Source organism: Spinacia oleracea, chromosome 4 (assembly GCF_020520425.1).
Source record: "Spinacia oleracea cultivar Varoflay chromosome 4, BTI_SOV_V1, whole genome shotgun sequence".
NCBI classification, from domain to species: domain Eukaryota; kingdom Viridiplantae; phylum Streptophyta; class Magnoliopsida; order Caryophyllales; family Amaranthaceae; genus Spinacia; species Spinacia oleracea.
The window spans coordinates 141,240,081-141,312,169 of record NC_079490.1 but is presented as its reverse complement, the minus strand read 5'-3'; the positions used below and the strand labels follow the sequence as shown (position 1 = coordinate 141,312,169).

At 38.3% G+C, this 72,089-nt stretch overlaps 1 protein-coding gene and 1 long non-coding RNA gene across 2 annotated transcripts; both read right to left on the bottom strand.

Moving 5' to 3' along the window:
• Positions 1-13,330: 13,330 nt before the first annotated feature.
• Positions 13,331-17,992, bottom strand: LOC130459897 (uncharacterized). The gene is made up of 2 exons (XR_008919625.1): positions 17,544-17,992; positions 13,331-13,593 (listed from the first exon to the last, which is right to left on the bottom strand). It is a non-coding gene; the product is annotated as an uncharacterized lncRNA (long non-coding RNA).
• Positions 17,993-54,234: 36,242 nt separating this feature from the next.
• On the bottom strand, positions 54,235-57,981 carry LOC130459887 (uncharacterized). Its single transcript, XM_056827506.1, has 2 exons — positions 57,747-57,981; positions 54,235-55,495 (listed from the first exon to the last, which is right to left on the bottom strand). Exons 1-2 carry the CDS (start codon positions 57,781-57,783, stop codon positions 54,855-54,857), a joined length of 678 nt encoding a protein of 225 aa, XP_056683484.1. The 5' UTR covers positions 57,784-57,981; the 3' UTR covers positions 54,235-54,854.
• Positions 57,982-72,089: the final 14,108 nt, after the last annotated feature.

Genomic DNA, 72,089 nt, shown 5'->3' with positions numbered 1-72,089 from the left:
GAAAAACTATAGTTCATGAAAAAGAAAAGAGAGAAAAAAGAACGTGAATTAGAAATCTAGGAGAATTGAAACCTAAAGGAAAAATAAAGCATGAGGAAAATAAATTAATTCCCTTAAGTATTTATAGTTTCTCTTTTCTAAAACAAAATAAATAAATAAATAAATAAGAAAATAAAAAAAGAAGTCGTCAATGATTGGTCGATGGAACGATGACGTGGCGATAAAACCCGAGCACGACCAAGTTGGACGGACAAGAGGATAATATGCCGCGAAATATGGCAGCGAGGGATCTTGGCGAGCCATCCCTCGCTGGCCCGATGAAGAATGTAAAGCATAAGCAAGGCAGAGGCATCGAGGGATCTCGCGCACCATCCCTCGTTGGCCTGGTGAAGTGTATAGCAAAGCAAAGCAACGAAGCAATGAGGCAGCGAGGGATCTCGCGCACCATCCCTCGCTGGCGTCGAGCCATCCCTCGCTGGTGTCGAGCCATCCCTCGCGGGGAACTGTTGTGCTCGTGAAGATGGTGGGGTAGCGTTGCCGCAGCAGCATCGTCACACTTGTTTTCGCCATAACTCTTGATCCAGAGGTCCTCTAAGGCCGTGTGACCCATCGTTGGAAAGCTCTTTCAGTCTACTTTCTAACCCAATCAAAATCGTCTCGTTCCGATCAGTAGAACTTGAGATATTATCAAAAGAGTGAACGCTTGTCAGTTTTGATGCTTAGAAAAGTAGCGTTTAGCTTCGTTGTTGACTCGAAATTTATCCCAAGAGGCATGTAATGATCCTCGAGTCAACATATCGTTCTTTTATCGTTCAAACCAACCCTAAACACTCGAATGCAACCAAATGACCATAGAATCACCTGAAATATTAAGGAAAACACAAACGACGCGTAATAGAGTACAATAGCGACAAATTATGTAAAAACGACCTTAAATGCAAATAAAACGTGACGAATGCCTAGAAATGCAACCTAAATGCGCCTAAAATACCCTATAAAAATGTGATTCATCAGATGGATACCCAGGTGGGTGGTGGGGCGGGGATGGATTTTGGTTTGTACCCGTTGGGGCGGGGATAGGGATGAATATTGTACCCGCCATGGGTGATGGGGCTGGGATGGGGATGGAAATTTTAGGCGGGGATGGGGATGGAGGGACCTAGATCCGCATCCGCCCCGCCCCATTGACATCCCTACGTCTAGGGTTACGAACTCTACGCTCGTTAGGATTTTAATTAATACGTAACTCTTATTTCCGAATCATATTAGGAATAGGATTCTCGCAGTTTTCTATCTCATTTAGGATTTATGTTGGAGTGCAACACCTAATTCTGACAGGTTTCTATCTTTTATGACTTGCCACTTTTAGAAGCTACCCTTTTACGGCAGTTACTATTTTTAGCAGGTTTTCATAAATAGCAGGTTTTGGGTGAAACGAGAAGGGGAATTGAGATTCGTTATTTTATAGGAGATGCGTTGTCAAGTGGAGATTTATGTTTTCATCATCGAACCTTCCCTTTCGGGAATGGGGACAAAAGTAGGTGTCTACAGTTAGCCCCCACTTTGACTGAGTCTTGGAGTAAGACGATGGTCAAAGTATTAGACGGAGTGCGTCACACAAGCCATGGTGACCTGGTTTTTGCGAGGGTCTCACGAGCCCCCGAGTGATAACATTTGACTTAAGGGTCATCACTTGAAGTGTCGACATATCCCTCACGTATCATTGGGATTTGTCAACGGATAGTATAGAAACTCCCTCACTTTGTCATTGGAAGTATCTAAAGAGGCGTAGAAACTCCCTCACTTTGTCATTGGGAGTAGCTACAGATGTTTTCGAAATCAAAGCTGTAAAGTGTAATTGGGCCTGGCCAAGCCCAATCACGAGGTAAAAATGTTTTTAAAGATTCTCATTTTCAAGGCTAGTTAAACGAAAAAACCCCCTTGTTTTTATGGGACGTAAAACGAAGGAAAATCCAGCACATCGTTCTTTTTTGGAAAAACGGAAAACCAATCTTTGAATTTTTGGAAAAAAGGAAAAACTATTCACATCGCTCTTTTTTGGAAAAACGGAAAACCATTAACTACTCACATCGCTCTTTTTTGGAAAAAACGGAAAACCAAAAGCTACTCACATCGTTTTTGGGAAAAACGGAAAACCAAAGGCTACTCACATCGTTTTTGGGAAAAACGGAAAACCAAAGGCTACTCACATCGTTTTTGGGAAAAACGGAAAACCAAAGGCTACTCACATCGTTTTTGGGAAAAACGGAAAACCAAAAAAAGTTATCGCTGCAGCGACTAAGGACCTGCGCGGTTTAGTGACGCAGACCCCGCCGGCTAAAGATGGCGAGCCTGTCCGCTAAGGTTGGACACCCCGTCTGGTAGAAGTGGACGAATCTGTTTTGAAATTTGTTCGTGTTTTATTTTTTTTGAAAATAAGGACCTACGTGGTTTGCGCCGTAGACCCCGTCGACTGAAGATGGCGAGCCTATTTCATTTTGTTTTTGAAGATTCTATTTTTTGAAAACTGAGGACCTGCGCGGCTAGTGACGCAGACCCCGCCCGCTGAGGGTGGGCGAGCCCTGTCCGCTGAAGGTGGACGTCCCTGAATTCGTTTTTTCTTGATTTGGAATTTGCGTGGTTCGATCTTGCCCGATTGAGGTGGGCCAGTCCCTATTTTTTTCTTGTGATTTCTTTTGAGAATTTCTTTTATTCATTCTTGCAAGAGAGAATTCTTTCGAGGGATGCTCGAATTTAGTTGTAACCTGAACGTGGGTTGACAACGGGTTTAGACGGACCTTTGTCTTGCGACCGTCTGCTTTCGTGGTTTTGAGCTAGTCTTTATGGCTCGATTTTTGCCACTACTTGGTCTTTGATCAGAGGACCAGGCACAAGTGTCAATGACGACCTTTCTCTGAGGTCGAACCTGCTTTTTTTTGAGATATCAAACATGAGATGGTGTATGGCGTAGTCCGGGAATGTGATTTTGATTGTGCGCTCCTTGTTGGAGTATATTTTTTCGCGAGCCCCCAAGCACTGGGTCTTGTAGGTCGTTTTTCGCATCTTGTAATCATGTTTGGGGTCATGCTCGTATGCGCGAGCGACCTTTTATAGTAGTGTGCTACTTTAGTGAAGCCGTGGAGTGCGACTTCAGTTTTCAAGCGACCTCCGGTTTTAGCTTGGCCCGGATTAATCCTTTGACAGATAAACAATTTTTTATTTGGGAAACCAACGACTTAACGACACAGATTTTTGGTGTTTCGAAGAATGACCATGATATTTATTTTGATTTGAAAAGTGTACATAAGCATTTTCCGAGATAAGTCTAAGTTTCGACCAAGTTTTAATGTTTATTTTTTGCTTATTTGGGAGCTAAAGGTGCTTTTGGGCTTGATCCTACTTGCAATAGGGCCTCGTGTTTAGCAACACGGTTTTAAGTCCTTTCCTGTTCCGCGTTTTGTGAAATCTGGGCCTTGGGCTGCATTTCCGGCGCCCAAGGCTAGGCGTTAAACATTTCGGCGCCCAGCCATGGGCGCTGGAAGTCTTTTCCTGGTGATATTTGACTTTCGGATTTCCTAACACGTTTCCGAATGGGATCAGGATGTCACTGGGTGCGTTCAGCTATATATAGGGGCTAAATACGTCCCTATTTTCCACCACTCTTCTTTTTTTGCCGTGTTTTAATTACTCATTGCTTTTGCCATGTCGATCCCTACTTCCTCACTCCAACGGACTGTTAGGCGTTGGCTACGGGCCCTTACTCCCACAGAAAAGGCTTTGTTAAAAGAATACCATTTAGAGGCACTTTTAGGCTTACAACAAATTAACATTGATTATAACTTTCTGCATGCTGCCCTAAGCTTTTGGGACTCCGATCATCATGTTTTTGCCTTTCGGGGCAACGAAATATGTCCTTTGCCAGATGAATTTGCTGCGATCCTTGGTTATCCTACTAATGCTACTCCTGCTACCCGTGGCACTATTGAAGAGGGTAAAACAACCATAGGGGCTTTCCTAGGACTAGATGATAACATGTTTGCTGAAATTGTTGTAGGTGACGAGGTTAACTTGGCAAAACTTGTAAAACATCACTTTAGGCCTAGTAAGAATATGACCGAACAGAAATTGAATATTCGAGCCCTTGTATTTTGCTTGTTGAATCACTATTTGCTGTCGAATAACAATGGCGTGTTCGGTGACATAAGGTTGATCCCCTTGATTAGCCAGATGGAAAGTTGCTATTCTATTATGCCGTTGGTTGTTGCCGAGACTTTGCTGAGTGCGGATGAGCTGAAGAAGGATGCCAAATCTGAACATTTCAAGGGAAGCCCCCTATTACTGCAGGTAATCGATTTTTCCTTGCGCATGTATACACGTTTTTTTTTTTGCGTACACAATGAGTTTCAGCGCCCAGGGCTGGGCGCTGGAATTTTCGGCGCCTGGTCCTGGGCGTTGAAACTGCGCCCCAGGAACCGTTTTCTTTTATTATTTTTTTGATCGTGCCCGTTTTTTTGCAGATTTGGCTCGTGGAACGGCTTAGACTTTTGGAAGCTCCTGCCGATCCTAAACATTATCGCCCTATAGCCTTGGGTAACCGAAAATACTTGCAACAAGGCCAGGACGAGGCCGAATGGACCTCCTTTTTTACTTATGGCATTTGTTCTATTAAGTGGGTGATACCATGGTGGGGTTTGACTACTATGACAGGGGGTTCTGATGTATCGGTTTATGTTTCTTTGTTGGGGCTATCTCGTCCCATTTATATTTTCCCTTACCGAGTCATGCGTCAATATGGTTTAAGGCAGACTATCCCCTTTTCTGATACGGTACCACCTAAGGTAGCAGCCTTTTCACAAGCACGGGTCCTAGCGTGGGCTAAGTATTATGATGGTCTCCCGCGTTGGGCCGTAGCTACAAATGGCTTTGTGGGTCTTTCTGAAAACTACAAGTTGTGGATGAGCTCCGATGATAAAGATGTGAGGACCGAGGCTCGAAATGGGGAGCCGGCTGAGCTTTTGATACCTCGTATTCGTGTTAAGTATGAGGGTCCTGATTCTGCCAAACCTCGTACCTATAGTATTAAGACTGTGAAAGCTCGTCCTGATCGAAAGCGAAAGGAAGTTTCTCCCCGTTCCAGTTTCAGGCCTAAAAAGATGCCTAACATGAAGGGGCCTGCTGTTGTTAAAAGAAATTCAAGCTCTCGCGGAGATCGTCGCCGGAACAATGTATGGGTTAGGAAGGCTCAGCCGCCATTAGAAACAGTGGCTAGTCTAGTTGATGATAATAATCCTTCTCCCACCATTGTCTGTGCCCTTGAGGCCGAGCGGGCTATAACTGAGAATGTTTCTGAAGCCTTGGCATTTTTGGAAGTTAGTGTCCAGGAGCCGGTTCTTATGGAGATTGACATTGGGGCAGCGCAGAAGACTGTGGGGGTGGATCCTGCGAACATTGCCCTCTATAAGACTTTATTTGATGATCCGGAAGAACTAGAGTAGTGTAGTTCTTGCTAGGGTGTAGGTGCCCTCTATTTATTTCAGTTGTGTTTGTTTTTATTCTTAGCACTTTGTTTTCCTTCTTATTATTTTTTCAATAAAGGCGTATTTTTATTTTTCATTTTCATTTATTTTTGTTTCTCCTCTTTTTTATGTTTTAACACTTTTTGCACAAAGAATATGTGTTTTTTTTATTGGACCGAATCCTTAGTAAGGATTGCCTACGTATCTTGTCAGAATCAGGTCGCGCGTAGTTCTAGCTTTAGAATAAGTTCTAGTATGCCGGATTTCGGTAGATATGCCCTGAGGTGGAAGCATATTACTTAATCGGTCAAATGAGTGAAGTATTATCATTATTTTTATTTGCCGTTTTTTTGCCATAAGTCTCGTAAAAATGAAATTTGACTAATTTGTATGGCTATATTTTTGGTAAGCCTATTTGGATACGTACTGTACCCCCCCCCAAGTGTTCGTTATTTTTCCGTTGTGTGCGGATAAAATGACGAGCACTTCTGAAAAGAAAATTTTTGGCAGGCAGAGAGTTTCAACGTCCAGACTGGGGCGTCAGAAATTTCGGCCCCCAACCCTGGGCGCTGAAAATGATTTCTGGCGGTCGTTTTTGACGCTTTGCTTCACATGTTCTTGCATTTATTTCTTTTTTGTGCCTTGATTTTTGCTCGTATTTAAAGTCAATTTTGAGGCTATTTTGGAGGCTTTTTTGACTGTTAGCGTGAAATGCATTTTTGTCCGGATTAATTTTTTCCATTCGTGACTTGAAACAGTTTTGAAAATGGAGTTAGGGTGCGGAAGTTATGAAGATCTTTGTGTAAGATTTTGAGGTGGGTTGAGGTGAGTGTCGTTTTTGAAGGATTGGTGGGGGTTATATTTTATTAATTCCCCTTTTAAGCAACATTTGCTTTCGTTTTGGATTTTGATTTCTTTTGACTTCTTTGGGTTGTATGGGTTGATTTTTATGGTTACACTGGTTGACTTTTATGTTTTGGGGATATGAATGGGATGGTGCGGTTTATTTTGTGGGTTTCGGGAATTGGCTCCCATGGCACTATTTCAAAACCGAGTGGGCTTTGTTTGTTGGGCCTAGAGTGGGCCGCCTCTTTATTTTTGTATTTTGCAAGTACATTTGGTGCTTATTTAGTGTTAGAAAAAAAAATTTAGGAGAAATATTACGCCTTTATTGATTCGGAAAGTAAGGAAAACACACTGAAATAAAACTGACCTATATTCTAAGGGGCCTTAGGACCATCTAAAGTCTCTTTTATTTTTTTTCTACCAATCTAAAGAACTACTAGGCGCTTTTTACTAATGGTGCTCTATGTTGCTCAAGCCTGGGGTTTAGTCTCATAAAACTTCGGTCCTTCACCGGTACTCATCTTGAATTCTATTCCTTTTGCATTGACCCACTGATATGTCTTCACCCATCCGTTCTCGATCTCTTCTGGTGTTGATGCAGGAGATATTAACCGGGTTGGATCGAAACCTTCATCTTGTAAAGCTAGGGTAGTCATCACAGTCTTGTCCTCCATAGGCCTCGATTCGTTAAACAATGTCCATAGAGCCTGGTTGTCCAATATTTCAGCTGTTTTAGTTTTGGTGAGGTGGGGTGCCTCATCCAAGGTGTGGCAGTCATGGAAAATTTCAAATCCGGGTTTTAGCAAGCCATCCTGAACGAAGGATTCAGGGAAATCGCAGCATGGGTGTTCTTCTCCTTCCCGAACGAACATCCCGTTAAGGGTTCTTTGATACAGGGGAAGGAGGGTGGTTTGTTTGGCTTTGTTAAGGCGTGGCTCAGACAGGCGGTCAGCAATATCTTCCTCCGTTGGTTCATAGCCTAAGCCAAAGGGAGTAGATTTGTTGGGTAAAGGATGGAATGGGCATTCCTTCTTCCTTATGCCCAATGGGATTCCTGGGAAATAACCTTGAGCTAGCAGCATTCTAGGGATGACCCGGGATGCATGCGGGTCTAGGAATGCTGGATCATAGTCTTCAATGAACTGGATTGCTTCTTCCATTTGAAACCCATAAAGGTCGTATGCAGTTTCGGCCGTTCCAACCATAGTACAACTGATGTCGAGAGGAGGGGCGTGGATTTCTAGTATTACCCCGTTATGGTTAAGTTTAACCATTTGGTGCAGGGTAGAAGCCACACCTCCTAAGTCATGGAGCCAAGGTCGCCCCAATAGGAGGTTGAAAGTGGGCTTGATGTCGATTATTTGAAACTCCGTGGTGCGTGCCATAGGCCCGGTTTGTATGGTAAGGTTGATTTTTCCCAACACAGGCCTTCGGGAGTTATCATAGGCTCGTACCCCTTGTGTGGAGGTTTGGAAGTCATCGCTTCCTAGTCCCAAGCAATGGGCGGTTCGCAACGGGAAAACGTTAACCGCCGAACCGTTATCTACGAGCGCTAGGGGGATGTTTTTCCCTTTGCATCCAACTACTAGATAGAGGGCTTTGTTATGGGCACCCCCCTCCCTGGGTAAATCTTTGTCAGTGAAAACTATGGCCTTTTCTCCAGCATCTCTCGTGACGTGGTTAACCAATGAGTCAGGTGTGATATCCGTAGGCACTGAGATGAGGTCAAGTGAGCGAATAAGCTTTTCGTGATGTTCTTTTGAGGTACACATGAGATCCCATATGGTAATTTCGGCCTTGGTTCTTTTCAATTGTTTCAAAAGAGGATTTTCAATGACTTCTGCGACGGTGGTGTGCCGTCCATTCTCAGGAGCTTGTCTGACTGGGATATCGTCCATGGGAGGTGGCCGAATGTCAGGCTGGTATATTCTTCCTGATCTGGTGAGGTTGTCGACTTCGGGTTCTTGAGTGGTGGTGTCGATGAGGGCATACCCGGGCCAAGTTTCAGTAAAGAGGTCCTGGCCCGACATTTGAGATAGGTAGATATCTTCAGCATCATCATCCCACACACCGCACACTTCTCTCTCGATTCGATCCATAGGGACCACAGCGAGTGGTGCACCTTGAGGTGTAATGTACACCGTAGGGTCGAAGTTCTCATTTTCTGGTTGGTCAAGAGAGATGTGACAAGAGCCGAGTGGGCTCTTGTTGTTGTTGGGTTTGCCAATGTTAGGGAGAGGTATCACTTCATCCTCTATCATGTCCTGGATAGTATTCTTTAGGTTCCAGCAGTTTTCAGTGTCATGCCCATTTCCTTGATGGAATTTGCAGTAAGTACCTTCGACCCAATATTTTCTTTTGACAGGAGGGTCACGGGTGGGGCCTATAGGTCTCAACTTTCCTTGATTGGTTAATCTTTCAAAGGCTTGTACCAAAGTCGACCCGAGTGGGGCAAACTTTCGGTCTCGGACCCATCTTCCAGGGCTTCTTCGGGCGGGAGTCTCTTCTACAGCATGGACTTCTTGGGCTTGGGATGTGTTACCCCGATTATAGGTGTTGTTTTTATATGTGGGTTTGCTTTGTATGGTTTTGGCGAGGTCGTCCTCGATCTTTATTCCCACATCATAAACTCTTTTGAAAGTGTCAAGTCCCAGGTACCTAAGGTGTTGTCTGTAAGCCGGGTCCAGGTTGTCGATGAACTTTTGGACCAATTCTGTTTCGGGAGGCCTATTGATTAGCTGGGCCGCCTGGTCCCTCCATCTAGCAAAGTAGGTTGTGAAAACCTCAATTTTCTTTTGGAAGAGAACTTCCAGCTCGCGCATGGTGACTTGGAAATCCATGTTCGATGAGTATTGCTTGATGAAGACATTGACAAAGTCTTCCCAAGTGGGGAAGAGCTTAGGGTCCTGGTGATAGTACCATTTGAGCGGCACAGGTTCCAAGGACAAAGGAAAGGCAGGTAAATACATGGACTTGTCCACGCCTTTCAAGTTCATGGCATTCACAAAGCTCAGTAGATGATCACGGGGATTGTCCGTGGCCTTGAACTTTGGTAAGTCATATGAACTGAACTTTTCTGGTAGTTTGCCAGGAAAAGGTTCAGGATCGAGGGAGAAGTATTTATTCCCCATGGTTTGTTGTAGGACCATTTTTTCAATCCTCTTCTCGTTATCGAGGTCATTTTTGGCTTGTGCAGCCGCTAAAGCTTCATTTTCCATTTTCAATTGGCCCATAAGTTGGGTCATTTGGACCATCTGGTCTCGCAAATCTTCGATGGACATGTTTGAAGGGGCGAATCGAGGTTGGGGAAGCGGAGATCCTTGAAATGAGGGATGGCGGACGGAGCTTGGAGTCACTAAACCTGACGTTGGCGGTGTATCTTCGAGACGCACTAACCGTTGATTCCCTGATCGGCACCAAGTGGCAGGACCAGTCCTAGGCATAAGATAAGCTAAAGTTTAGGTTCTCAAAGTTTCAAGCATTACTTAGTCTAGACTTTGACTCTCTCTATTGGTTTTTCACTCTTTCTTTTGTTGGTACACTTTTTAGTTTTTTTTTCTTTTGGTCATTCTTTGGATTTTCGAAACACTTGCCCGTGTGACATTCATAATTGTTAGCATGTTCGGTTTTTAGTGCCGAGCATTGTCGTCGTAGGAGGCCTAACAACGACGCAAAGAGTTATTAATTTTTTACGAGTCGCTTTTGAAATCGAGTGATTTTCTTACGCCCTCGTAGCAATTCTTTTTACGAACATTTTTTTGCGCTACGTATTTTCCTTTTGCGCGGGCACCGAGGCTGCTGCGCCTGACCAGAAGGCCAAGCAGCAACTTCAGCGCCCAGCGGCGCCCAGCCAGGGGCGTTGAAAATGCGTCCCTGGCTGGTTCTCGTTTACTGTTTGCGTCTACTTCTGTTTATACGACTTCGATTTGCGTGCTTGCCTAATAACGTCCTTTATGCGTTGTGCAGCGTTTGTGGGATTCGTTACAGGCCATCCCGAGCGTCGCTTATTTTTGTGGCGATCATTCGGGTTTGCGGAACACGTATTTCGGTATAACTCTTTGGCAAATTAGTCTATGAATGTTTGGGCAACTTTTAAGGTCGTTGGTTTTCTAGGATAGTTTGTCACACACAATCACATATTTCGCTACACATAACTAACATCCATCATGAGGCGATAATAACATGCCACGTGGTTTATGATAGGCTTCTATGGGTAGTTATTTGCACCTGGCTTGGTACCGCTTCTATCGTAGATCCAACACATGCCCCGGTCGAGGTAGTGTCTTCAACAGACGAATTTCGCTCAAGAGGCCAACCCGCAAGTGCAAGCCAAGGGGGCATGCAGGCGAGAGGGCCCTAATGAGCGAGCGATTGGGTTCGGGATAGGTGTACTACCTGCACAAGTACCGAGTGGGCAACATGCGCGGCGTATGCACCCCCCTATTGGCGAAAAAAGGTATCCTTAGTCCCAACTCCCGAGGGAGCCGAGATTCGTTATGCGGTTCTGCCCGTTCACATTAATATGCTGATTTTCAGGTCGTCCCAACTTGATGGGGAAATAAACGCGGGGTAGGATCGTTTCACCCTTCGGCTATTTTGATTACCGACAAGCACGAGTATTTCCTTCACTATCCCCAGTGGAGTCGCCACTGTGAGGGGGTCGAAAAAGCACGAGGCTAATGCGTGACCTCGTCCCTCGTGGGTGTGACGATTCTTTTTATTCAATCAAATGTAATTGGATTTCCTGTGAGTTTACACCCAATTGACTAGTAATATAGGAGTCGCCATTCAGTTTTTAACGACAATGAGAAAAACTGACAAAACCCGGTTATCGTGACATAAAGGGAGTGCAATTATGTTTGACCACGACGGCCGTAGGTTCCCTTGTGATCCCTGGTGTGGGGATCTCTCAATATACACCCGCAAGGTAGAGATTGAGGGTTCGGGGGACTGTAACTACCGAGAGGAGTACTCGCTCGTCGATAACTCCAGAGGCAGGATATCCTTACTAGCTCAGCATAAATAATTGAAGGGACATGCGTTAACTATTAAACTAATCTGAGTTGATTTTAGCAATATGCAACATATAATACTAGATCGATCGCGATTATCTAATTTAAATAACATTAAGGGGCCTAGCATGATAATCCAATTTCCCAAAAATATTATATTTGTTAGGCGTGGTAGAACAATCAGATTTAGTTAGTTTAACAGTTCGTAAAAAGGGGAGGAAAGCAATTAAATCACCGAAAAGGGACACATTACGACGCACCCTTGAAAGGTGCGTCACGGTTCTCAGAAAACTAACCACTTTGACTTTGCTATTTCTCCTTTTTATTTAACGAATCTCAAATTATGGGACAGGATACGTTCTATTCGATTTATGGATCGATTGCGACAGAACGCGTGAACAATTTCGCAGCTTGAGGCTTAGGCTAGGGGTTGGAGTCAATACTCAGAATATGAATTGTGTGTTGTTTTCACGTCGAATTTGGGGCTGTATTTATAGGGAAGAGTTTGTGGAAAGATAGAATTGCAGAGTTCTAATCCACAAAGAATTAGGAAAGAACACGTACCCATGTATTTTCAGCGCCCAGGCCTGGGCGCCGAAGATTTCGGCGCCCAGAGCCAGGCGTTGAAAATAGGGTCTGGGCTGTTTTCTTAGTCAGATTCGGATTCCTGAAATCCGTAGTGTTTGAGACTTAATCGAGTCTTTTAGTGCGTATCAATTTCATGACGGAATGCGTCTGGGCCCGTTACGAACTCTAGGCTCGTTAGGATTTTAATTAATACGTAACTCTTATTTCCGAATCATATTAGGAATAGGATTCTCGCAGTTTTCTATCTCATTTAGGATTTATGTTGGAGTGCAACACCTAATTCTGACAGGTTTCTATCTTTTATGACTTGCCACTTTTAGAAGCTACCCTTTACGGCAGTTACTATTTTTAGCAGGTTTCCATAAATAGCAGGTTTCTATAAATAGCAGGTTTCGGGTGAAACGAGAAGGGTGATTGAGATTCGTTATTTTTATAGGAGATGCGTTGTAAAGTGGAGATTTATGTTTTTATCATCGAACCTTCCCTTTCGGGAATGGGGACAAAAGTAGGTGTCTACACCTAGGCCCTTTAGGGGTTAGAGGTTTAGCCGGTGTAGGTTTGGTAGAACTTGGTTTGACTACTATACGGGTTAAACCGGGGTTTGGTTTAACCGGGGTGGCGGCGGCGCAACGAACCCGAGTTGGAATAACGCGGATAATTCGGTATCTTTTAGTAGCATATTGGTGTGATGATTTTAAGAGGCTATTTTGTTGTGGTAGGATTGAGATTGGACATTTAGGTAGCAATTTTGCAAGGGTGCGTATGGGAATAAATATAAGAGGATGGTACCTTGTACAAGTGGACAATATATTTTGCATATACATAGAAGCAAAATTATTTTTATTATTAAAATAAATAAATGTGGTTGTAATTGATGAGAATTGACTTGTGGTATCCAAGAAGATAGAAGAGATAGTGGTATGGATTAGGGATGCATGGGACTATTTGGATGCTTTATAAAACTTTTTGGGAGGTGAATTAAGGGTCACTTGTTCCTTGAGGTTAGTCATGATCATGAGTCAATATAAGATCGTCCTTAATTAATTATTAGTATTTCATGCGTTCACTACTACATTTTGGTGCTTATGCAACGCTCAAATCCGTTGCAGTAGGGTTAAAATACCGTTGCATAAGACCTATTGCAACGGCTGGCTACCGTTGCTTCCGCTGGCGTTGCAAAAGGTCTAATGCAACGGCTTTTGGCCCTATTGCAACGCTTTCTTATAATTTAAGAGTGCCGTTGCATTAGTGTCACATCTAATGCAACGGTCTATCCTGGAAAGTTAATCAATAGGTATTGCAACGCCTGTACACTATTGCAACGGTATACTAATTAATAAACCTTCAATCCCCTAATGCAACGGCATATACACATTTAAATGAATCATATTATAAATGCAAATAGAACTTCATTGATATAACATCTGTAATACAATATTTTGTTTCCCAAAGGGTATAATACAAAATACTGAAATTAGCAAGCGTTCGTAACAAGATATAATTAAAACGCTTAACATTGTTGAAACCATCTAAAGCTAGCAGACATTAGCTAAAGGAAAGTTGCCAGGGAGTCCTTGTTTATATCATTTGATAAATAGCTATATTTCTTCTCCACTTAGTTCACCTTGCACCTGCAAGTAAAAAAAATTCATTAGGGTGAGTTAGTGTTAGGGTGAGTTTTATTTTTTATAACTAGTTTAATAGCAAAAGTACACTATTGTGAGTATTATATCCACGACGTACATTTTCCGTTTTCATCATTCATCAGGAAAGCAATGAACATTGTTTCCCTAATCACATAATAAACCAGATATAAACACATGAAAATCATGAACTGACATCCATATGACATGAAATCTAGTATCCTGTGTACTTTTTAGCAACGTATGGACTGACTTTCGTATAAAGTTCATTATATATTAATTAGCTTATATACTTTCAAACCAGTAATTATCAACAACTAACAACAAACCAGTAATAACTACTAAAACAGCTAATAGCTACCAAAACAACAAACCATTAACAGCAACTAGAGATCTAGAATAGCTAGCTTAGCTGAACAAGGACAAAGTGTTGAACTCCCAAAACATGTGAGAGTATACTATTTTGACTTGATTCCACGCCTTAATCTTCCATAATCATATGTCAAAACAAAACTGCAAGGGTAGCTGTGACAATGCAATAATTATCCTTCTATAACCACAATGGTAGATTTTCACCAAATGGGCAATGCCTCCAGTTAACACTATACACTTAGACTATCATACACAATTCATATATTTGAAACCCAATCCAATTCTTATAATTCCCAATGCAGGATAAACAATATATGGTCGTTTAGCTGATTCATTTCTAGGAAGAATGAAGAGCTTAACACTAGCATGCTATATTAACAGCCATTACTGCTTTATTTGCCTCTTTCTCACCATAGAAGTAAACAAGTTAGACAATAAGAGTGACAAATGACAATAAAACAAGGCAAAATTAATTAAAAATTAACTGAAGTTGGTGTTACCTTGCTAGTTTCATTCAAACTTTATTATTGTTACCGCATACAAGTTATCACAATTGCGCTACTCTAATCAAATCTCTAAAATTGCCTAAAATCACCTACAAGCCTCCTAACAGATATTGCCACTATATTTGAGGATATTTTATATTTGCAATCTAGCTTTGGTTATTGTAAAAAGGTATGTGATTTCTAGTGTTAGAGGCCCGTAATATTGCCACTGCAGCAAGGGCGTAGGTTTGGCTTCTTTGTGTGTTGGTTGCCAAAAGAACTCTTCACAACCTTCTGATCGTAACTATATCAGTCCCTTATGATCCTAGAAACAAATCCATAATGAAAATCTTCTATGCCTAAGATCATACAGCCCTAGTGCTCCCAGTTAGCATGTTAATATGACTCCCCACATTAATGATCTCAAAAACACATCATAGCGCACCCATGAATCAAAATTTCAAAGTATACTTCAGCTATTGGTGATTGGTACAACTCGAGAAGTCAACATAAAGAGCTGCAGACTGCGTCTCACAGTTACAACTTCCTTGATTGTGTTTATAGCAAGAAATATATTGAAGCGGTGCAAAACTGGATTGGTTTTACGTACAATTTCAAGAACCTCGGTGGTCTGATCAGAGACATGAAGAGAGTTAAGTGGTCAAAATTCAGGAAAGACGTCTTTAAAGCTTAGTTCAAAATTCAGGAAGGATGTCTTTAAAGCTTGTTTCATAGCTGGGATTTATCAGCTATCGAAAACCAGAAATATTGTTCTTTGGGATCAACATTCGTCACTAAGGCTGTAAAGAATGTAAAGCATGATATTACATATAGAATTACTGTTAAAAAATTCTAGGATTAGTGCTCAGGATAAAACTTGGTTTGACAACATTTGTCACTAAGGCTCCCAAATAACTTGAATGAAATCATAAAAATACTCTGGCAAATTGACACAAGTTATGATACTACTAATTATTCAAATAAGACACTACTAATCATTTTATAATAAAAAAGTAGCTAAAGAAACAAAAGAAAATTTAGTACCTGACTAACTGTCGCTCCAGATTTAGTAGATTGTCCATTTTGCTCACTGACATGATGCGGTGCACTAGACTATATAATGAAGTTTACATAATGAAGAGTCTTTTACTAAAATTGACTCATACGTATATACCCTAGAATACGGGGATTTAGAGCAATGCGGTTATTCATTTCAGACACATACAAATTATATAGAATACATGCACTATTTTTAGATATTCGGAAAAAGTTAATAAAATTATGTAAATGTATTGTCTTCCCTCAAAAAAAAAGATGTAAATGTATTGTCGTTATTTTGTACGCATATAAACCATATTTTCATAAGACTCTAAAAACGATATTCAATTTAAGGAGTACAAATTACAAGTTAAATTATTTTACTGATCAAAACTAATTATGTTATTGACTAAGACAAACTTTTTACTTACTAAAGCCGATTTTGTTAATTATCTAGTGCTCTCCTCAATCCTCATACATACAACCGAATTCTTACCCATCAAAGTTGGCTTTTATTGATTGAAATGGACTTATACCAAATATTACCCAAACTCTTTAAGTGAAAAAGCACAAGGATGTCTTAAATGAGTCCTAAACAAAGTACAGGACACTAGCTAGCTAGGAGATGGTAAAAATTTAGGTTATACATTAGCTACAACTAAACATGGGGGTAAGTAATGACTTATTTCATATTCAAGTATTTAGGTACCTATAACGTAGAGAATAAGACAAGGAAAACATGTTAACAATACTTTGATTCAAGGCAAAAAGAAATAGAAAGATTAATCAGCTAACCTAATTACATGCACATTCGTATGATGTTATGTGGGCTTGGAAGGTAAACACTTCCTTCGAAATCTCAGGTGGTAGTCAGATGGGTGTCTATTGAACATCAGGCTATGAATCACCCTAGTAAGACATGACTTCAGAGAGCTTGATAATAATAAATAAGTAGATTCCTCCTACTATGGCCACAGAGGGAGCAATCACATACATAGAAAAACTAATCACTAACCATGAAACAATCTGGTACAGGTTAGAATAATATGTTTAACAATGGCTTTTTCTATATACCAAGTATATAATAACAAATAATAATAACGAAAGAAATACAATAAAAAAATCAGGAGGCTACAGGCTTGCATCACCAGTTCACCCATACGAAAGCAAAAAAAAAAATGTACCTCTTATTTTTCTTCTATTATAGAACCGCTTCTCCTGGATTAGCCTCAAGAAGATGTAAGTTTCCTAGATTAGTTTGTGGTTTGTAAAGTATTGATTTGTATCAGCTATTGTAGAATTGTTAAATCTCCCTGGAACTAGTATGCAATGAATCTGGTCTTATGGCAGCCTATCCACTAGTTGGAAACTCATATTAGTCTAATAATTGTTGCAACCTAATAGTACTTCCTCAGCTCTAGAGCAGGTTTGGAGTACTTAATTGATTGAACACAAAACATGTGAAACCAGTTGGACCCTACTCCCATCTGTATATTTGCACCCCAACCTTAAATTATACTTTATGCTCCACTAACAAACCGTTATAAGCATATTTAAAAGGACGATCTTCAACTAGAGATTTCAAAAAGAAGTCCTAACTTCTCATTCATATTTCCAATTAATTATACATCTTAAGCTCAAACACACACGAAAAAAGAGAAAGTTTTCTTTCCCCTTGGGCAGGCTTGAACTAGAATCGAAAAACCTAAAGACATTATCACAAAACGAATACCAGTACTTAACTACTTAAGTACTTATCATTCCAATTCCTTTTGCAAATTTAGTATTAAACTGCAATTCAACCTAAAATATCAAGAGGCTAAAAGATCAAACTTCCCCCCTTTTGCTTATACCACATCAACAATTATATCAAACAAACATCATATATTAAATCAAAACCTAAAAACAACAATTAAAAACTACCCAGGTGAAAAAACCAACAAGATTAAGTTCATGACACTAATTACATGCCATTCAGCGTATTGGGCATGAAATTGAACCAAAATAGCAAACCCTAAATAAGGCTTAAGTTTATAAGATTACCGTTTGAGTGATGTTCGATCCGACCGTCTCCTTCCTTCAATTCGCCGGCCGCCTTCTTTCCTATGCCGCCTTCGATTCTTTTGAGAGTTGAGAGTGAAATTGAATGGTGGTACAGGTGAAATTGGGAGTTAAGAGTTGAGAGTGAATGGGGGTTAGGTGAAATTGGGTTTGTGTTTTTCTTTTGTCCGTGAGTGTGAGTCCTCATCTGTATGCTCATTTTCTTTTTTAATTTTTTTTTTTAATTTTTTTTTTTAATTCTAATGTTCTAGAAAAAGGTATAGTTGGCGGCATTTTAAAATTTTCCGAAAAAGTTATTCAATACTTTTGGCTGTGTTTTAAATTTTGAGGTAAAATGAGGAGGGAACTCATAAAAATGTTTGCGCCAAAATGCAAGGACCGTCGCATTAGATAGTGGCTGTTGCAAAGACCGTCGCATTAGCTACATCTAATGCAACGGGTTCAAAGAAGCCGTTGCATTAGTTAAAAGTTGTTGCATTAGCCCCGTCTATTGTAACGGTAAGAAGGTTGGCGTTGCATTAGCCACTGTTCAGCCGTTGCATAATGTCAAAAATGTAGTAGTGGTTTCATATTAATCGCAATATAATTTGTTTATTATTTTCATTTATGTGTAGTTGCTGCACTTGTTTTATGTACGTAGTCATAGGAAATAACCCATCTTTGTCATGCTAGAAATACTTGAACCAGAAAAATTTGCTAGTTGATATACTTTTTACTCGCTTACCAAAAAAAAAGGAAAAAGAATATCACCATCTATTTCTATGTATAATATAAATTTGATCCATTAATTCCTCTAGAATCTTATTTCCTTGTTTCTAACCTCCACTTCACACAAAGTATTAACTATTGCATAATTTTCTAACTTAATTCTGCCCATAAACACACCTTGGTAAAAACACAATTTATAATGCATCAGCATGCATACATATAGTCCCTGCATTTTGTAAGCATGTCTCAATTTAGAATTTTAACATCATTCATAATTAGAGAGAATTTTCTAAATTCTTTTTAAGAAAAATATATTCATATAGGATCTTGTTTTATTCGTCTCAGAGAAATGAGTTGTTTTACCTTAATTAGTTTTAAATTTAGATGTTTGATGTGATACAGTCACTTACTTATGTTTAAGCCCCTTTTCGCGCCTAGCTAACCGACATCCAAAACATAAATGCTTCATACTTTTAACTCAGTGTAGGTATAGCTAGCTAATATATGCTCGAGAGAAATTAGCACCAATCTCCGATACAACCATACATACAAGTCATTTAGGGTTCCATATTAAAAGCAATTGGCGATGAGTGGAGTAATATAATCGGATTATGAGGTGTTTGGTAATGAGAGATTTGAGAAAAAAAAAGAGCTTTATGATGTGAATTAGAGGTTTGACATGAATACTTTATAAATATTGAAATTTTATATTTTTCTTTGCTAATGCATAATAAGAGAAAACAATGATAAAATGTACATTGGTAAACATGAAAATAGAAATTGAAACATCAATATTTAACAGAGCCACGAAGGACGTACATAGTAGTACTAAGTTTTATTTTAGAAAGTACTAGGGTAATTTTTAACAAAAAGATTGATATTTCCTCCAATTCGTTCCCTTTTGTTTTTCTTATAAGAGAATAAATTCACTTTATTTGTTAAGTTTTGGTTGAGTTGGATCAATGACAACATTTTGGCATGTACGACAATTTGTTAGGGAAAACTCAAAAAGACAATCCAAAAAGAAAAATAGGAAAAACTTTGCGGGATGGAGAGAGTAAAAGATATTGATTCAACATCAAAATTTTGTACTCCCTTTGTATAATTTTAGGATTTATATGTTGACCGACACAAAAATTAAAGGTCAATCAAAGGGAAAGAAGGGAAAAGGAAACCAAAAGTCTTTGTTATCATAGGTTTTTAGGGTTAACAAATGTCACATCATCTATATCTTTCTCCCCCTCCCAGTCACCATCGTACTCCTCTGGTTACCGTTATTACCATCACCCTCCTCTGCCTACCACTATCACCCTTCGCTCCCTCCTATCTCTCGGAAAGTGCACCTCGCCTCTTCCTTCTCAATCTGGCAGCGTCCCCTCCTTTATCTTGCCAAAATCGCTCCATTGCCATGTCGACGACAACCATTCACCACCACTTAACAAGCTAGCTAGGGTAGCTTCAAAAGTCAAAATTCGACTATGAAAACTTCAGATTCGGGGTACTTATGGACGAATTTGACATATAGAGTTAAAATTCATGGTGGTTGGTGGTTCTTTTAGGATTGGTGGTGGGTTTTTGTAGGGTTTCAAGGAGGGTGGTTTTCGTAGGTTGGGGATGATTTTCGTCGGTGTTAATTTGGCGGTTTTCGTTGCTGTGATTTTCGTCAATGGGCGAGTCTCGTTGATGGTGGGGTGGGTTTGTGGTTGGCAGGTAAAGGTTTGGCGATGATGAGGGTTTCAAGGGGGTGGTTTTCGTAGGTTGGGGATGATTTTCGTCGGTGTTAATTTGACGGTTTTCGTTGCTGTGATTTTCGTCAATGGGGGAGTCTCGTTGATGGTGGGGTGGGTTTGTGGTTGGCAGGTAAAGATTTGGCGATGATGAGGAGAATTTCTTGGTGAATGGATGGGATTTTTGTGGTGGTTGGGGCGGGGATATGGCGGGGTTGGTGTTTTGAATAGTTGGGTTGTTTTCTCGAGTGGAGGAGTAAGGTGGTGGGATGGGGTTTTGAGGGTGGAGGTAGTTTTTTGTGGTGGTTTAAGTTGTAATGGCTGGTGATAGGGAGGTGATTTCCGCCCCGACAAGGATGTTAAATTCTAGGATGACACCGATGAGGGTGGCAGATGGTGTTGGGACGGTGATGGTGGGGTAATGTTGGTGGCCAAGGTTGTAATACCTCGTATTTTTATAATAATTATAAATATATTTTATTATATTTATAAAGCATTTTATGATTTTTAGAATTTATTTCGCATTTAAATGTTATTTAAATGTATTTTAATTAATTAGAATATTTATTATTTTAATTATTACGAAACGAATTTAATTCTCGAGTCGGGAATTTAATTGGTCGCAAGTAATTTTAAAGGTTTGAGTTTTTAAATAAAAGTCCAACTCGTTTTATTAATCGAGCCCAATCAAAAGAATTTAATTCTAAGCTCTAGACTAGCCCAATCATTTAATTGCTAAGCCCAATGTCAAATTCCCAAGCCTAACCCACTAGGGATTTGAGAGCCTATAAATAGGACTCTCCTCATTAAATGATCCCCTTGTTTTTCATTAAAGCCTCTTTCCTTTTCTTGCCCCACACTCTTTCTCTCTCTCCTCTCTTTGTGCCGGATCACCCTCACCCGCACACGAGCACTTCGTGCCTCGTGTGTGCTGTGCCCTCGCCCCAGCGTCGCCCACACTTCCTCACAGCCCGCCCAGCCAGCGCGCTCTGCTGCTGCTGTTGTGCTGTTGTGTTGTTGCTGGTGCGCGACTCTCGCCAAGCCACACGCAAGCCCCTCTCCCCTCTTGCTGCGCTCCAGCCTCTCGCCCTCGTCCCTCTTGCTGCGCGCTAGCCTCTCGCGCGCCCTCGCCCTCGCGCCAGCGCGCGCTGCTGCCCCTGCTCGTCGTTCTCGCCGCGTGCGCACACACACGAGTCTCTGTGTGTGTGTGTGTGTGTGTGTGTGTCTTCTTGCTCGTTCGTTCAATTCTTTCGCGCAATCATAATTAATTCGTGGTTGTTCCGTGCTATAGGCCAAATTTGTATAATTCTCTTCTTCCTTACCTATTCTATTTCAATTCCGTATTTTAAATTATATTATTATTGTTTTGAATAATTAAAATGCTGGGAATCGGTTGTGTATACCGTATTATGAGGATTTATATGTTTTAATTCATGAGGCGTATTTTGATTATTAAAGCATGAATTTTCAGATTCGTTTATGTAATAAAGATTTGATTTTTATGATGTTAAATTGGGTTTATTGGAAAATTCAAGTTAGGGTTTTAACCTAGACCTAATGGGTCAATTGATTAGCATAATTAGGTGATTAATTTAATTATGATAATCAAGTATATTTTCAGATTTATAAAAAGGTTTGAAGTGTTTATTTTTATTGATTTTAAGGGTGGAAAAAGTATGTTTTCATACTAGGGATTAGTTTTGCAAATTGAGACGATTATTGTATTAAAGAACGATTAATTTCTAATTATTATTAAGGTTTTAAGTTTCATAAAGTTGCTGGAAATTTAATGAATATGGAAATAATTAAGGTTTCATTATTTTGATGATAGGAGGTGATTTCTAAGTGAGTGATCGTATATGCAAAGTGGCCCCTACGCTTAGATATTCAAGGTACGTACAAGTCTAGGGCGACCACAATATTTGTCAAGGGACATTACATAATTGTTATTGATGTGAATTATATTATGTGAACTTGGTGGATTCATATTTGATTTGGTGAACGATCATGTGAATTAATATATTGGAATTATTGATTTATTGATTGAACAAGCATGTTGGTACTATTGTGAGTATGGATTTCATTGTCAATCATGTTGTTCAATATTTATGCATGTATGGTTTGTTTCACATGCAAGGGATGAATTATTTATTGTTATGCTATTGTACGGGATGTCTAGCATACTTTTGAGCCAATTATTCGTACTTCGTTGTACTATTTATTTTACCACATGTGAAGGGTTAGCTCACGTAAGCCACCGCACATGTGGGTTCAGTTGGGAATATTTTATATGAACTAAATTAGGATTTGTCGTGCAAGGGCACAACCCTCATGTTAATAGGCATGATGGGAATCTCACCTTTTGTGAGAAGGAACTTGGTAGTAATTTCACTACGTCTTGATTTATTGATCACAAGTCCTAAAGTATTAAAATGAGATTGTTTTGGTTGTCGTTTATTAATTGTATGTATGTATGTACGTGTGTGTTCGAGTCTCGAGTTCACCATTAATAAAATATTAATAAACGTAAAGTGCAGTAGAAAAAGCTTCAAAACTCTTGGAACGTATATACCTTGAGTATGAACAATGGGGGGAGACTTTCCGGAAAGTTTGATCTCCTACTAATGATACAAGACGTTGTTTCATTTAATTTATGCGCTGGAATTCCGTCGGTATGTCCCGACACTCGGTATGGACCGATATTTATTATTTATTATGGTGTTTGGTGGGATCCCAACACCCTTCCTTTATGGAATATTCTTTAGGCCCATTCGAAGCTTATTCTAATTAAATTGTGAGTCAAGTGTCGAGTCAAGAGTCGAGTCTTGTATTCATGATTTACTTGTTAATTATTAAATGGCTTTTGCATATTGACTAGTATTTTAGCGAGTGATGCATGTTTATAGTTTTATTTCACTCTAGCCTTGTAAGTACTCAGCTTTTGCTGACTACGTGCTTTATGTCTTTTGGTCATGGCCTACGCCTTAATGACCCTATGATGATCCATCATTTGCACTTGCATTGTTGGGGAGTAGATTAATTTAGCAGGTTGGTAGATCAAAGTACGATCGAAATCATGTAGCTTGGGATGGTTGAGAGAGTTGCATTTTTTTGTGCTTTGAAACTATTTTTAATACTTTACTTATGTTTTGGATTGTTGGATTTTTAAATACTTCGATTTTTGGGCCGTTATGGTTCCAACTTGTAGGAGGCCTCAATAATCATTATTTATGTTGGTTTGAAAGTTAGTTGACTTTAATTTTCGTTGCGTAATTCTTGTACTAGCCTTAACCGTTATCACGGTGGCGGTAATACTTTAGTAATTATTTTTTTTAAGTTGAAAAATGGTTTTATAAAAGCAAGGAATTATTAGGGTGTTACAAAGGTAGGTGTTCTAGTGTATTGGTAGCTCAAGGAAAGTGGATAGAAATAGAATGGGGGTGTAGTGAATCAAATTAGAGGACTTTGGGGGTAAGGAGGGGTAATTAAAGGGATATGATAGATTAAAATGATTATACAAACAACAACAACAACAACAACAACAACAACAACAAAGGAAAATCGCCCAATTCATTCTCTTTCCCTTTCCTGAATGCCCCTAACCAAACGCTCCTTAGAAAACGTCTGTTGATTTTCTTATTATAATGATCCAATTGGTCAGGTTAGTGGATACAAAATAAATACTTCGTATAAGGGGAAAAAGTTAGGTAATAATCTCTATTCTATAAGGGAACTCTTGAGGTCATTTTAGTAAATGCATTTTGGTGTCCCCTGTGAAATATATTACAATACCTTTAATAAGTATATAATTTAATTTAATTAATTTAAAACTTATTTGTAATAATTATAAAAAATTATTATTTGTATTTTACAGCTTGCCGGAAAATCATCCGGATTACTGCCGGAAATTAACCGAGGGACGTCAGAAAAGTGATGGGAATGGTCGGAAGTTCACCCGAAAACTCGTCGTTGACCGGTCGGAGTTCGCCGAAGAACGACTGGAAGGTCGCCCTAAAACGACGGGAAAACAACCGAAAAACTTCCGAAGAGCGCTCGAAGTTGATTGGGACAGTCGGAAACCGGTGAAAATAATGTACAACCCCTACATATGGTAAATGAATGTACCTACAGTCAAATGTCTATTTGAAGAATGGTATGAGTGGAGGACTAAGGAAAAACCTCACTAAATAGAAAGGTTGGAGAGAGATAAGAGCAAAGGGGATGAACATCCTTATGGCCTCCCACCCTTTTATAAGAATGTAGAGGGTGCTGATTTATTTGGGTTGATCCTAAGAACCATGCCACTTGTCAAGAGAGGGACACCATTTAGAAGAAAACACAATTATTAATCATTTTATTAAAAGGATGAAAAAGGACATTAATTTCGTTAAAAGTGCAGAACTTGGAAGACAAGCTTGACATCTTATGTATATTATGGACTGCTACATACTTTCACCATGAAAAAAAAGGTGGGGAGGAGAGCAGCCAGCCAGCCAGTTGTCGCCGACGATGACAGCCGGCCGACCAGCCGGTGCCCTTGGCAACCAGCCGGCCGTCCCAGCCAACCGGCCATCACGGTTGGCAGGGAGAAGGAACTGACCGTCGGAGCCAGCCACCTCGCCACCACACCCAGCCAGCCAGCTACGACATCCAACCTGCCAGACGACCAGCCATCACATCCAGCCAGTCGTCCTACCACCAGGAGACCCGCCCCAACCATGGGCCATAATATTAAAAAAAAAAAAAAAAAAAAAAAAAGAAAAAAAAAAAAAAGGAAAATGAAAGATGAATGGTCAAATCTTCCCCTACTTTTCAGAAACATGTTGGAATTATTAAATGGGGTAAGCAAATGCAATCAATGTTATTTAACTTATCAACAAAGATAAACAAGGAAGGTGCTGTCAAAATGCACAACTTGTTCAATTTTTTTATACATGGACGTTCATTTTTGTAAAACATTTGTACTATTGGAAAGTACAAAAGCTACGTTACATACAGATACAAAAACGGTGATAATGAATGATTTCTTATTATTTCACTTAGCCCATAAACATACAAAATTATATGGGACTGGGGGGCAAGGTTTTTGGGAATACAAACGGCTCACGACACGTCGACACATGGGCCATACGCAATAGGCCCAGACAGACTTTAACGTGAGTAAATTACGAATATTAGGGATGACCTACGGGGGACTACCCACAAGGGTCGGTCGGCCCGTAGTCATTAAGATGTTCCAATTAATATTCCACCGGATGGATGGACTCCTAAACCTAGCTAAAGTCGGCTGGGCAAAGAGTTTGTATTGACTAAGGAACCAGATTAGGGTTTCTATCCTATATTCCTATATTTACGACCTGGATACACATCAACAGACACACAATCAATAAACCCTAAACCTAATTTTTGAACTTGCCCAGAACCTCCTTCTTACTCCGGCCTAGGAAGAAGACTCTTGAAGATCTCTCTCCGTCTCAACCGGATGACTCTTTAGTCAAGGATTCCCTGTATTCATGCCGTTCTCATATTTCTCTCAGTCGTCCTTCTTCCTTTGACTATCCTTCTTCCTTTTGTCGTCCTTCCTGGAGTCTTCCCTCTGTGGCGGGACGTAATCATCATGGTAGGAGATGGCCAATGTCTTGTTAAATTCCTCAATCCTGAAGCATTTGCCCGCCTTTTCTAGAGCAGCTCCTAGGTTGGAGACGTTCTTCTTTGCTAGATAATCTCCATACCTGCTTTTCCGTAGGCCATGAGTAAGGGCCAAAAATTGATTTGATTTAATAAAGTGACATACATAATTAGGACTTAGTGAGTGTTTTCAAATCCAATAAATTTAAACTCGCTCCATCACCAAGGTGGGTACATGATATCCTTAAACCCGCTCATCAACACCAAATCTCTATTTATTCATCAATATTAGTCAATTATCTATGTCTATCTTCGTCGTCAACCCAACCTAAAACCAAACTCGCCCGATCATAAAGTGTGATGCACAATTTACCTATCAAAATGTTAAATTTTTACGAAATTTTATATAATGATATTTCAATACTTTACATTAACATATCCAAAATATATATGTTGTTGCAAACATATTAATATATAATAATTTTATTATAGTACTACCACCGTTTTAAATAGTTGCACAATCTGACTATATTTTTTAAAGTTTGAGATGAATCTCAACATTAATATTAATCTAAGTTTGTTTAGAAAATTTTATCGTAAGTTGTTTTTATTGATTATTTCCTCAATTTTTTATTTTTCTAAATTTTCAATTCAACTTATTTACTTTGCTAAATTTAAGTTTGTTCCGACCTTAAATAAATAATTACTTGCTTAACAATATGGATTCGTTTAAAATGATAATTTTTTTGAATGTAATTTATAATCAATTATTTCCTTAATTATCTTCATTCGCAGTCAATTATAATAGTCAATTCGAAATTCACTTGAGTCCTTACATGTTAGGTTCTTGTAGTTTTGGTTTTTTGACGGATTGAATTTCCTTTGAAATTTATGGTTAGTTCTAAATGCGTAAGTTGAAGGATAAATTAGATATTTTATTCACTTAATTATTTACACTTAATTGTGACTTTTAAAGTATTATTTTTATCAAGTTTAAGAAGAAAAAAAAGCAATACATATTAGTTTTATCAACTTTTGTCATACAAATTAATAAGTGCAAAAAATGAGATAAAAGAAAGAAGTTTGAAATAAAATAAATGCATTAAAAAATTTAGTCGAATTTGAAATGAATAATAAAGGTGATTATTTTTATGCCCTTCTTTTGATGAATTTTGTTGATTTTTGAGTGTGCGTTATTTTTGAGCTAAGATTTTAATGACATCTGCTATGCTTTAATTTATGGTATACCAAATGACAAAATCAATCAAAGAAATTTTAATTTCAAAATTTAATGTTACGCTAAGTTCTTTAGCGGGATTTATGTAAGTTTTATTGATTATTTTCTTCTTTATATTATCGACATGCTTATTTGTTTTCTTGATTTAAGTAATTTCCTTATTTATAATATAGGTAATGTAGTTTAATTAGTAACTTAATGAGTGCATTTTAATATTTTTACATGGACACCAAATCATCTCCTCTTCCCTTATAGAACAGAGGTCAATATTTGGTGATTTTGTTAAATGTTGTAGATAGTCATATAAAGCTAAGTAGTATTTGATAATTCAAATATATTTAGATAGTCATATGGGAAATAGTCGTGCTAATACTTGAACATGATGATGATTATTCACGGAAATATGCATTATCATTTTAGAACATATTTGTACTTTTAATATAGCTTGATATTAATTACACACTTAGCTTATGTAAAAAAAATATTAATTACACATCATATTGACAATGTAAACCATGATAGCAAATTTGCGCACATAAATGCCTTTCTGAATATGCATATTTAGATGGTCAATAGTAGATGATTAGTTTTGAACGTAATTTGTCATATACGAATACTACACCAAAAAGCTACTATTTATATATGACTATGACATACTTAGTACTTCGAATACTGCACGTACCCGTATCACTCATATTAATTATTCCGGAGATTATTGTTTATCTTATAATATATGATAAACGACATTAAAACAAATTTACATCCAATATAAAAAATCTTTTATTTTAGTATAAGTGTATACTGTAGACACCTACTTTTGTCCCCATTCCCGAAAGGGAAGGTTCGATGATGAAAACATAAATCTCCACTTGACAACGCATCTCCTATAAAAATAACGAATCTCAATCACCCTTCTCGTTTCACCCGAAACCTGCTATTTATAGAAACCTGCTATTTATGGAAACCTGCTAAAAATAGTAACTGCCGTAAAGGGTAGCTCCTAAAAGTGGCAAGTCATAAAAGATAGAAACCTGTCAGAATTAGGTGTTGCACTCCAACATAAATCTTAAATGAGATAGAAAACTGCGAGAATCCTATTCCTAATATGATTCGTAAATTAGAGTTACGTATTAATTAAAATCCTAACGAGCCTAGAGTTCGTAACGGGCCCAGACGCATTCCGTCATGAAATTGATACGCACCAAAAGACTCGATTAAGTCTCAAGCACTACGGATTTCAGGAATCCGAATCTGACTAAGAAAACAGCCCAGACCCTATTTTCAACGCCTGGCTCTGGGCGCCGAATTCTTCGGCGCCCAGGCCTGGGCGCTGGAATTACCTGGGTACGTGTTTTTTCCTAATTCTTTGTGGATTAGAGCTCTGCAATTCTATTTTTCCACAAACTCTTTTTCTATAAATATAGCCCAAGTTCGACGTGAAAAGGACACAACACACAATTCATATTCTGAGTATTGACTCCAACCCATAGCCTAAGCCTCACGCTGCGAAATTGTTCACGCGTTCTGTCGCAATCGATCCATAAATCGAACAGAACGTATCCTGTCCCATAATTTGAGATTCGTTAAATAAAAAGGAGAAATAGCAAAGTCAAAGTGGTTAGTTTTCTGAGAACCGTGACGCACCTCTCAAGGGTGCGTCGTAATGTGTCCCTTTTCTATGATTTAATTGCTTTCCTCGCCCTTTTATGAACTGTTAAACTAACTAAAATCTGATTGTTCGATCACGCTTAATAAATATGATATTTTTGGGAAATTGGATTATCATGCTTGGTCCCTTAATGCTATTTAAATCAGATAATCGCGATCGATCTAGTATTATATGTTGCATATTGCTAAAATCAACTCAGATTAGTTTAATAGTTAACGCATGTCCCTTCAATTATTTATGCTGAGCTAGTAAGGATATCCTGCCTCTGGAGTTATCGACAAGCGAGTACTCCTCTCGGTAGTTACAGTCCCCCGAACCCTCAATCTCTACCTTGCGGGTGTATGTTGAGAGATCCCCACACCAGGGATCACAAGGGAACCTACGGCCGTCGTGGTCAAACATAATTGCACTCCCTTTATGTCACGATAACCGGGTTTTGTCAGTTTTTCTCATTGTCGTTAAAAACTGAATGGCGACTCCTATATTACTAGTCAATTGGGTGTAAACTCACAGGAAATCCAATTACACTTGATTGAATAAAAAGAATCGTCACACCCACGAGGGACGAGGTCACGCATTAGCCTCGTGCTTTTTCGACCCCCTCACAGTGGCGACTCCACTGGGGATAGTGAAGGAAATACTCGTGCTTGTAGGTAATCAAAATAGCCGAAGGGTGAAACGATCCTACCCCGCGTTTATTTCCCCGTCAAGTTGGGACGACCTGAAAATCAGCATATTAATGTGAACGGGCAGAACCGCATAACGAATCTTGGCTCCTTTGGTGTTTCATCTCGGGAGTTGGGACTAAGGATACCCATCGCCAACCGGGGGGTGCATACGCTTCAAATTTGTCCACTCGGCACTTTCGCTAGTAGTACACCCGTCCCAAACCCAATCGCTCGCCCATTAGGTCCCTCTCGCCTACATGCCCCCTTGGCTTGCACTTGCGGGTTGGCCTCTTGAGCGAAATTCGTCTGTTGAAGACACTACCTCGACCGGGGCATGTGTTGGATCTACGATAGAAGCGGTACCAAGCCAGGCGCAAATAACTACCCATAGAAGCCTATCATAAACTACGTGACATATTATTATTGCCTCATGATGGAATGTTAGTTATGTGTAGCGAAATATATGATTGCGTGTGACAAACTATCCTAGAAAAACCAACGACCTTAAAAATTGCCCAAACATTCATGAACCAATTGGCCAAAGAGTTATACCAAAATACGTGTTCCGCAAGCCCGAACGATCGCCACAAAAATAAGCGACGCTCGGGATGGCCGTAACGAATCCCACAAACGTTGCACAACGCGTAAAGGACGTTATAAGGCAAGCACGCAAAATTAAAGTCGCAAAAACAAAAGTAGACAAAAACTGAAAACGAGAACCAGCCAGAGACGCATTTTCAGCGCCCCTGGCTGGGTGATAAAATTTCTCACGCCCACCGTTGGGCGCTGAAGTTGCTGCCTGGCCTTTTGGTCAGGCGCAGCAGCCTCGGTGCCCGCGTAAAAAGAAATACACGTAGCAAAAAAAAACTTTCGTAAAAATTGCTGCAAGGGCGTATGAAAAGGCACTCGATTCTAAAAGCGACTTGTAAAAAAATAAAATAACTCTTTGTGTCGTTGTTAGGCCTCCTATGACGACAATGTTCGGCTCCAAAACCAAGCACGCTAATCGAAATAACCTTGGATGTCACATGGGCAAAGTATTTAAAAAAAAAAAATGTTCAAATGGAGTCTTTGAAGAAAAATAATGTTCGAATAAAAAAATAAATCCGAGTCTAGATTAGGCTATGCCAAAAGTAAAATCTAAATCCTAAGTCTTAGTTGTCTTATCCATTGAATCGGTCCTAATGTTTGGTGTCGTTCTGCAAGTCAAAAGGTTAAACCATATTGAGTCTCCCTTCCTAACATTTAAATCAATAAGCACCCATATGTAATTGTCATCCCTTGATAAGAGTCTACGGTCTCAATACTCTCTCCCACCAATATGGAAACAGTCACATTCTGAAAATCATTCCCCCATAGTCGCACAACCCCCAAAGTGAACCTAAGGTGTCAATACCATTGGCAAGAAAAATTAAATGGCCTCAAGGCTTATAATCACATTGGGTCACGACTATCATAGTCCTCTCGAGTCACACGCTCCTTGAAATACTACTAAGTACGGACTAGAAGATTTTCCATTAATGCAACATGACCAACCATGAAAATACCCAAATCGGCATACCATAAGGCTACCATTGGGGTAAAGCTATACACACTAAGAGAGAAGCCGCACTAATGATTCTAGTCTTGCAAAAATAAAAATTCGATCTCCCCAATTAACTACCTTGCCAACATTAAGCAAAATGGCGCATGACAAATGAACACCCAAAGGTTAAAATCTAAAGTGTCAACCAACGAAAGTTATGGTCCAATAAATCTAAACCTGAAAGTTGCTTGGTCAAGTATTATAGGCTTACGCCACGTCATTATTTTGAGTCTAGGCCACCTCCTTATTCATACACGGGTTATAATCAGAAAGATTAATGAAAGTTTGAGTCTAAATCACAACTTCCAGTTAAAATCCGAGAAACTGGAATCTGAAATAGAAGCAAAAAATTATTTTCGATGTAATTCTTTCGTTGAATTTCAATAAGGTAAAAACAACATTTTGAATCAAAGCTATTTGCACATTTTAAGAAACGACTAAATACGCTTGCAAAGTAAGACAATTTAAAAGGTCCACCCTAGGCCCACTAAAGCTAAAGGTCCACCCTAGGCCTACTAAAGTTAAAGGTCCACTATAGGCCTACCAAACGAGGCTCACTCAGTCTCGCCTCGTGGCTCAAAGACTACAACCATCTACCTTTTAGCCCAAATAAAAATTTTGAAGGATTTATGTTGAGGAGAAATCCCATGCAAAAAGGAAAAAATAGAAAGAGAAAAGGGAGAGCGAAAAGAGCGAGCCATGAAATACTTAGCCCGTACCTCCCAAAGTGCGAAATTTACCCAAGTAAACGAAGGAAAAGAGATGAGTCAACCAATCCAAATCATAAAATTCTACGATATCTACCCTTTCCAATCCTTATGTTCTTAGACGCCTTCGCTCTGGGGCCCCTGTTCGGCTCATCTAACCCATCCATGTTCTCATTGCCATAACCCAAGAAACCATTACCTTGACTCTTGCAAACCACGCACGGCCATTGACACGTGCGTCATACCCGTTATTTCCAAAGCCCAAACCCATTATTACACCACCGTTAGCATAATGACCATATAACTTGTTTGAATGCAGCCTGTTGATATTCCCTTGAGCCGTCCCCATGCTACTCATTGGCCTTGGTTGATGTAAACTCATGACACTAGTTCGAGGCTGCAAATTGTGAGCCCTAGCAAATATAATCCTCATGCTTGACCAATACCTGTACAAATTATCCTATCGCATTCAACCCATCTTTCAAACCGTCTTGAGTCACGAATAAAAAATGAAGACAAATGAAAAGTACAAAAAATAATAAAAAAGAAACTTTGCAAAGCGCCTCTAAAGTTAGTCTAAAAAGAAAAAGAAGCAATTAGCGCACCAAAAAAGATCCGCCCATAAATTATTTTCAGCGCCCAGAGCTGGGCGCCGAAATCTTTAGCGCCCCAGCTTGGGCGCTGAATCTCTCTGCTTGCTGAAATTTGTCCAGAAGTGCTCGTCATTTTATCCGCACATACACGGAACAATAACGAACACTTGGAGGGGTACAGCACGTATTCAGATATACGTACCACCAAAAAATACATGTACTCGAAAAAAATAAAACAAATTTTTTGGCTTACGGCAAAGCGGAAAATTAAAATAAAGATAAACTTCACTTATCTCACCCTATTTCAAACATTACGATTCCACCTCAGAACGTACTTGTTTAAAAATCAGCATTCTAAGAAACCATTTTCTAGGCTAAGAACTACGCAATACCTGATTCCAAATTAAATCTATTCAAGGCGGATACGTAGGCAATCCATGATTCGGTCCAACCAATAATAAAGCCTATAGAAAAACAAGAATAAAAATAGAAGTCCCTTATTCAAATTTAATTACTTACAATCTAAGTCGAAAGAAAAATTGAAAGCACGAAGAAGAATCCAAGTCATCAAGATGCCAAAATGAGCACACATCGAAAAATAATAAGGGCACGTACCCTTGCCAGAAGGAGCGCTCACACTCCTAGGCACTTAGCCAAGACTCAAAAAGATCGCTTTGCCTCAATTGAATGGGGGCTAGCGCAAGCGTCCATGACCTCTAAAGTACTCGACTTGACCCTCCCTAAAGCGAACTAACTCACTTAAAGACTTTCTTTCACCACTAGACATAGTCGTTCGCCTAAAGACCTTCTTTCACTACTAGACACAGTCATAATCGCCAACAAGTAGTAAAGGCAGTAAGCTTGCAATAAAGAGGATAGTTCTACGGCGTAGCCCCATCGTTCCTTCGAGCTCAAGGCACCCGTTCATGGTAACTCAAATGCTCGCGAATCCCCTTTAAAAAAAATCAGACATTGTCAATAGGACTTGGCACTTAACCAAGGCTCACCCTAGACATATGACACGGGCATCTAAAATCGAAATCTGAAAAGCATCATTAATGGGAAGACATAACAGCAACTGGGGGCTAAAAATTGAAATGAAAGAGCTATGGAAAGAACTAAATATACCTTGACCTTTTGTACAGACATACACCAAGTAAATCTAAGTCAATTTGAAAACGGTTTATATTCCCGCAATTTTGGAAAAGACGGCCCTGAAAGCCTAAAGCATATGCCAAACGGGCACAAGTATATCTTGACGCCTGCACCCCGGCTTCCAGCAAATCCTTAGACAGCATTCCAAAAATCGTAACAGTATTTTGATTCACTCATGTAATCCTGTACGAACCCTTCTATAAGTCAACTTACTTAGGACACCTCGGATTGTACACAGTAGGACTCGGACTTCAAATAATTTTCAAAGACTTCTTCGAACATAATAAAGTGTCGTTGGTTTAATCTAAGTATGCGTTTTGCAAGTGAGTCAAAAGATTTCTAAATATGATTATGGGTAAAGAAAGGCACCTAGCTTTTGTTCAAAGGCACACTTCAACATGTGACTACCTTGACCATGGCAATGTCGCACAATACGACATTTACAAGAGAAGTAGCAAAATCACTAATCGAACGTATCTCGCACTAAACGAGTCTGGTTCAAACTATTCATGATCCATGTCACCATGAATGCATAAAAACGTATGCCAAGCATTATAGCACCAAGCCAATCCCGTAGCTACAATTGGGGGCTTGAGAAAAACACTCTAAAAATGCTCGAAATGACGATTTTATCGCAAATTCTCGACGCTAATGCTATACACACGTCCTAGGGGCACAATCCTAAGTTCAATCATGTAAAACGAACCTTAGAATGGCTACAACCCCCCCAAATTCTAAGCACCACTTAGAATATATAAAGTCACCCCACTAACAAGGGTAACTGAAAATCGCGAGTCACCAAAACTCCGATCAAACTACTGCACATAACGCTCGCCCTACAAGCGCCCGTTACACAGTCTACCTCGTTCCAAAGCAAAAGCGAAAGAAAAAAAATCAAGGATAAGAACTGTCAAAATATACCCAGAAATCAATTTCAACGCCCAGAGCTGGGCGCCGATATCTTTAACGCCCCAGCCTGGGCGCTGAATCTTTCTGCTAGCCAAGTTTTGCCCAGATATAAAAATAAGAAAGAAACACCTATGAATCCTCGCATCGAACGAAGTAATAAGCCGTGCAAACCCACGCAGAAGGTGCTACACTTGTTCGAGCACCTGAACGAGGCGTGATGAAGTACTCCAATGCAAAAAATAATAATGATATCCCAACACCTGGAGAAATGATCTAATACATGCGGTTAGGCCACACAAGCCTACGTCGCACCATAAATTCAGCTATCCCACGGTACAAGTCTAAAAAAGAGAGTAAGGCATATTGCGCTAATGCGGGCACGACCAAAGAGCATGTGTAAAAGAGGCAAAGACTACTTATCGCCCGAATTCAAAATGCAAGCCACACGACTTCTACATTAAGGATTAAAGGTAGCAAAACATTACCTACCACGGAAGGGATAGCTCGCACCTACACGAGCGGAACCCCAAGGCATCTTTCTCAAAAGAACCTACAAAAATCGTACGCCAAAAGGAAGCATCCCAATGTGCATACTTGGGGGCTCCAAGCTACGAAACGACCATAGCAAAATAAAAAATCTCGAAGAAAATGTTTGAACGATCGAAAGGGCACGATTCTTGAGCCCACCTCGTGAATGGGCCTGAACCCTACCAAAACTTCTAAGCAAACTATTCAAAATCAGTCATTGCTAAAAAAAAATGGTTCAAGCAAACTGATTAATGGACCTTACGCAACGGCCATTCTATGAACGCTCGTTCGCACATACATATCATCATTCTAAGTATCGAACATTCACGAACGCGTTCAAAAGGAAAAATATACAACAACAAGAGCGGTCAAAGTCTTACGCCTCAAGGTATGTTCCTCGGGCCATATAGACTCGCCCAACTATCACAATAACTGTACGCCTTAAGAGCAACAGTTCCTTAAAATAATCGCCCCAAAGCGACAAGCACCGTAGTCCACCAACCGGCTACGGCTTCTCAAGAAAATCATCATGTTCTAAAAACAAAGAAAAAAACAAAAGAAAAGAGAATACATAGAACTTCCAAGTGAAATAAACGAATGAACAAAAGGCCAACTGTGTCATCAAAAGACCAGCCCAAACAACACTTTCAACGCCCCACCTGGGCGTGAATTATTTCAACGCCCGGGCCTGGGCGCCGAAAATGTACCCAGGCTCAAAAAAGGCCCTAACTTCTAGTGGGCCCTGCCATACTCATTCGACTTGAAAATTGCCGAAAGTCGCACCTCACGACTTTGTCAAAGTAGCACACCACTACAAAGATCGCTCGCACTTACGAGCACGATCCCAAACACGATCAAAGACATTACAAAATGCGTAGGAACCTCTTTGACAAAAAATGACCGTCAAGCACGAGTGCTTGGGGGCTCGAAAGAAAATATATATTTCAAAAGAAAGTGTGCAAAGTTAAAATGGTATTCCCAGACTACACTGTACGAAGTCCCGTGTTTGGATAACCTCAAAAGATAAAACCGGATTACGACCTCAAGACAAAGGTCGCCGTTGATACTTATACATAGTCCCCTAATCAAGGACCCAGGTAATGACAAAATTGAGCCATAAAGACTAGATCAAAACCATGAAAGAAGATGACCACAAGACAATGGTCCGTCTAAGCACGTTGTCAACCCACATTCAGGTTGCAACTAAATCCGAGCATCCCTCGAAAGAATTCGCTCCTGCAAGAATGAATGAAAAGAAATTCTCAAGAGAAATCACAAGAAAAAAAAATGAAATAGGGACTTGTCCACCTCAATCAGGCAAGACCGCGGCACGCGAATCCCAAATCAAAAAAACGAATTCAGGTTCGCTCACCTCCAGCGAGCGGGGCGTTTACCCTTAGCGGACAGGGCTCGCCCACCTTCAGCGGGCGGGGTCTGCGTCACTAGCCGCGCAGGTCCTCAGTTTTCGAAAAATAAAGTCTTCAAATTCAAAATAGGCTCGCCATCTTCAGCCGGCGGGGTCTACGTCACAAACCACGTAGGTCCTTATTTTCAAAAAGCGCAAACAAATTTCAAAATAGATTCGTCCACTTCTATCGGACGGGGTGTCCACCCTTAGCGGACAGGTTCACCATCTTTAGCCGGCGGGGTCTACGTCACAAGCCGCGTAGGTCCTTATTTTCAAAAAAAGCAAACAAACTTCAAAACAGATTCGTCCACTTCTATCGGACGGGGTGTCCACCCTTAGCGGACATGCTCGCCATCTTTAGCCGGCGGGGTCTGCGCCACTAACTGCGCAGGTCCTTAGTCGCTGCAGCGATAACTTTTTCTGGTTTTCCCTTTTTCCAAAAATTAAAGGATCGGTTTTCCCTTTTTCCAAAAATTAAAGGGATCGGTTTTCCCTTTTTCCAAAAATTAAAGGATCGGTTTTCCCTTTTCCAAAAATTAAAGGATCGGTTTTCCCTTTTTCCAAAATTTAAAAGATCGGTTTTCCCTTTTTCCAAAATTAAAGGATTGGTTTTCCGTTTTTCCAAAAAAGAACGATGTGCTGGATTTTCCTTCTTTTTCGTCCCATAAAAACAAGGGGGTTTTTCTCGTTTAGCTAACCCTGAAAATGAGAATCTTTAAAAAGATTTTTACCTCGTGGTTGGGCTTGGCCAGGCCCAATTACACTTTACAGCTTTGATTTCGAAAACATCTGTAGCTACTCCAATGACAAAGTGAGGGAGTTTCTACGCACCTTTAGATCCTTCCAATGACAAAGTGAGGAAGTTTCTATACTATCAGTTGACAAATCCCAATGACACGTGAGGGATATGTCGACACTTCAAAGTGATGACCCTTAAGTCAAATGTTATCACTCGGGGGCTCGTGAGACCCTCGCAAAAAACAGGTCACCATGGTTTGTGTGACGCACTCCGTCTAATACTTTGACCATCGTCTTACTCCAAGACTCAGTCAAAGTGGGGGCTAACTGTAGACACCTACTTTTGTCCCCATTCCCGAAAGGGAAGGTTCGATGATGAAAACATAAATCTCCACTTTACAACGCATCTCCTATAAAAATTACGAATCTCAATCACCCTTTTCGTTTCACCCGAAACCTGCTATTTATAGAAACCTGCTATTTATGGAAACCTGCTAAAAATAGTAACTGCCGTAAAGGGTAGCTTCTAAAAGTGGCAAGTCATAAAAGATAGAAACCTGTCAGAATTAGGTGTTGCACTCCAACATAAATCCTAAATGAGATAGAAAACTGCGAGAATCCTATTCCTAATATGATTCGTAAATTAGAGTTACATATTAATTAAAATCCTAACGAGCCTAGAGTTCGTAACGGGCCCAGACGCATTCCGTCATGAAATTGATACGCACCAAAAGACTCGATTAAGTCTCAAACACTACGGATTTCAGGAATCCGAATCTGACTAAGAAAACAGCCCAGACCCTATTTTCAACGCCTGGCTCTGGGCGCCGAAATCTTCGGCGCCCAGGCTTGGGCGCTGGAATTACCTGGGTACGTGTTTTTTCCTAATTCTTTGTGGATTAGAGCTCTGCAATTCTATCTTTCCACAAACTCTTTTTCTATAAATATAGCCCAAGTTCGACGTGAAAAGGACACAACACACAATTCATATTCTGAGTATTGACTCCAACCCCTAGCCTAAGCCTCACGCTGCGAAATTGTTCACGCGTTCTGTCGCAATCGATCCATAAATCGAACAGAACGTATCCTGTCCCATAATTTGAGATTCGTTAAATATAAAGGAGAAATAGCAAAGTCAAAGTGGTTAGTTTTCTGAGAACCGTGACGCACCTCTCAAGGGTGCGTCGTAATGTGTCCCTTTTCTATGATTTAATTGCTTTCCTCGCCCTTTTATGAACTGTTAAACTAACTAAAATCTGATTGTTCGATCACGCTTAATAAATATGATATTTTTGGGAAATTGGATTATCATGCTAGGTCCCTTAATGCTATTTAAATCAGATAATCGCGATCGCTCTAGTATTATATGTTGCATATTACTAAAATCAACTCAGATTAGTTTAATAGTTAACGCATGTCCCTTCAATTATTTATGCTGAGCTAGTAAGGATATCCTGCCTCTGGAGTTATCGACGAGCGAGTACTCCTCTCGGTAGTTACAGTCCCCCGAACCCTCAATCTCTACCTTGCGGGTGTATGTTGAGAGATCCCCACACCAGGGATCACAAGGGAACCTACGGCCGTCGTGGTCAAACATAATTGCACTCCCTTTATGTCACGATAACCGGTTTTGTCAGTTTTTCTCATTGTCGTTAAAAACTGAATGGCGACTCCTATATTACTAGTCAATTGGGTGTAAACTCACAGGAAATCCAATTACACTTGATTGAATAAAAAGAATCGTCACACCCATGAGGGACGAGGTCACGCATTAGCCTCGTGCTTTTTTGACCCCCTCACATATACTAGGCTCAAATTTTCTTGTTTCCCAAAGCTATTCTTAAGAAACTCAATTTTATTTACAGAGGCTTCTTATGGTTTGTAACTTTTGATGACAATAGACCAGGATCAGTTTCATGGGAAAATCTTTGTCTTCCTAATAGTAGTGCGGGGCTAGGTTTCAGGAATCTAGTTCTTTGGAATCAAGCAACTATAGGCAAGCAAGCATGGGCCATTTCTCAAAAACAGGATAATTTATGGGCTAAGTGGTTCATGCAACGTATGTGAAATCTAAAAACTAGCACCAGTTCATAGCCCCTGGAGCTTCTAGTTGAGTTATGAAGTACATTTGCAAAGGGATGCATCACTATTCTTCTCAAATGAACGGTACTCAATGGTTGGATGCTCCTAGGTACTCAATTAAACAGATGTATGGCAATCTTTGTAATCAGGGGAACAAAATGCCTTGGCAACAATTTTTATGGAATAGATTGTCAATTCATAGACACAAATTTATTCAGTGGTTAGCTTTCCTATATAGACTCAAAACCAGAGGTACTTAACCAGTTTGGGGTAGGTACTGATGACCATTGTGCCATTTGTGATTCTGCCAGTGAAAACAGTTGCTCACTTTGAATTTGAGTTCAGCAAGTAGTGTATGCAACCATTTTTAGTTGGCTTGGTATCAGTAAAAACAGGGCCAGTATAGCTGCTTTTTTACAATGGACAAGGAGACATAGCAAGGGTCAATTCAGGAAGGCAATGACTTACACTGTTGTGGCTTCTTTAGTGTATAATGTTTGGAGAGCTAGAAATGAGGATGTGTGGCGTTTGCAGGTCCCTTCTATGCAGAAGGTGCTTGCTAACATTAAGCATGATGTGAAGAACAAGATTGCTAACTTCATTGGAAAGAAAGTCAGTCAGTTAGATAGGGAATGGTTTCATTCCTTGTAACTTTATCTTTTGTTAGTTTAGGATAAGTGTTCTTAGCCTTTTGTTTCAATGCCTCACTCGTGCTATGTTGTAAAAAAAATTGAAGTGCCTCAATATATTAATTACTTGTTTGCCAAAAAAATAATAACAATTATTATTATTGAAACTTATTGGAACTTATTGGAATTTATTTGAATTTATTAGAATTTATCTGAACTTATCTGAATTTATCTAAACTTATCTAGACTTGTATGAACTTATTGGAAATAATCTGAACTTATTGGGGCTGAAACTTTTTTTTTTTTAAAGTGAATAGAACGTCCCCTTAATATGCCAGTGAACAATAGTGTATAGGAATAATATTCCCAGATGCTAGCTGAAACAATTCAAGTGAATCTATGGTTACATTATTTAAATATTATTTATTTTTCCTATTTTTGGTGCTAACTAGTAGTCCATTACCTTCCATTAAAAATGGTGTTGAACAAGTTCGTGTTTATCTTGATTTTAACTCTGATAAGTCTTATACTCAAATGTACAATACAATAAACATGTGATATAAATACGTCACAACTTTAAACTCTCTCCTTATTTGTAATTTGCATTGTCCTTTTTTCTCATTCACACCATATAAAAATAAATATACGGAGAAAAGTAAAAATGCTAAAACAAAGAGACACTTACTAACACAAATTTCTTTTTTATTAAAAAAATTAGTAAAACCAAGAAAATAGAAATTAAAAGAAATTAAAAACATTCTATTCTAAATATCTATTTTTCTAGCCATCGTTACAACAACAGTCAGACAATCCAGGGCCAACCCTAACACACTCGCTTTTTGCGCAAGGGGTGGAGAATTCGCATGGCTTGTCGCAATTTTGAACATAATAGCAACTCCGTTGAATCCTTGCTCCATTATCCGAAGCCGACTCGAAAGAATTTGGTAATTGATCTCTAGTTAACATCCCTATTTCAAAATTTCAATCCATAAAGAATTATATAACTTGTTTGAGAATAATAATATAAAAGATCACTTATGTTGAAAAATAATTGCAAATTAACACAAATAATTAAATATTATAATTTGAAAACCTACCATGAGAATTCGTGAAAAATAGTAACACCAGAAAGAGGGACAAGAAAGTAGAGTTTTTCTTCCTTAAGAGCTTCTCGAAAAAAATGCTAAAATTAAAGAAAAGGGTTGAATGATTAAGAACGAGTAGTCATAATCGTTAATATACTATATATATATATTTATAATTGATATTCATTTTAGAAAAGAAGGTGATCATCTTATAAGGAAACTTTGTAAAGGGTGTTATTTATTTCTTTCTTTTTCTTATATATTTCCATTTTGGATCAAAATAAAGAAAATTTGCAATTAGTGAGTATTTATTTCATATTTTTTTGTCCTGATATGCTTCCATTTAGCATCGGAATTAAACTAACGTATAATTTTTATTGTGTATTCCCTTATGGGAATAAATCAATTAGTCAATAGGCACATTTTAATGTATGTAACTTACCTCCTGAATTTTTCTTTTCGCACTATCTCATTATACGTTTCCATTTGTATATCAAAATTAAATAAACTCGATAATTTCAGAAAGAATAAATTAATTTGAAATATCTTTTTTTTACGTGCGTATGGATTTTCTTGTATTTTCACATCTTTAGGAGTCATTAGAGATTTTTTTGATGTACATATGAGCGTAGTTTAGGTGCATATATGTTGCATTTAGAGCAGTTCATATTATCTTGTGTTTTTTCGCTTGTTTTCTACGGAGAGCTCATCTCTCACTATTTTCAGACCAAGTCAAAGCAACGCATTGGAATACGGATGTCCTGGTATATCGCGTGAGAAGTGTTCTTACGGTGAGAAGCTTTTATAGCCCTACGATTAACTTAATCTGACGGTAAAGAACATGCACGTTTCAATGTTGGCAATTGGGTAATTTCAGAAAAAAAATATTCTCAACCTCTTAACTGTCGCATTGTTGTACCACATAGACCCATTTGGCCATTTCCTTTTTTCTCTCTCCTCGTGGTCACTTATTCTTGTCAACCCTGAGCTCAACTCTGACATTTCTAAAAGCAAAGAGCTGCCCAATTTTCTCTCCTTCATTCTCTCTCTCCTCCAAAACCTGACAACAAAACCACCATTATTGTTGCTCAGTTTTTGTTTTCAACCTATTTTCGATTATTATGGTAAGAATTTCATTTCCATTTGGAGTTTTATTTAGTGGATTTAATTAAGGGTGCAATGGCGCTTGGGAGTTAGGAATTCCAATTAGTTTTTTGGCTTTTTGGAAACATACATAGTTTATACTCCATTTTTTTTCTCATAATTGTATCTGTAGTACGTATATGTGTGAAAGATGTTGATCAAAAAGTTTTGGTGGGAGATAAGGAAATCAAGGATAGATGGAGGTTCTACTTTGATAACTTGTTCAACGGGGATCAAGGGCGCGATATTGGGGATACAAATTTCCCTCCGGATATGGTTAACCTAGACTTTATGCGAAGAATTCAAAAGAGAGAAATCGAAATGGCACTGAAAAAGATGGGACGCAAGAGGGCAGTGGGGCCCGATGGTATACCTATCGAAGTCTGGAGATGTTTGGGAGAGAGAGGGGTTGTATGGTTAACAACTCGATCTTTTCAACAAGATTTGGGGACGTAATAGGATGCCAGTAGAGTGGAGGAAAAGTACTATCATCCCCTTGTACAAGAATAAGGATGATGTCCAGGATTGTGCCAACTATCGAGGAATTAAACTAATGAGTCATACTATGAAACTTTGGGAGCGGATTATTGAACAAAGACTGAGGAGAACTGTGAAAATTTCGAAGAACCAGTTTGGATTTATGCCTGGGAGATCGACTATGGAGGCCATTCATCTTATAAGGAAACTAATGGAGAATTACCGGGATAAGAAGAAGGATTTACATATGGTTTTCATTGATCTGGAGAAGGCGTATGATAAGGTACCAAGGGAAATTCTTTGGTGGGCATTAAGTAGGAAAGGAATTCCGAGGAAGTATATTGATATCATCAAGGACATGTATGAGGGAGTTAGCACGAGTGTGAGAACTAGTGTTGGTAAGACCGAAGAATTCCCCTTACGATTGGAGTGCATCAAGGTTCCGCACTTAGCCCGTTTCTTTTTGCTATAGTCATGGACGAATTGACGAGGTCAATCCAAGATGGTATATCCTGGTGCATGATGTTTGCAGATGATATTGTGTTGATTGATGAAACAAAAGAAGGAGCAGAAAGTAAGTTGGAGTTATGGAGACAAACTTTGGAATCTCGGGGTTTTAGGCTGAGTAGAAACAAGACGGAATATATGGAGTGTAAGTTTAATGGAGTCCAAGATAGAGAGACAGGGGGGATTACCTTAGATGGGACAATTGTCCAAGGCTCTGAAATGTTCCGTTATTTAGGATCTATTATCCAAAAGGATGGAGAATTGAATGGTGATGTGGCCCATAGAATCAAAGCAGGTTGGTTGAAGTGGAAAGGTGCCACAAGGTTCCTATGTGATTCAGGCATGCCCCAAAGATTGAAGGGAAAATTTTACCGCACGGTAATTCGACCGACTTTGTTATACGGCACGGAATGCTGGGCAATGAAACATTGTCACGTGCACAAGATGAATGTGGCAGAGATGCGCATGTTACGTTGGATGTGTGGGCATACAAGAAAGGATCGTTTGAGGAATGAGATTATTAGGAAGAAAGTAGGGGTTGCACCGATTGAGTTTAATATGATGGAAAATTGTTTAAGATGGTTTGGACATGTAAGCAGAAGATCAAGTGATGCCCCGATTAGGAGGATAGAAGGGTGGAAAAATGATAGAATTGCAAGGGGTAGGGGAAGACCTAAGAAAACTTGAAGGAAGGTGATTGAGCACGATATGACCTTTCTTGGGATTGCGGAAAATATGGCGTTGGATAGGACAGAGTGGAGGGAGAGAATATATATTGATGACTTTATTTGACTTATACAGCTTTCATGTTTCTGTTTCTTTCTATTTTTTAATTTATTTCTTATTCTTATTTTTATTTTTTATTTTATTTTAAAATTCTTTTGAATTTGTTTATATTTTTACATGCTATTTTGAAGTGTACTTATTTTACTTATTCATTTATTTTAAACTTTACTTATTTTTTATTATCTCTTACAATATTTCTTCTATAATATATATACATTTTTCTCTATCTTACTTTTATTAATTCCACCTTCTCTGCCTTGCTTTTTTCTTTTTACTTCTTGCTCCTTTCTGGTTTGATTGGTGACGATGACGATCTCCTACGACGATTCATGTTAGCCGACCCCAAATAATTTTGGGACTAAAGCTTTGTTGTTGTTGTTGTAATTGTATCTCTAGTATATTGCTGATGTATCACCGGTATGTTATTGATGTATTTGTAGTACATTGTTGATGTATCTGTAGTTGGTTGATTATAGTTTCTTTTTACAACAACATCACGAAGCTTAATTATGTTGGGTTTGGAAATTTTTATTTTTATTTTCTTCTCCTCGTTTCTTTCTTTTCGTCCACTAAGATTAGTCCTAGTAATGAATTGAAAAGTTCAATTCATGTCAATTAACAACGATTCAAGGCACTTGAATAACTTTTTAGTTAATTTGGAGGGTGGATGTTGAACTACCAACAATGAAAATCAAAGGATGGATTTACCTGGGTTTGCAATTAAGCCATTTCCCCTCCCATTTAACCTCTATTTTGGAAATTGGTAACCAAATTAAATTGTTCTCGATATTTAAATTATTGAGGTATAATTTGGGTTCTTGGTATTGAAGAATCACGTGGTTTGTGTTTTTTTTGGTGGTATACATCTTGAAATTGTGGTGAGTTGAAGTAGATAGACGACAAACCTGTGTGATATGATGCATTTCTAATGGATTTCTCGATGTATCTACAGTGCTTCTGGAATATACTTTTAATGTACCTACAATATTTATGTGATGCATCTGGAATATACTTTTAATGTATCTCAACATTAAAAGTATTATAAGGTAATTCTCATCTTAGGGGAGGTTCTCACCAGAACCTGGTCATATATATATATATATATATATATATATATATATGACCAGCTTCTGGTGAGAACCTCCCCTAAGATGAGAATTACCTTATAATGAGAACCTCTGTGAACCGTTAGATTTAGGTGAAAGGAGCGTCTGTGATCTTATCTCGCAAATAAATTCACGCGCGGTTCTTTTCAATCTCCTGACTGAGCTGATATTTTCTCTCTCTACAACCCTCATTCACTCACTCACGTTCATTTCTCTTTCCTCACTCAAATTCAAACGCAATTGTCTCTCTCCTCAACCGATTTGCTTGAAATTACACTTCAAAAACCGGCAATTATATCTTAATTTCGCAAAGACTACAAAGATTTTGAGGTACTTTTACTTAATTCTTTCGATTTTCTTCCTTTTTTTTATGTCGAATTTACTCGATTTAATTTTTTGCGATTTTTGCTTGAAATTCTGCAAGTTTTGCTCGAGTATCTATGGCTTTTGCTCGAATTTCTGCGGTTTTTGCTCGAATCTCTGCAAATTACACCACGTCATGTTAATCCTACTGTTTTAAAGAATTTGCAGCTTGAACATTGCATTTTCTGGTGCCGAAGCTTCGAGTTTTCCGGCGACTAAACAGGTAATTTAACCTAATTTTTGTTAACTTTTGAAGATATTTTGTTTACTTCTCAGTATATTAAGTGTAATTTAGAAGCAATGTTTTGTTTACTTTTGTATTTGATTGTGAGTTGATAGTCGGTTTTGGTTCTGGAATTAGCTGATTTAGAAACTGTTTTAGAGAAAATTTGTGTGTAAAACTGGAATTAGCTGCTTTAGAAGTTGTTGTAGAGAAAAATTGTTGGTGTTGTTCAGTTGGTGGAAGTTGCTCTATTATAATTTTGTTGAACTTAGTGATTATCTAACTCAAAAGTAAAGTAAAAACTGAAAAAAGTAAATATAAATGATCTAAAAGTAAACAAAATATTGCTTCAAATTTATTTTGCGGCACTCAGTTCTTTACTCGAATTTGAAAATTCATGCTCAAACTCAGGTATGATTTGAATCTGCAAATTGATCTCAACACAGTTGTAAACAAAAAAAATTCAAAATTAAACTAAAACTTTATACTATTAGGACTTGTCAAATTTTGTTTTTAAAAGTAAATTAGTTAGCCTCAAAAGTAAATAAATAATTAGTAAAAGTAGATTAATTAAACTAGCTTAAAGTAAATATTCTAAATGATATAAGAGTCTGGAAAACATCTCTTTTTCTTCTGTACTTGGCTTGATACTGCTTTGCTTAATCATATCAGAGTTTGCAAGAGGAAATAAGTTAGCCTAGTTATTGTGAGTTGCTGCCTGTGGTGCTTTTTTTTTTTGTTATTTTCTGGTCAACTATGCCAGAATTGACATTTTGATTTGTTAATTGGTTTCTGGTTTTGAGAGCTTGAATTGTGAATCAATTAGCTAGTTAAAGACTTAAAGTAAATAACTAGGAGGTGTTGTTGCACTTGGTGATCTCACGTGTTATCTAACTCAAACGTAAAGCAAAAACTGAAAAAAGTAAATAGAAATGATCCAAAAGTAAACAAAGTATAACCAGGTTCTGGTTGGTGGGTAATGTATGTCACGTGAAGCAAGTTGATCATGTTGACTTTGTGCTATTGGTTTCGATTTCAGTCTGGCTTCTTGCTGGTTATTGACCTTAGTTGACTAGGGGATGGTGTAGAGTCGGTTGTTGGTCTGCAATGGTTGCAGAGTTGTTGTAGCTCGTTATTTTGTTTTACAGGGGTTTATGTCATGTTTGGATATTAGGTTAGTGTACTGAATACCGTCAAGCCAGATTCTAGGGACATGCCTTATGAGATAGTAGTCTTCTCCAGTTGGTACAAATCACCTTTTTGATAGGTGTGGGCAGTTCAAAACCCAGAGTTCTTGCAGAGATTTAAGATGGGAAAAATCTGCGGGCAATGCTAATAAATTATAGCATTGTCTGATTCTCAATTTTCGAAGAGAGGCAAAATGTTGTAAACATTTTGGAAGCTCCAGTAAACCTCCACAATTTGCGATGTATAGATATTGAAGAGACCCCGCAGCAGATTTTGGCAGACTCACTAACTTTGGAACACTGATTAAGCTCAATGTCCTAAGGCGTCAATTAGAGTCCATGGAACAACAAGCTGGAAAGAACTCAGTTCTTCCGCTCACAACACACACTCAGTAAACTCACGGAATTATGGAAAGGATGGATGTTTGTATATTAATAGAGAATAAATATTAGGTTACACCAAGGACGTTGGAGAGGTCCTGTCTCTCCCAAAACTATTATAATACTTCAGATGATAATTTGTTTTCCCTCCCCTTTCCTGTTAAGCCCACACAACACAACATAAGACAAAACTAATTAAGAATAGTAGTACAAACAAAATGGTAGCTTATACCACACAAAAAGTCTTAAATGCATAAACCGTTGCCTCCGCTAGTTGAGGTGGTTCCTTGCTTCCGATAAAGGGCATGTTGCTGCTGCTGTACTCATAGGTCCTTGTTGTTAGTTAGGTTTCTAGTTAGGTTGATGCTGGTCATGTCTTTGCTGTTTTGTTGCTAATATATTCAACTTCGCTTGGATGATATAGAGGTTGTGTATCATAGCGTTACATAACTTCTTTTTTGTTCAAATTAAAAGTAGATAAAGAATTTATAAAAGTAAACAGAAGTGATTAAAAGTAAATGAGAAAACTTGACAGATACCGAGTAGGATCTTACTCTCCTTAGGAGTAGAAGCTGCTCTGACATGAGATGTGAGGGAAATCAAGTGATTTTGATGTTTTAGCCAAGAGCTTCTTCACACTGTATATCGTGGTGGTTTATGGAAATATGGAGCAGCAGAAGGTGCCTTTCCTTCGTTTATGTATGCAAATGCAGACCTATCATTTATTTCAATTCTCCCTAAACCTATTAGCTCAAATGGTAGAGCACTATGCAGATGTATAGGGGGTGTAGGTTCGATTCCTACATAGGTTGTCTATAAAAGTACATTGAAAAAACTCAAAAGTTAATAAAAAAAAAAACTCAAAAGTAAATCAAAATATCTCAAAAGTAAATCATAAAAACTAAAAAGTATCTCATAAAAATTCAAAAGTAAATCAAAATATTTCACTGTAGAATTGATACAAACTGTTCAAAGTTGATGCCCTTATTACTACCCTGATCTACTGAACATCAGATCTTTATGGATATATGTGACTTCTGTAGGTCTGCAACTCTATGGTCCAAGGAACTAGAAAGAAATATTGGCAGTTGATATCGTCTATGATTTAAATTGACTTTTAAATTAGTTCCATTTGCTCATGTCTCGTTGCTGGTTATATCTTGTCATCTTGGGTATCTCCTCCGACGACTTTTCTTTCGGGTTCTCATTTTAAGGGTCTGGAAGTTTTCAGTTAGCCATATGGTCTCATTAAGTTTTCTGTTAGCCATATGGTTCTCATTAAGTTTTCTGTTAGCCATATGGCGTTTAGTTAGGCACTTACTAGCCATATATTTTCCTTATTGTTGTTGGCTACATTCCTTGCAAATACTAATGTAAGTATATAAACGCCTAATTCCTAACTTTTTCATGTCTTATTTCTCCCCCTTTTCAGTGGTCTTACCTGTATATGATGGCTAGGTGTTTTAGTCTCCATTTCTGAAATGTATTTGAAAATTGTCATTAATTAGACTCAAAAGTAAAGCAAAAGCCGGAAAAAGTAAATATATATTATTCTAAAGTAAATAGAAGCGTCAATTTATTTTTCCCTTTAAATACTTTATTAGAGTCTATTTGCTATAGAGGGAATCAATGTGCCATTGTCGATGTGATTAGAGGTTTAGATATGAAATATGTTCTCTAGTAGGATCAAGTAAATTTGATATAAATAACTGAAAATATTATGAAGTAATTCAAAAAGAATCCCAAAAGTAAATAATGTAAACTCAAAAGTAAATAATGTAAACTCAAAATTAAATAAAATCGTACTGCCTTGGTCTGATGACTTGTTGGCTGCTGGTTTTGTTCTCCATCCACTGATGGTGCTGATGTGGTGCAGTCAGCTGCCTAAAGGTACTGGTCAGGTTAACATGCTTGGGGATGGTTGGGGTGCTACTGTGCAACAAGCCAGTAGATTTGAAATACGAGCTAGAGCATCTTATTATCTTGAGAGCCAGTAAATGTCTCTTGGGCCGAGAAGTTTGTGATAAGTTCTTTGACGATATGTCTGCCCTATTTCATGATCTTGATAATGGGATGCTACCCATTAGTGTTTTGTTTCCCTATCTTCCCATCTCAGCTCATCGCCGCCGTGATAGAGCCCGTAAGAAGCTCGCAGAGATTTTCTCAAACATTATAGGTTCCCGTAAATCCTAGTAAGTGCGAGACTGATATGTTGCAGTGCTTTATTGACTAAAAGTACAAAGATGGTCGGGGCACCACAGAAGGAGAGGTCACATGTCTACTGATTTCTCACTATTTGCTGGTCAACATACCAGCTCCATCACATTTACATGGACTGGAGCTTATCTTATTCGTTTTAAGGAATATGTGGACCATGATTGATTTATGATAGATGGAAGTCTTACATCGGTGCATAAATGAAGCATTTAGACTCCACCTCCACATAATATGTTGTTACACCAATCACACGGTGTTGCAGAAGTTTTGAGGATCTGCAGACGTGTTGCAGACGCATCACTACACTTTGAGTTAGTTTTGTTCAGTGTTGTAATTTAGAAAAAGTTTTTAGTTGTCTTTTTGTTCTCCTGATGTGGCTAGGTTTCATGTCTGCTGTTGTTGCAGTGTTCTGGCCTGCATTCAGTGAAGTTATTTCCACGTGCTTGCAAATTGTGTGCAGTTATGATAAGGGAATAATTCATGAATTAATATCATAAACTAAAAGTTGCATATGTAGGATTCGAACCTACATCATTGTGCAATTGCACAAGGCTCTACCAATTGAGATAATAGGCATCACTTGACTAGCAAACTTACAACAACAACCAAAAACCAGCATCAACAACACAAGAACTAATAGGCCAGAAGTCAACTTTGGTCCAATTTCACAAAAACATAAGCATGATAGACCTCAGCAACCCCGCAAAGTTTCCTCTCCAACTGAAAGAGTAGAAATGTATAATAAACTTAATAACCTGCACCATACCCAAGTGCCGCAACAACCCAGGACCAAATTCAGCCAACCCAACCCCTGACTCAAGTTTGTTCAGATTTTACCAGCAGAAACACATTGCCAAGTAATTGAGCATCAGTAAACCGTCTCTTCATCATATATAGTGGCATCACGTTAAGGATAATCTACGTAAGATTGAAATCACCCCTCCCCCAAATAAGATTAGGAAGTACCAAATTTCATCGAAGATATATATGCTACCAATCACAAACAAATGCAAGTATGCAAACTCTTAATAGCCAAGATAAAGCTTGCCTCCCAGCAATATAGGCTTAAAGAAAGATGCTCCAAAAGTAAAAACATTGAAAACAAACCATCCATCAAAACATTTGAATAAGTCTTACCATTCTTAAATAGTATGGGTATCCATTAATTCCGGCTAGAGGGAGTAATTTCTAGCCTTATCATATTGTTTATAAATCTGCACTATTGTTACAACTTGCAAACAATTTTATATCTGAAATAAAAACAACTGCAAAGGCATTATAAAGATTTCATGATAGCAGCAGAATTCCAAGCACTTCAACTATAGCTCTTAGGCTGGTATCATCGTTACAAATATTTTAATAAGGCTTACCTCTGGCTCATCAGTTCTCCAGGCCTTGTGCGATAGGAATCCGCTGCTTCTCCTCTGCAATCATCAAGATATCAAATGCAGAACCCTAATTCGAGCAAAATCAAAACAAAAAAACAAGTAAAACGCACAAACTGCAATTGAAAACCTAATTAAAGTAAATGAACTATTAAAATTAGAATCATATTCATCTACTAGAACACAATTTCGAGAAAGATGAAGATTGAATCTCCATAATTGTGAGAGGAAACAGGAAATACGAGAGGAGAGAGAAGAAAATTGTGAATTTGAGCAAAATCGAAGAATAACGGAAAAGTTATTGCCAATTCTTGGATGGAGGTTTAATTATCTTGATCAATTTAGGGATAGAAAATTGTTCGCACCAGAGGAGAGAAGAGAGAAAAGATGCGAGAGATTTGGAGGAAGAGCAAGAACAGTGCAGAGGATTTGCAGGAGGAGAGAGAAAGTCGAAGGAAGAGAGAGAAAATAATATGAGAAACGAAATTGGAAAAAGAATGTCATTCAACACGTAAAATTTACCAATATGCCCTTAATGGTTTGATTTGAGCGGGTGACAGTTGAGCCGTCCGATTGAATGGAACTTACGGCTGAGATTAGTTCTCAGTTCTCATCTTAAGAGGTGGTTCTCACCAAATCCCGATTATATATATATATATATATATATATATATATATATATATATATATATATATATATATATATATATATATATATATATATATATATATATATATATATATATATATATATCCCACTGTTAGAAATGCCTTTCGGACACCCTCTACATCCATGCGGCCTCAATACCAACACCATGAAGAAAAATAAAATACGAACATGAGGCATCTAGCTATTCTGAATAAGCTATATATGATCGACACTTACATTTATTTTAAACTCTTTTTAATTTTTTATTCATATTTTTTTTGACATAGGTTAAATTTTGCATAAAATAAAGAGTTATTACACAACTACATATACTACAAAGTGAAACTACAATAAGGTCTTTAAAGACCATTACACATACTAAAGTAACAAGCTCTTCTCGATTCGGCCCATGGTCGTTGGAAATGCCTTTCGGACACCCTTTACAAGGTGATATCTTACCAAGGTAATTTGTGGCTGAGTTTCCTATATAGAAGATGGCACTGATGTTGGGCCAATTATCATTAGGAGTCTCCTTGAAGTAACCGTAGAACTTGGGAAACAAAGAAAGGAACGAATGAAAAACAATGATACGGGGTAGGTTACTAGACCTTGTGAATTGCTCACAAGCGTCTAAGCAAGACTTGTTTAGCATGGTATGAGCCCCAATAAAACTAGGAGCAGCATTAAAATAAAGGTGTTTGAATGTGTTAAAAAGTTAACCTAAAAGGACGGATAACAAAAGTTACCCTCCGCGACCAAACGACAACCCAACCCCAATAACACCGAACCCTTCCCATTACCCCCATTACTCCTTCCCTAACGACGCTACTAAGACAACAAACCCCAAGTCCACATTTAAACCCGACGGAGTTACACTCCATTTTTTCAACATCAGCTCCGTTGATGGGGAGCCTAATCTGACCATTTAACTCCCCACACACAACAAACCCCCATCTTTGAACTACCAGTAAGGGATAAAACCACCTCCAAACTGAATATATCCTTAAAATACATCTAATTACAACCAAAAAAACCCAATTGAACACCATAACCAATAACTTCATACGACAAACAACTAACAAAATCAAGAAGAAACCAAATTACTACCCAAAGCGAAGTAGATAAACAAAACATACTACAATTAACCAAGAGATCAACCCAAAACAAAGCACAAGAGGTATACGGGCAACACAATCAGTCAAATCAAACCCAAAAACATGAAACCCTAACAAACCTTTACCTTTACCGTCAAGGTCGGGGTTAGTCGACACTACAAGACGACGAAGAACGTCTTTACCGTCCAGATCAGGGTGGTACGGCACAAAATAAGACGACGACGATTATAAGGGCTTGGAAAAGACAAGCCGAAAGCCACAATATGGCACTACTCAGTGAAATTCTACGCAAGAAAACAAACCAACCACTATATCCACTTCCAAACATAAACCCTAACCCTAAAAATACCTTTACCAACGAAACGCGGCGGCGTCGATTAGAGATGGGGTGGAAGAGGCGCCCAAGATGTGACCTTGACCCGAATGATAACCTCCGATTGCAAAACAGGATCTTTGCTTGGATACTCCGGTGACACGAACTAGAACCCGGCTAGAAGAGGCACCGAACTAAAAGGAGGTGGAAGCGATGCTTGGCTCCTGTTTCGACTTCTCCACCGAGAGAAACAACCGTACTACGGCGACGCAGACCCTAAGCTACGAACAGAGACGCTTGCCGACGACCCGATTTGAACGGCGAATTCAGGCCGCCGACAAGCAGTTATAGATATATGGGTTTGGTGGTTTTCGTAGAGAGAGGGGAGAGATCGGAAATATTTTAGTGAGAGAAAATCTACGGTATTATTTTTATTAGATGAGCGCATTCAGCACAAGACACCTTTGGTGATTGGGTGCCTCCCTCCTTTATCTTCCTCCACAGTACAATTCAGAATCTACTAATCCATTATGTTCCTTAAATTGTTTCAGTGTTTAAACCCATTCCTATTTTATCTTAATTAACGTGGTTATGTCTCATACTCAAATGTGCATTAGATAAGTTAGTCAATATAAACATACAATGAAAATCCAAACATTCTGAAATAAATAGAAGCTTCCTAAAATCATATTACTTTTTTATTGTAAATTTTGAAGATTGGAAATAAAAATGAAGAAAAGGAATTTCTTTCTTTTTTCTAGTTTAGTCATCATTACAACAACATGAAGAAACTCCAGGACCAACCCTATAACACACGCTTTTTTTGCAAGGGATGAAGAAATCACATGGTTTGTCGCAATTTTGAACCCTGTAACATCTCTGTTGAATCCTTGCTCCATTATCTAAACCAAATGATGAATCTGGATGACCGTCAATTAACCTCCCTATATCAAAATTATAATCACAAATTTAGTTAACTATAGGAATTACTTTTTAGAGAACAATGATATGTAATAAGTAATTGCGAATAATAATGTAAACACAAATAATTAAATATTGTAGTTTTAAAATCTACCATGAGAAGTTGTGATAAATAGCAACACCAGAAAGAGTGACAAAAAATTAAAAAATTTCATGCTTAAGAACTTCTCAAAGAAATGTTAAAATTCAAGAAAAGGGATAAAGGTTAAAGAATAAGTGATCATAATGTTTAATGTAACACGTATTTATAATTGATTTTAAATTTAGAAAAGAAGGTGATCATCTTATAATTAAGGAAACATTGCAAGAGGTGTTATTTCTTTCTCTTTTCTTCTAATATACTTCCATTTTGCATCAAAATAAAGGAAACTTTGTAATCAAGGCGTATTTCTTTCACATTCTGTCATGATATATTTCCGTTTTGCATCAAAATTAAGCAAACTTGATGATATAATTGTATTTCATTCCTTTTTGGGAATAAATTAATTTTTCAATGTTTTCATTTTTATTTATTTATTTATGTGACCTACTTTTTTTTGAGTGAATTATGTGACCTACTTTTTTTTGAGTGAATTATGTGACCTACTTTGTGTACTTCTTAACGGAGTATAGAAAATATCCAAAGAAAACTAATACGGAGTATAATGTTTTTCCTTAACTTTGACATCAATAAAAGTACTTAAGGATCGAACTAACTGTGCATTATAGGTTTTCTGGGCAATTCACAGCTAGGATAAGCTTATCGAACTCCCTTAGCCAGTTCTCAAGTACAGTTGGGTCTACTTCCCATTGATACAAAGGAGGCTTACTCTGGGCCACCTTCTTAAACATCTCACCAGCTAGATCAAGTCCCTGGTTATTCCTATTCTGTGCTAAGTTCTGCACTACTTCAGCTAGTTGCCTAACCACATCGGCAATCCCTTGGGTAGTCATTTCCCTTCTCCTGAATAAAAAAAAGACTAACTTTAACAACTGGGTTTGGACACTGCCTTGCTAAAGCATTGCACTAACAAGTCATACAATTAGCACAACATGCATGAAAATTTCGGACCCTTAGAGCAAGATAGGCGCCTGTTATTGGGCCACTTTCTCTCTTTAATCCGCATCACAACGTTTAAGTGGTGAAGAATTGAACCACCTTGCAAGTACGATTTTATTGAAGAAACACATGAAATTCTTTTGCGACAATCGCTCAAAGAGAACGTAAACTTAGAATTAGAGGTAAAAGAAAGAACTCTAAACTTTTATTAGTTCAATTGAGAAAATAATACATCCTTTGGATCGTACTTTATTCGAGAAACCACAAAATCAACTACTAAACCATAAATAGTAGCTTGCTACTTTTTTACTTCACTAAAATTAAGCACTAGCTATTATATTAGAAAAGTCTTTAAATGCTACTCTACTATCCATCCTCCTCTACATACTGGTGGAGAGTGCTCATGGCCTTCGATGTCATCAAAGTCTTCCTCCGGATATATTCATACTCCATATCCTCATTATTCTGTTGTAGCTCACTGTTCACTTCATCATTGTTAGTCTCAGGCTCAATTTCTGTGTCACTAGAGATCTCAATAGTAGGTTCAGGCATGATAGGATTAGGGTTTTCAATCTCAACAACATCATCATCACTATCCTCATCCATCTGGATTTCCGTCTCATTATCTAATCCTGTAAGATTGATGTTTTCCACTGTTTTACCATCCTCAAAACATTCCTCCGCAAGCTCTATAATAGTGGTCATAATCTCCAAGTCATATCTCCATCTACCATCTGGAGTACCATACTTGTAATAGTTAGGAATACCACTGTCCAAATGCATATCACGAAACCGATTCTTAAACTCTATGTATGGGTTCCTAGAGGGCAAGCAATGAATAACCATCTCGGCCATAATATCCTTTTTCCTTAGTTCGGGCAGATTCTGCACTGTAGCAAAATAGTTGCAAGCAAACTCGATCTTCTTCACATAGATGTGCGGGGTCTCACACTCTAGCTTCTCTAGGTGTCCTAGGTTTGCGTACTTTGAAAGCAACATCTTAAATCCTGAAAATTAGCAACTACAAAGTCTTACTAAGGTGTTCCGAAAACAAAGTAAGTTCGTGGAGCCATACAATCTCAATGCACAAGTACATGCTTAATCATGAATCGTGATGCAATTAATCACATAAAGCAACATAAAACATGATCAAACTTTAAATAAAAGATCACATAACCAATACGTAATCACACAAACACTTGATTAAAATGCATACTTAGATTAAATGCATGCTTAGTCTAAATATGCCCTTCTTAATCTACCCTTTCCTCACTTCAAAATATACACGAAATTATTAAGATTAAATCGATAATTAAAATAATTAATCGAAAAATTTAATTTATTAATTCGATTATTTTCCGAAAATATATAAATAAATTAATTAATTAAATTAAATAATTCATTCGATTTTTTTTTTTGAAAAAAATCGCAAATTCCGAAAGAAGAAAAAATTTCGGAATTTCGAGAAAAAAAATTCGAATTCATTCGAATTTAGTAAATTCGAACAATTTTAAAAAAATCAATAAATTTTCAAATACTTAAAATAATTGGTATTTGGCTTTTCAAAATATTGAGTACTCAAAAATAACATTTTGACTTTAGGAAAATAACTTTCGAAAACCCTAAAGTTCCGCAAATTCCACTCAAATAGTATGAATTACTATCGAGTAGTTTTCAAAATCATAGTTTAAGGATTTACCACTTTGCACTATTAATTAATGCAAAGCAGCTCTCAAACTAGAGCTCTGCAAATACCACTTTGTAACACCCTAATAATTACTTGCTTTTTATAAAACATTTTCCAACTTAAAACAAAGGAATTACCAATATATTACCGCCACCGTGATAACGGCTAAGGCTATTTACCAGAATCACGCAGCGGAATTTAACTAACTTTCAAAACCTATTAAATAGTTAATGGTCATTAAAACAAACTGAAACTATCAAGGCCCAAAACCAAAGTATTAAATATTTCAAAATCCATTGTAGTAGTCATGACTAAAAATAGAGTTAATAAGATACGGAAGAAATAAACCCTCAACACGAATCCCATGATAACTTCTCCAGCAAGTTATCTCTACAAACCTGCTTTATTAAAATTCTACTCCCCAACAACGCAAATGCAATTGATGGATCATCATAGGGTCATTAAGGCAAAGGCCATGACCAGAAGACATGAAGCACGAAGTCAGCAAAAGCTGAGTACGAACAAGCTAGAATAACATTCTATCCTAACATGCTTCATTCAACGAATTAATAATCCACATGCAAAAGCCATTTAATAAACAAATAAACATGGAGACAAGACTCGACAATTGACACGACTCTTGACTCACAGTTTAATCAAGAAAGTAGCTTCGAACGGGTAAAATAAAGTATCCTCAAAAGGAAAGAAAAGGGTGATGGGAGCCCACCATACACCAAACAACAACAGGTCGGACTCCTACCGATAGTCGGGCCATACCGACGGAATTCCAATGCACAACGGCCTAAAAAGAAATAATGAAACAACGTCTTGTATCATTCAAGGAGTACAAGTTCTCCGACCAGACTCCCCCCATTGTTCATACTCAAGGTATATACGTTCCAAGAGTTTTGAAGCTCATTCGGGTTACACTTTACGTTAATTAGTATGTTATGTTCAACGTGACTCAAGACTCTACACAAGACATAACATGCAAACAATTAAACAATGAAACAACTCAACAATGACACTTCGTTTTATTCCTTTAGGACTTGTGATCAAACATATGACTCAAGTGAAATTACTCCCATTGTTCCTTCTCAAAAACACTGTTTGAGATAACCCGACATTGCCCATTAACAAGTGGGGTGTGCCCTTAGCACGAATTGTCCTTAGTTCAATTAACATAGACTCTCTAAACATATTCTACCCCTTGGTAGAATAAACAATGCACTCCGGCAATATTCAATCGGCTCAACATATGCTAGACATCCCGTACTATAGCATAATAAGAATAATAACTTGCATGCGCAATACTCATACATGCAAACCAACTTGAACAACATGCTTGGCATAATTCAACGATTATAAAAGTCCATAACATGATAGTTCAACAGAATCTATAAAGCATAATTCAATTCATAACATGCTCGTTTACATAGATTCAATAACAATTCTCACATGCTTGTCTACACATCAAACATGAATTCCAAACACATAAGTTCACATGATTCGCATTCAAACACTTCACAAAGTCCTCAAGGGATGGGTGGTCTCCCTAGTCTTGTACATACCTGGAATACCTAAGTACGGGGCCACTGTGCGAATCATGACTCACTAGAAATCAACTCCTATAAACACAAAGGAGAAACTTAATTATTAATCATGTTTACTAAATTTCTAGCAACTATTTAAGAAACTAAAACCCTTAGTTTAATTAGAAATTAATCGTTATTCATCAATTTAATAGTCTCAAATAGTCAACTCAAGTCCTAGCATAAAAACATTGACTTTTTAGCTTTAAAACCATTAAAAATCAACTTTTTAAAGCTTATAAACAATCTGAAAATTTAAGTTTATTCCCATAATTTAAATCGTCATTAAACTATGTGAATCAATCGCCTAATCAGTTGGAATTAAAACCCTAATAATAGGTCATCATAAAAACCATGTTTTGACCTTAAAAATTGAAACTTTAATAATTCAATAAATCTGAAAATAATAATTTCAATCATTAAAATCAATCTCGTCAATTTAAATACGACAATAATAAAATACGGTGTTCATAACCGTTCCAATCAATTTAAATAACCCAAATAATTAAATAGTCATAATAATTAAAACAATTTAAAAACTGAAAATTAAAGTTTAAAAGTATACAATTGATTATCACCAATCAACAACACACACACACACACACACACACAACAATTGATGTGTTGTGTGTGTGGGGCGTCGAAGCAACGACAACAACAGCAACACACGCGGCACAGCGGCGCACGCAAGCAGCGCGCAACAGCACAACGAGGGGCGAGGGCGGTGGACGCTGGGCGAGGTCGAGAGAGGGAGTGAGGGCGCTGGGCTCTAGGGCACGCAACACAGCAGCAGCAGCGAGCACGAGTGCTGGGCGCTGCGGGCTGCGAAGGCGAGAGAGAGAGAGCGACGAGGAGTGCGGTGCGCGTGAGGCGCGGGTGGGCACGAGCACGAGCACAAGGACACGAGGATCGTGCCTTGTGGCTCAAGAAAGGGTCGGACGAAAAAGAGAAAGAAGAGAGGAGAGAGATTGCTGAATATTTGTGAGGGTTTAATGAGGGGTGTATTTATAGGTTTTCTCTCCCACATGGGCTAGGTTTTGGTAGTTTGAGTTGGGCTTACTTCCGAGCTTAACTAAAATTAATCCTTGCAAGCCTTGTTGGGTTTGATCATGGAATTGTAGCTGGGCTTTGATTAAATTAAATTCGTTTTCAAAACACTACCCAACAAATCCCGATTAAATAAATTCGTCAAATTTATTTAATAAAAATACGGTTTTCGTAATTAATTAATAATTAAATTAATTAAAAAAAATACATTTAATTCTCATTAAATGGAATTAAATTCATAAAAATACTTTATAAATATAACAAAATACTTTATAAATATAATAAAATATATTTATAAATACATAAAAATACGAGGTATTACAATAAACCGTTCCCAGCAAGCCCTAATAACCTACTTAATACCCAATTATGTACTTTTAATATCCATACGTTACATTTCATCATGTAAAGCCTATAAAATGGCTTAGCAAGATCAGTTTACATATACAAAATACTCACTAGCAATAATACTCTCATTTCATGCTTTTACGACTTACTCTCGTTACTCTAGATTATCTTGCTCAATCAATTGTTAGCACCATCATCAAGGCAAGTTCGTCTCTAAGTAGAATTTTCCCAAAACAATTTGGCGCCCACCGTGGGGCTGACAATCAAAAGCAGCTCGATAATCCCATTCCAATCACCATGGCCGGCAATGCTAGTTCATCCAACGATATCACTCGTCGTTTTGAAGCCATGGAGCAGCGCATCAACATCCTCCAAAAGGAAAACGAAGCGCTGCATTCCCAAGTCCGATCCGCTGCCTCCATCTCCACCGGATCAGGGTTCTAGTACCGGCGAGACACCTCTGGGCTGAACTGCCGCTTAGACCTCGACTTCGCCCCGGACCATCCTGTCCATGTGCCCTTCGGCGAACCCGGAGGCCCAATCCTCGAGCAGATCTGTGAATTTGAGCCGCTGCCAAGTCAGCCTCGCTCGAATCAGAGTTGGTTGCCTCCCCCTCCAACTCAAGCACCTTCTGCAGGTACATCGGTGACCGTCGCTGCCACAACGGCTGCCCAAGTCACCTCATCTCAAGTCGGCGTAACGGCATCCACCATGGTGTCGGCACCTGATGAGTGACATTTATGTCGCTCGTAGGGTAGTGATTAGGCAATTATTTGAGTCGTTTTATCCTATTTTTAGTATTTTTAATCTTTATTTCCCCTAATTTCTTATTTTGGTTATTTATAGCTTAGTTTAGCATTTTTAGCTATTTTTGTAAGTTTTTAGATCTTAATTCCGTAATTTATTTATTTTATTTGTTTTATAATTTTATTGCTTAATTATTTTAGTTTTCGTTATTAATTTTCTATTTCTATTTTATTTCTATTTCTATTATTATTAGTAGTAGTAGTAGTAGTATTATTATATATCTTGTTCTCTCCTAATTTATATATAATTTTTTAATTATGTGTAGGTGCACGTGCTCGGGTTTTGGAGCACGAATTGAAAGGGCCTAAGGACTTGTACAATATAGTCGAGAAAACAGCTTAACCTACACCACCCCGCAAATTTTTGGCTATACCCGGGTACAGTCAAAGCTGGTTGTACCCCCATCCAAAACGATGTCGTTTTGTGTTGTTTAAAATGAACATTAATATATTGGTACAAAAATGAACATTTACTATTTCGGAAATGAACAATTATTTATTTATTTGGAATGAACATTTACTATTTTGGAAATGAACATTTATTTATTTATTTGGAATGAACATTTACTATTTTGGAAATGAACATTTATTTATTTATTTGGAAATAAACTACAAAAATGAACATTTACTATTTCGGAAATGAACATTTACTATTTCGGAAATGAACATTTATTTATTTATTTGGAATGAACATTTACTATTTTGGAAATGAACATTTATTTATTTATTTGGAAATAAACAATATAGGCGCTTGTAAAAACATAAAAGACCAATGAAGTGAACAATTTCATTATGATCATTAACCATATATTTATTGTGAACAAACAAATAAACAAGAAAGAACAAATAATTCAACAAAAAAGAACAAACAATATATAAAAGAACATAAAATTCCAGAAAAAAGAACAAACAATACAACAATTATGAACAATTTTATGATGAATTTTAAAGCCAATTGAAAGAATAAACAATACAACAAGAAAGAACAAACAATAAAGCAGATAATTATTATGAACAAACAAATAAACAAAAAAGAACAAATAATTCAACAAAAAAGAACAAACAATATAAAAAAGAACATAAAATTCCAGAAAAAAGAACAAACAATACAACAATTATGAACAATTTTATGATAAATTTTAAAGCCAACATGAAAGAACAAACGATACAACAATAAGTTTGATGAATGAATTTAAAAAACAACAAGAAAGAACAAACAGTACAACAAGAAAGAACAAACAATACAAAAAGAAAGAATAAAAGATTAATGAAGAGTTAATTATGAACATTAACCATATGATTATTATAAACAAACAAATAAACAAGAAAGAACAAACAATATAAAAAAGAACATAAAATTCCAGAAGAAAGAACAAAAAATACAACAATTATGAAAGTTTGATGATAAATTTAAAAAACAACATGAAAGAACAAACAGTACAACAAGAAAGATCAAACAGTACAATAAGAATGAACAAACAGTACAATAAAAAAGAACAAACAGTCGACAAGAATGAACAAACAATTCCAATATGAGCGCGTCATTTTTGGGTACAGCCAGAGCTGGCTGTACCTGGGTATAGCAGTTAGCGATTGTACACCACCCTATATCTAATCCTACACCACATCACAGGCCTGTTGCATCAACATACCAACACCAATCCTCCCTCCCCTGCTCCAGCCTGCAACCACCTTCATCTCCCAACTACTCTCTCCTGCCACCTCACTCCTACACCAACAACTCCACCAACGTACCTCCCTCGCAACAACCAGCAAAATTATCAAGCACCACAACCAACAGCAGACAACATCAAACAAATCAGCCATGAATTCGGCACAAATCACCCAAAATCATAGCCTGAAACAGAGCAAAAACAGAGTAATTGGGTTCGACCGAACCCGTAATGGAGTTCGACCGAACCCAATTTACAGAAGCTAGTCAATTTGAAGTTCGACCGAACCTCCACTAACGTTCGACCGAACTGTTGGGCACTCAATTATTGGTACGGAATTAATGATTGCACGTGACGGTGGTGGTGATAAGTCGTTCAATTCGCCACAATATATTGTTCAATTGAGGGCCACGATTTGTTGATTGTTGGTGATGAGGCGATTCTGACGGTCGATGGCTGAGGATGATGGATGATCGAGGATGGACGATGATCAATGGTTTGATGTTCTTGATTGATGGTGGCGATCGACGGTGATGATAGATTGACGATGAGAATTGACGGTGATGATTATAGATGATGGAGAACAGCAGCGAAATAGAGGAGAGCAAGAGGAACAGGAAGATGGGGCAGCGAAGAAAAGAACGGAGGGTGAGAAAGAATGACGGGGGGTTCTCATTCATTTTTATTTTTGGGGTAGCTGATTAGTTGGAGGTTTTTTTTTTAGATTTTTCTTTTTCTTTTTCTTTCTTATCTTTTTAATTCCTTTTCTTTTTTATGTTTTATTTTAATCTTTTTTTTTTCTTTTCTCTTTTTAATTTCTTTCTTACACTTTAGTTTAAATAGCCTTAGCTCTTTTATTTTGGGGGGACTCATTACCATGTAAATAATTAGTTTAGTTCTTCTTTCTCTTAGGGTTTAGGGTTTTTCTTGAGTTAGTTTCTATTTTCTAAGAGTGAGAAAGTGATGAAAAATCATTGAAAATGGAGGATTATGGATAATACAAGAAGATTTGAAGCATTCATTCATCAATCAATGAGAATTTTCTACTCTCTCTCTCCTTATTTATTGCTTTATTTATCATTTTAATTAGTTTAATTGTTTTTGTTTAGTTTAATGATTCATGTTTAGATTAGTTGTTATTATTGTTTAGAATCATGTTTTTAGTTGTTAATTTCTTTAAATTTCCTATTTTTATGTTTATGGAGTAGTGTTGTTGGTTAGGGTTTGGGTGAAAACTCAACCATGATTGATTTGAGGATTTGAGTTCGAAATTAGAGATTTTGCATGATTAAATTATTCCATGTTTGAATGTACTCAAGCTTTGTTGCATATGAATTGATCACTTGTGTGTAGCATTGAAATTGGGGTAGTCGGCCTTGCAAAATCAAGGGATTGTGACTTTGTGTTGAATATTTGTTGGTTGATGTTTAATTTACCTAAGAGTGATAGAGTGTAGGATGGGAGTCCGCATTTTGTCATTTTAAGAAAGGATTCACATCGGGAGATGATTGGAATCCATAATCGAACCAATATCTCTCTCATGTAGTGTTTATGCATTATCGTCCCTAGTTTTGATCCTCTTATGCTTGTGTCATGATTGGTTTGCGTTTGATCCTCATTCCCTAACTCGTTTATCTTTGGTGGTACTTAGTTTAGTTTATTTAGTTTTATTTGATTAGTGATTTTCCAAGACCCCGTTCCGACCTAGCTTATCGTTTGATTAGCATAGATTAGCGCACCTTAGTCCTTGTGGATTTCGACCCTTACTTGCCGCTTTACTTGTGTTTAGTGGTTAGTTTAGGTAATTTGTTTGAATAGGAGAGACTAGTAACGACTTAGTTTTCCCTTGATCAGCACCCGTCTCCAATCCGGTGTCTCGCCCGTTGCCTCCCCTAATGGTAACCATGTCGATGCCCCTACCTGTGAGGGGGTCGAAAAAGCACGAGGCTAATGCGTGACCTCGTCCCTCGTTGGCGTGACGTTTCTTTTTGTCAAATCAAGTGTAATTGGATTTCCTGTGAGTTTACACCCAATTGACTAGTAATATAGGAGTCGCCATTCAGTTTTTAACGACAATAAGAAAAACTGACAAAACCCGGTTATCATGACATAAAGGGAGTGCAATTATGTTTGACCACAACGGCCATAGGTTCCCTTGTGATCCCTGGTGTGGGGATCGCTCAAAGTACACCCGCAGGGTAGAGATTGAGGGTTCGGGGGACTGTAACTACCGAGAGGAGTATTCGCTCTTCGATAACTCCAGAGGCAGGATATCCTTACTAGCTCAGCATAAATAATTGAAGGGACATGCGTTAATTATTAAACTAATCTGAATTGATTTTAACAATATGCAACACATAATACTAGATCGATCGTGATTATCTTGTTTAGATTGATTTAAGGGACCTAGCATGATAGTTCAATTTCCCAAGATATTATCTTTATTAGGCGTGATAGAACAATCAGATTTAATAGTTTAAAAGTTTTATAAAAGGGTGAGGAAAGCGATTAAATCATGCGAAGGGACACATTACGACGCACCCTTGAGAGGTGCGTCACGGTTCTCAGAAAACTAACCACTTTGGCTTTGCTATTTCTCCTTTTATTTAACGAATCTCAAGTTTCCGGGCTTAATTCTTCAGCTACAAGGGACAGGATTGAAGGAAATAATGCCCTTGGTCCAAGTATGCATTCAATGTTAAGTCTAATAAATGCGGTTCAGTATTAATTAACAAGTTAATAATTCAGTGAGATCAAGTGAGCTGAATGCCTAGCTAGAGGCCGCTTCAGTTCAAGTGGAATTAATGATATTAATCCACAGCTTACTCTTGACTGAACCCGTAGGGTCACACAAATAGTACGTAAACGGATCAAGTATTTAATGGCATTAAATACTCCATCTATGGATATTCGGAATCGACGGATCTTGGTTTCAGTGGGAGCTGAGATCGTCACAGGCAAGAAATGAATACTCCGGAAACGATGATATTGCCGGAAACGGAAATATGGATCGTATCGGAAATATAAATATTATCCAAGTCGTAGATGTTGCCGGAAACGGAAACATGGTACGTATCGGAAAATATTATCGGAAATGGAAATATTGCCGGAATCGGAAATATTGCCGGAAACGGAAATATTGTCAGAATCGGAAATATTATCGGAATCGGAAAATAATTACGGAAACGGAAATATTAAATATTTGTTCGAAACGGAAATTGATTCCGGAATCGAAAATATTGAATATTGTTCGTATCGGAAATGAATTCCGGAATCGGGAAATTAATCGGAAGCGTATCGTACGAATTAGCATCGGACGAGGCCTGCCAGACGAAGGCCCAGCACGAAGCCGGGCCATCGCCCAGCAAGCCAGCGCGCCAGAAACGCACCAGCCAAGGCTGCGCCAGGCCCACCGCAAGGCAGGCCCAGCGCGCGCCAAGGCTACGGCAGCGTGTGGGCTTGCGGCAGTGGGCTGCGAGCTCGCGGGCTGCGCGCGCACGCATGGCGCCCCTCGTGGGCTGCTGTGCGTGCGTGTGTGTTTGTGTGCTACTCGAATCCTAAAGCTACCGGGATTTGTCATATGATTAAATCTAATCCTAAAAGATTTAGTTTATTTAATTAGAGTCCTAGTAGGATTATAATTAAATAAATTAGTATCCTAATAGGATTCCAAATCCTTTTCCATAACTCTATAAATAGGTGCCTAGGGTCACATATTTACATCGAGCATTCAAGTATTTAAAGTGAGTTTTTGAGAGCAAAATTCAGTCATACAATTGCCTATAAAGTGCCGAAAATTCTAAGTACCTTAAGGGCGATTCTAGTTGGTCAATCTTAAGGCGGATCCGGACGTGCTGTGGACTATCTACGGAGGGACGACACTTGGAGTCCTAAAGACTTGTTCTTGTTCGGTTCGGGCGCAGCTAGGGAGGGCACGCAACAAAGAGTATGCATCTAAACTATGCTAAATGATTATGTGTAAATAATATGTTTTCCTGGCTTTATGGTTTTTCCGCATGATTTATGAATTGTCATATGTATCATAACCTAACAGTGGTATCACGAGCCTCTTATTATTTTCATAATCTAAAATTGCATGAACATGGTTAAATATTACAAATTTGCAAGAATTAAAAGGGGTGATTAATTTTCGTAATTGTTAATTAATTGCAAATTGCGTTTATTTAATTATACGTACGCAATTTTTCGGCAGTTTCTTCGTTACTCATCCAAATCGAGTGATTTTTGTGTCAATTCCGCATGTAAAAGGAATTCTAAAATTTTGACAAAATAGTAATTTTCTGCCGAACCCAGAATTTTCAAATTCGAAGCCTAACTATGACTTTTCGGAGGTTTTAGTTTTTCGAATGCAAAATTTCGTAAATTTAAGATGTTAAATTAAATATTTGCGATTCTTGTTGATAAATCTTGAATTTTTGATTGACCTACTGTATATGTTTAACAAGTTTGAATGCCTAGCCTTGTTAATTATGCAATCTAATTTGTAATTATGATTAATTGGTTGAAAATTAGAATAATTTAGAATTAATTTGATTTTCATAATTAATTACAATTTAATTAGATACCTATGATTAAAAACCACCATAAAAATTGTAAATTTATGTTAAATTTTAAATTTTTATGACCTAGACTTGAATCCATGTTAATCGGAAATCAATTGAATAATAAATTTTCGATTTTTCGCCCTAAAATTATGAAATTAATATTATTTATTAATTTGTCATTAATTTTAAATATAAATTTTTTAAATTTTATGCGATTCGCTCATATAACTTGCACGCACAAAGCAATGGACGCTACGTGTTACCCTTAAGGGGTGTTGTATAGTGCGGGCATGTGACGACGAGCAAGGGAGCTCGTCGCCCATGCGGCACGAATGCAATGAGCAAGGCCATGGTGCACGAGCACAAGGCAGCAACCCTGCCTTGTGTCGTGGGCTGTGAGCAATGGACGAATAGGCGAGGGCGAAAGCAAGGCACAGCAGTCGCGTGTGGGCAGCAAGCGAGCTGCGCCACAGCGGGCACTGCCTCGCGCAAGCGTGCGGAGCCTCGCGCGCAGCGAGCGCAAGCTCGCGTGCCACGAGTGCTACGCCCAGCGTCGATGCCTCGCGCAGCGAGCGAGGCTCGCAGGTTCGAGCGCTGGCAAGCGCGCGCAGCGAGCAATGGCCCGCATAAAGCGAGCGCTGGCGAGCGCGCGCAGCGAGCGCTGGCTCGCATGAAGCGAGCGCTGGCGAGCGAGCGCAGCGAGCGATGGCTCGCGTGCATCGAGTGCTGGCGCGCGCAGCGAGCACCAGCTCGCGTGATGCCTTGCGAAGGAGAGCAGCAGCAGCGATGCGACGCAGCGCATGGGCTGCGCGCACATGGCCAGCGATGGCTGTGTGCGTGTGGCCCATGGGCGTGCGTTGCGTGGGGTTGTTGCGTTGCGATTAGATCGTTTTGAAATTTTAATTTGAAATTTTCAGTTTACGTAATTTTAATTAATTTTAAAATTAATAATTTAAATTATTTTCTTGGATTTTAATTTTGAATATTGTAATTATAATAAATTTTATTTATTCTAATTATTTTACTAAAATTAAAATCATGAATTAATTTAAATACGACTGAAATTAAATTAAACTTTTTGGATTCAATTATAAATTTATATGAGCTTTAAATTTTAATTAAATTTGTATGTTTCCGTTTAGACTAGAAATACATTTTTATGTTTAAAATTAGTAAATCATATGAATTTATTGGTTTAAGTGGGAGCCCTTTTAGTCATAAACTCTTGATTAGGTCTACAAATCCTTAAGGTTAAAACAACTTGATTAGAATTAATAAGGACTGAATAATTTGTAGATTATTGGTGCCCTTGATTAATTGCTGCAAATGTTTATGTGATGCATACAATGTGTTTTAACTAACCAATTATGTGGGCCATTCATGATAATGAATGGGTGAATGGTATATATTGTATATGTACTATTTTGCAGGTTATGAAGTGACTAGTATGGCCCAAATAGGATAGAAAATATGGTCTGCGTACCATTAATTTGAATGTAATTGGTCTAAAGTACCAAAGTTGTTTTTCAATTCAAATATGGTCTACGTACCATCAAATAGTTGTAATTAGTTTTAATTATAGCTTATCCTATTTGAAGAAAATGGTGCCTCCCACGGAGATTTTCAAGACGGACTTTGAAGTTAAAGCTTCAAGATGAAGTCGGGCCATACTAGATCACATTTATCTTATGCATGTTTTAAGTTATTTATTGCTTTTAAATATGTCTTAAAATGCATGAGATCAAAAGCTTGATTATGTTGCATGATTAAGGATTTTAGTTCACTTAAAATCTAACCAACATAGTAAGAGCCTTAAGTTCCAAACTTAAAAATTGAGTTAAAAGGTGCCATGCCAAAATATACACTTGCTTGGATATCCTTTACATCAATCTAGTAATAGTTTTCGCTCAGCGAGGTGTTACTTATTGGTCCTAAAGGGGAAAGGCACACAAATAATTGTGAGTACATGTTAGTTTTGGTGAAACTCAATGATATAAGTAAGGAGTCCTTTTATGTCGTGGCAAAATCGATAGGTTTACCTAATAAGTTCTTAGACGTACCTATCAACCAAGAATAGTTTCTAGACTATTAGCAAAAGGCTTTTGCTTACCTAAGATGTTTTAGGATTAAGTCGACAAACTGTGCTTAGTTCTTCAATGATTTTAGGATCTTGGAATCATTTTATTCACACCTGCCGGAACACATAACTTGAATAAAATGCTTAATAAACATTGAATTATGCATGTATGCTAGAATTTAAGTTTATTAAGAGAAACTGTGAATGGTTATTTATTTGTTTATTCTTTTCAATTGTAGTTTTAAATATGGCAAACAACAATTCATTCAACATTCGATCAATTCTCGAAAAGGAGAAGTTGAACGGGAAGAACTTCCTTGACTGGCAAAGGAACTTGCAAATAGTTCTTATGCAGGAAGAAAAGGAGTATGTCCTAGAAGAGGCGATGCCCGAAGCCGCAGGCGACGGGGTCACTCAGGCAGCCCTCAATCGTTGGATTGATGCCAACAAGGATGTGAAATGTCTAATGCTCGCCACCATGAGTGCGGATCTGCAGAAAACGTTCATCAACTCAGATGCTTTCACAATCATCAGTGAGTTGAAGAACATGTTCCAAGATCTGGCTCGAGTCGAAAGATTCGAGACTCATAGGCAAATTCTTGAGACCAAGCTTAAGAAAGGCGAGCCCGTAAGTCCACATGTTCTCAAAATCATTGGACTCATTGAGAATATGAGTCGGCTGGATCAGCAATTTTCTCAGGAAATGGCTATAGACACCATCCTCCATTCTCTTCATAGCGGGTATGATCAGTTCAAACTGAACTACAGTATGAATAGTCTGGACAAAACGCTCACTGAGCTTCACGGTATGCTGAAGACCGCTGAAAAGACGCTCAAAAGTGATAAGCAGGATGTGCTTATGGTGCGTGGGGGCAAGTTCAAGAAATCTGGAAAGAAGAGGAATGCTAAGAAAGGTGGCAACAAGGCCAGCCCAACTAAGCAAACTGGCGCCAAATCTGTAAAGAGGAAGGTCAGTCAACCCACTTCTGTATCCGAATGCTTCTACTGCAAGAAGAAGGGGCATTGGAAGAGAGATTGCTTGAAGCTAAAGGAAGATCAGAAGAACGGAACAGTCGTTCCATCTTCAGGTATTTTCGTTATAGACTGTATACTTGCTAATTCAACTTCTTGGGTATTAGATACAGGTTGTGGCTCACACTTATGTTCCAATCCTCAGGGACTAAGAAGAAGTAGAAAGTTAAGCAAGGGTGAAGTCGACCTACGAGTGGGAAATGGAGCACGGATTGCTGCATTAGCTGTAGGAACTTACTATTTGTCATTGCCCTCCGGGCTAGTTTTGGAACTGGAAGAATGTTTCCATGTTCCAAGTCTTACTAAAAACATCATTTCAGTTTCTTGCTTAGATGCTAAGGGATTTTCCTTTTTTAATAAAAGACAATAGTTGTTCGTTTTATTTTAAAGAGATGTTTTATGAATCTGCTAGATTAGTCAATGGACTTTATTTATTAGATCACGACAAACAACTATATAACATAAATACCAAAAGGGCCAAAAAGGATGATTCAGATCTCACCTATCTGTGGCATTGTCGATTAGGCAATATAAACTTGAAACGCTTAGAAAGACTTCAAAAGGAAGGAATTCTAGAACCATTTGACTTAGAGGATTATGGTAAATGCGAATCATGTTTACTTGGCAAAATGACAAAGCAACCTTTCTCTAAAGTTGGAGAAAGAGCAAATGAACTATTGGGTTTAATCCATACAGATGTATGTGGACCAATGAGTACAAATGCTAGAGGTGGTTTCAGCTACTTTATCACTTTCACTGATGACTTCAGTAGATATGGTTATGTCTACCTAATGAAGCATAAGTCTGAATCCTTTGACAAATTCAAGGAATTTCAGAGTGAAGTAGAGAATCAATTAGGCAAGAAGATTAAGGAACTGCGGTCTGATAGAGGCGGTGAATATTTGAGCTATGAATTTGATGACCATCTGAAAGAATGTGGAATTCTATCAGAATTGACTCCACCTGGAACACCACAATGGAACGGTGTGTCGGAACGGAGGAACAGAACCTTGCTAGACATGATCAGGTCAATGATGGGTCAGGCCAAACTTCCATTAGAATTTTGGGGACATGCACTAAATACAGCTGCACTCACTATAAATAGAGCTCCGTCTAAAGCTGTCGAAAAGACTCCATATGAATTATGGTTTGGAAAGCCTCCAAATGTGTCTTTTCTGAAGATTTGGGGATGTGAAGTATACGTCAAACGATTGATTTCAGACAAACTTCATCCAAAATCTGACAAATGTATCCTTGTGGGCTATCCAAAGGAAACAAAGGGGTATTACTTCTACAATACATCTGAGAACAAGGTGTTTGTTGCTCGAGATGGTGTCTTTTTGGAGAAAGATCACATTTCCAAAATGACAAGTGGGAGAAAAGTAGACCTCGAAGAAATTCGAGTCGAACAACAAACTCTAGAGAATGCTCAAGATGACATTCAGGATGAAACTCAAAGATCTTTAGAAGAATCTGGTGAGAATCATGGTCAAACTAGAAATGTTACCCCGCGTAGATCGCAAAGATATAGATCTCAACCGGAAAGGTACTTAGGTATTTTGACGAACGAGAGCTATGACGTTCTATTACTTGAAAGTGATGAACTTGCGACTTACAAACAAGCTATGACGAGCCCTAGCTCCAAGCAATGGCAAGAAGCCATGCAATCTGAATTAGACTCTATGTCTGAAAACCAAGTATGGGATTTGGTCGATTTGCCAGATGGCTACCAAGCCATTGGAAGCAAATGTGTTTTCAAACTGAAAAAGGACAAGGATGGGAAACTTGAAGTTTTTAAATCTAGATTGGTTGCAAAAGGTTACAGGCAAATCCACGGTGTGGATTACGATGAAACCTTTTCACCAGTTGCAATGCTAAAGTCTATTCGGATAATGTTAGCAATCGCTGCATATTACGATTACGAAATATGGCAGATGGATGTCAAAACTGCTTTCTTAAACGGCGTTTTAACAGAAACTGTGTTTATGACACAGCCTGAAGGTTTTGAGGATCCAAAGAATGCTAAAAAGGTATGCAAGCTAAAGAAGTCAATCTACGGATTGAAGCAGGCATCCAGGAGCTGGAATATACGTTTTGATGAAGCAGTCAGTGACTTTGGTTTCATCAAGAACGCAGACGAATCTTGTGTATACAAGAAGGTCAGTGGGAGCAAAATTGCTTTCCTAGTATTATATGTCGACGACATATTACTTATCGGAAATTACATTCCTATGTTGAACTCTGTCAAGATTTGGCTTGGGAAATGTTTTTCGATGAAAGATCTAGGAGAAGCACAGTACATATTGGGCATCAAGATTTACAGAGATAGATCTAAAAGGATGATTGGACTTAGTCAAAGCACTTATATCAATAAGGTGCTTGATAGGTTCAAGATGGCGGACTCCAAGCGAGGCTACCTACCCATGTCTCATGGAATGACTCTAAGCAAGAATCAGTGCCCAAAAACACTTGATGAGCGTAGACGAATGAATGGGATTCCATATGCATCATTGATTGGTTCAATAATGTATGCTATGATATGTACACGCCCGGATGTTGCGTACGCACTCAGTGCTACGAGCAGATACCAGTCAGACCCAGGAGAGGCGCATTGGACTGCTGCCAAGAATATTCTGAAGTACCTGAAAAGGCACAAAGATGACTTCCTGGTCTATGCTGGAGATGATGAATTAATTGTTAAAGGCTATACGGACGCAAGTTTCCAAACCGACAAAGATGATTTCAGATCACAGTCTGGGTTTATCTTCTGCCTC

What these genes read in the sequence shown, in the direction of transcription:
- LOC130459887 (XM_056827506.1), bottom strand. Translation starts at nt 57,783, where the DNA reads ATGATTCGCACAGTGGCCCCGTACTTAGGTATTCCAG. An exon ending in CCCGTACTTAGGTATTCCAG is followed by an intron (nt 55,496 to 57,746) that starts GTATGTACAAGA and finishes GCTAATTTTCAG; the next exon opens with GATTTAAGATGTTGCTTTCA.